Source organism: Onychomys torridus, unplaced genomic scaffold (assembly GCF_903995425.1).
Source record: "Onychomys torridus unplaced genomic scaffold, mOncTor1.1, whole genome shotgun sequence".
Lineage (NCBI taxonomy): Eukaryota > Metazoa > Chordata > Mammalia > Rodentia > Cricetidae > Onychomys > Onychomys torridus.
The window spans coordinates 1,192,198-1,263,422 of record NW_023412870.1 but is presented as its reverse complement, the minus strand read 5'-3'; the positions used below and the strand labels follow the sequence as shown (position 1 = coordinate 1,263,422).

Sequence of the window (71,225 nt, the reverse complement as noted above, 5' to 3'; positions counted from 1 at the left end):
ACTCAGGGTCTCCAGAACCTGTTTTCCCTGACAACAGACTCTGTGCTCACACCCCTCCTTACCCCATCTCAGGGTGAGGGGCTCAGGCAGCCCCTCATGGTGCACATGACATGTGTATCTCTGCTCCTCCCCAGAAGGTACTACCACAGCTGCCCACTTCTGGAAGGTTCCATCTCCTGCAGGCCTGGTGTCCACCAGCTCCATGTCCTGGGTCTGGTCTTCCCCATCCTTCTCCCAAGTCAGGGTTATCTCAGCTGGGTAGAATCTGAGAGCCCAGCACCTCAAGATGACATCACCTTCAGGTCTAGGGTGATGGGTTATATGTGCCTCTGGAGGGTCTGAGGAGAGGATTTGGAAAAATTCTTTTTCTGGGGACTTAAGCTGTATTCATGTGCGAGTCCTGGCAATGCACAGGAGAATCAAGATGTGGGTGGGGACTGGGTGTGTGTGTGGGGGGGGTGTTAAAATACCACATACGTTTTCTACACTCAGGCACTAGTATAATCTATTTCTTAGAAAAGAAAGATTCCCAAGTTACCCACCAAGAATACAGGATTTCTGGTCCTGACTTGGGTGGAGGGATGTGAGACTCACTTGAGTTAGATCTCCAAAGACATTGGATGTCAGCCTCTGAGAGGCCATGGTTCACAGGGAACTGCAGACTGAACGGGGTTGCTGTTGGTTATTTTCGGGGATCTTCTTTCCTGTCATCCTGAGAAACCCTAGACTGTCCTGAGAGAAGGGCAAGTACTGGGAGAGTCACTCTCTGATGTTGGGTCAGGAGCACTCCTCTCCCTCCCTATATAAGAGAGAGCTACAGTATTTCAACTGGTCCCATTTTCCTCCCTCCTTGGAGACATGCACGCTATTCCGAGTGCAGAAGGAGGAATTACTTCTCAGCCCCGCTTACCTGAGCGCTGCAGAGTCTCCTTCCCTATCTCCAGGTGCTGGAGTAGCCAAACAACACACCCACGCTCCAAGAACATCCTCATGCGCTCTGCTATATTTTTTTCCTCCCACTGTCGCTGGGTGATCTGAGCCGTCTTGTCTGCCGCAGTCCAAGTTCTCAGGTCCTCGTTCAGGCTGATGTAATCAAGGCCATCAAAAGCATGTCTATAGTGCCCACGAAGGAAGCGTCTGTCTGGACCCATGTCGCAACCAATGAAACACTGGAAGGTATGAGAGCCTGCCGCCACCCCCAAAGTCAGCCAGATCTCAGGGCCAGCCCACCCACAGAATTTCCACCAAAACTGAACCAGAAACCCAGTCTTAGTCTGATGCTTTCTCGGGCCCAGGGTCTCTACGGGCCCAGGGTCTCTGCGGGCCCAACAGCTTCGGACCGAACCTAGGACCTGGGACCCAGGGCGACTCAGGCCAGTACACAGGTTACATAGGGGTCACTCACCGTCATCACTCTGGTTATAGATCCGGATTGCAAATCGCAGGTTTTCTCTGGCCCGGTGTGAGTAACTCTCCAGACCCTTTCTCACCCACTCCCAATAATCGAGTCCTATCTGCTTCGCCCATGGCACGCGTGGCTCCATCTTAGTAGACTCGCCACTTTCGAAGCGCAAGATTTGCGTGTCGTCTACATAGCCAACGATGAAGACTTGGAGATCTTGGAGAGTTGTTAGAGATGCGGTCGTCGTCACGGAATAGCTCAGAGAGTGTGACCCTGGGGGCGGCAAGAGATGAGAGCCAGGTCCTCTTCCCGGAACCCTGGCAGTTACGCTAGGCAGGAGGAGATCAGGGCGCAGGGCTTGGAATGCGGGTGGAGGAGGAAGTAGGAGATTCTGGGTGGGTGATGAGAAAGGGCTTTGGGATGCTGCCCAGGCCTGGCGCCCCAGCTCCACCCGGCAGAGGCCATTCCTTCCTGATCCACACTCACCAGCGCCACTATGGGTCTTGGTCTGGGTCAGAACCAAGAGTACTGAGAGCAGCAGGAGGGTGGGGCATGGCGCTGCAGAACCCATCACTGGTGTCCAGGAAAACTGAAGGGACTGAGGCCTTGTTCCTCTTTGTGGAGTTTACAGCGTCGTGGTTTGTGGGGAGAGACCACAGTGACTGTGAGTGGCTTTCTCCAAAATTCCTACGTGCAGTGGGAGTGAGAACATGTGTCCAGATGGTCAGAAGGGACAGCTGACTTGGGCTGAAGGCTGCAGAAAGAAGGAATTCCAGGGCGATGAGGGAATTCCCAACCTTTGGCTTCCCTACCTCAAACACCTTGAAGGCAAAACCTCAGACCAGGCACTCACGGAAACTGCTTCCTCCTGTAATTGGAGCTCTCTGAGTCCTGTCAGAGCTGTGTTGAGATTCTGAATTTTGTGGTTTCAGGATCTCGTATTTGTGCTTATACATTATACATTATTAAGTACTTCAAAGTTACCCTGTTAAAGGTTGCTCATAGTGGCAGACATCTGTAATCCCAGCAGTTAGGCAGCTTCGCTGAGGCAAGAGGTTTGACATGAGTTTAAGGCCAGCTTTCCCTACATGACACTGACAGAAAAAAAAGTGTGTGTGTGTGTGTGTGTGTGTGTGTGTGTGTGTGTGAATTTGTGCAAATGCCACGTGTGTGAGGACATTATAGAGGTCAGAAGAGGAAGTCAAATTCTCTAAAACTGGAATTGCAGGTGTTTGTGAGCGGGATGCTATAAACTGAACTGGAGTCAGCTACAAGATCAGTAAACACTCTTAAGCACGGAAAACATCTCTTCAGTTCATTCATTCTTTGACTATAAATAAGACTTTTAAGAAGTGAGACTGCCCTTACATTCTGCAAGTAAGTGGTAGTGGTGAAGAATGTAATAACTCCTAATTAGTTTTTCACAGCCTTGTTTAGACTAAGGTGTCAACAGATTAACTCAGTGTCGAGCACACTACAGTAAATACAGCAAGTATATTTGAGAGGCATAAAAGTATTTTTGATGTTATACATCTCAAGAAAGTATGTAAGTAATTTCATGGGTTCCATTCACCTTCAAAAGCTATTGGTTTTTGTTGGTCTTGGAGGCACATGACTTATTTCCACCATTCAAGAGGCTAAGTCATGGGGGTGGGGAGAAGCCTTCCAGGATTTGAGGAGTGGCCTGAACTCTATACTTTGTGTGTGTGAGAGAGGGAAAGAATGCAGAGTGTCAGGGAATAGTAAATTATATTTAGAGGAAGTCAGTGCACTTGGAGAACATGTAATTGTCTGTTGGGACCAGAGAACAGATGAGTTTAAAAATTATTTTGTTTTGGAGCATTGGATGGGACTAAAGTAGATGATGATGGTTGAAAGGGTATGGGCAGCACTGGTGTCTGGCCCTGGATACTGTAGCAGCTGAAGAGTCACCAGCCATGGTACCTTTTAGAGATTTATTAGGAAAAGGAGAGAGGAGAGAGAGAGAGAGAGAGAGAGAGAGAGAGCAGAGAGCGAGCGAGCTTGGGAGTGCATGTCCAGTTTCTTGGCTGGGATTTAGTCGCCTGCCGATGACATAATAAGGTACCAGATGAGACCCCTTACATTGGTATGTGGCAAAAGTCTGCCCAGGATTCTGACAGTCTTCTTGCCATAAGAGACTCCTGATAGAACAGAGGGAGAGGACCAGAGGTAGTTATTTTCTCCTTTGGTGATTTTGGAACTTAGGCAGGTTAGGAGAGAGAAGAGTAAATGTAAAATAACCAGCATGAGGCTGCAGAGCTGCACAGCCTTGGGTACAGTCATCATTGGCATCTGGTTACCAGCTCTCTGTCACCCTCTGAATGGCAGGCTGGCATTAGGCCTGGGTGAGTCAAGCATGTCTGCTGGCACTTTGTGTTGCAGAGAGAACTGGGAAGGGGAAGACATGGCAAGGGATAGGCCCAGGAAAAGGAAGAAATGGAGCAGCCACTGTAAAATGGACAGAAGATTGACCACCCTTTTGGAATAAGTGATGGCTACCAACCTACAGGAAATAAGAGAAGAGGATAGACTCATAGAATTGCTCTTAACTTCCTATAGGCTGAACCCAACAGGCAGATTAATGATGAGATTGGTAGAGATGGAGAGGCTATGGATGATAAGATGGAAAAGATAAGAAGAATCAAGAGAAAACTTAGGGAGCTATAGTCAAGAAACGGTATGTCCTTAGGGAGGAGCTCTCTAATCAACATGCTCATCATGATGAATTTTGGCTTATGCCTTGGCTTCTACAATTGTCCATGAGACTCATACAGTGATTCAGACTGTCTTCTTCTTCCTTGCATTTTCCTGACATGCCTTTACTGATCTGTTTGTGGTGAGCCTTGTGTTATTTCCATGGGTCTTGTGTTGCCATCTTCTAATTGGCGATTGCCATCTCACTCTGTAAGTTTCTGTGAACAGTACACTTTTGCCCATTTGCATAGAAAAAAAAAAGTAAATAAAGCAATTGGAAAGCAAAACAACCAAACAACAACAACAAAAACAGTATAAGCTAAGCATGGTGGTACATGCCTTTAATCCCAGTACTCTGAAGACTGGGGCAGGCAGATCACCATGAGTTTAAGTACATAGTGAGCTCCAAAACAACCAGAACTACAGAGAGAGAGACACACACATTCTCAAAAGCAAGACAAACAAACAAATCGGCATGTCAGAGTTCCATATGTTGAGTGATAGTCCCTGGACTCTTGTTACTTCCCCATCTAAAATTTCCCTGCAAGTTTCACACAGAAGTTGGTAGCTGAGAAAAGAAAAATCAGACCAACAACCAAATGGCAATAAATCTTCAAACAGAGAAAAGGATAAATTAGAATAAAACTAAGTAATTAGAAAAGAATAAATCTAAGCACATTCCCCCAAAACCCATTAAAGCAACTATTCCTAAAATAATTTAGTCACAAATGGTTCAGCCTCATTTTTCTGATGAATATATATCTTGTGTTTTAAGAACTGCAGACCAAAGCTCAGTATGGTGACAGAGACCTGAAATCCCAGCATTTGAAAAGTGAGGCCAGCCTGGCTGGGGTGTGTGTGTGTGTGTTGGAGATTGCAAGGAGGGGAACCAATGAATGACCCAAAAAGGGAAAAGGACAAGAAAAGTGTTTTAAAGTTTTTCTTTTGGGCTGTAGTGGCAGCACATGCCATTAATCCCATCACTCAAGAGGCTGAGGCAGGTGGATCTTGAGTTTGAGGCCAGCCTGGTCTAGTATGATCTAGGCTGCCAAGCTGCCTACTGTAGTCAGAGCATTCAGCAGGACTAATCACTGAGAGAGGAAAGGAAAGAGTTAACTCCCAAACTGCCTGCAGCCATGGACATCAGTTTGCAAGGGCTAAGGCTGTTTGATTACCAACAAAGCAAGCTTCCTTGACAGGCTGACAGCTTCTGCTGAGCTAGCCAAGCCACTTAGGCTAATTGGAAATTGAAAGATGATCCCCCACTCTTACTTTATCCCAGCAGTAGGGATGTGTTTCTTCAGCTGTCTTCTCCTATTCCTACTCTAAATATCCTGGAGCTCCAGGTCTGAGAGAAACCTGCACTTTTACAATTGTTAACCACAAAATGATACTATAAAATGTTTATTACACTTGGAGATATAAAATATAATGCACAATTCCTTTATTTTCTGGACTCCCCGATAGTTTAACTTGATAACCCCTTTATAGCCCTTCATAGACTATCTCCTTAGTAGATAACAGAGCAGCTGGATATTCTTTTACATCTGTAGCTGAACACTAATTAGGAAGCTGATAGATTTGTTACACATGTGTTATCAGAACATTCTGCTTTTTATCATTTACTTTAGAAATGAAATGTAAATTTCAAATAAAACCCCCCCCCCCCACCCACGAGCTGAGGACAGAACCCAGGGCCTTGCGCTTACTAGGCAAGCGCTCTACCACTGAGCTAAATCCCCAACCCCAAATAAAACTTTTAATGCCTGAAGAATTTCTGTTGAATATATATTAGCTGTGTATAACAAAGAGAGGGACACATATGGAGAAAGAGATAAAGAGAGTGACCATCAGTACACGTGTGGGTCTCATTCCCTTTCTAAGACACTCACATAGAAAAAAATTATTCCGAAATTCCACTACTCTGCAGCTTTCTTTTCACACCCATGGAGCAGCTTTGAAAACTGGTCTTTCAGGCTGCATTGGCATAGGCTGACTTCCTAGTGGGCTTAGTGTGTCTGAGGGAAACTTTGGCAGCACCAATTACAATCTGTCTTGTAAAACTGCTTTCTAAGAGGTATCACCACAGAGAAATCAATCGGGGTTATTTGAAGAGGCATCCCAGAGCTCTTGTTGCTTCACACTATTTTTATACCTGTGAGTTGTCATGCTGAGGGAGGGAGGATCTCAGTCTAAAAGATGTACACAGACAGATGTAAAGTGTTAAGTGAAGCAAGATGATGTACCAATGTTGGTAATGGGACTTGTTCCCAGGTGGTCTGCTGGCCCATAGATATTTTTGTCTTAAGGAGTTTTAAGGTTAGTAGACACAGCATTAAGAGCATGGGGGTGAATGAGGATCCTTGAATAAGAGGCTAGTTTTCTCAATTAGGATGTCTGTTGCTGTCACTGCACACAGACACTGGGGTACATGTGTTTGTATTGGGGTCTAATCATTGTGAAAAGTGGGGCACTAGATGGACCCAATAAAGAAAGGGCTGTCTAGGGATGCTTTCAACAATCCTATTATTTTCATGGAAGTATGGCTGAAAGGCTTATCAAAATTATGTAAACTGCAGTTCAGAGATATGGAGTGTGCTAGACGTAGCTTTTCAAAGAAAGTGAAGTTTCTGAGGGGAAGAGAAAAGACCCTAAAAAGGGGGGTGAAGGAGAGAACAAGAGAAGGGAGCCTTAGGAATCCATTAGTGGCAGCCAGTGTTTCCTAGAAATGAACGCAACTGCTTGTTCTTTGGGAGAAGAGAATGGACAAAAATAATGAATGCTAGGCATTTTGAGGTGAGCTTTGGAGTTCGCCAAGGTATCTTGTGCCCTAAGCTAGATCAAATTTTTACAGCCAATGACTTTAAGATCTAGAGGCTTCAGGTCCTCATTCAGCAGGAGCTTTCTGAACAATGAGAGCCTATAAAGACACTCTGTCTGTCTTCTTATAAAATAAGAAAATATCATGTTATACAAAACTGGAGCCTTGGGTAAATACTATGGAATCTGAACTATATTTAAGTATTGGTGAAAATACTGAGGAGAATCATAATATACCTGGGGTATCAATTTCAGGCTAATTTTCTCCCTCTAAATACAAATCTAAGAGAAATGACAAGTCAAGACATAAGGGAATCTAAAGGATGAGTAGAGGATGATCACTGTGAACCAAGATACAGCAACATGAGGGGATAAAAAGAATTTATGACACTTAAGTATCTTTTCTAATTAATGGGCTGGTGTCTGAGTCTATTTGTTCGTCTTCCTCTGTTGACAATGTTGAGGTTACAGGTGAGGAAGTGAAACTAGGCATCCTGTTGAGAAGGGAAATTTTCTTCTCTTGTGAGAGGTGACATTGAACTTCTAGAGAGAAAGCTTTGTTCCTGTCCTAGGCAGCACCCATGGGTCTGTGGTCAGGACAGTCCCACCTCATATGTGTGAATCTCACACTGGATGATGCTTCCTGAAAGATGTCATTCTCTTCAGAGGGTTTCTATTCCATTCAGGTCTCTATAAAGAAAAGAATGTAGGAAGCTTGAGGTTGGTCTGGGGTATAGAAACAAAATATTTTCTTTGAAACATCTGGGAAGTGGACTCAAGATGGACACTGAGATGGACTGACTGTTGGGTGTAAAGAATTTATTTAAAGAGTTGTTAATGCCATGGATAGACAGACAACAGTATGGTTGGACTCTGAGGTGAGTTCAGGCCCCAGCACCAGGGACAGACAGCATGGCTGGGGCCTCTGAAGAGAGGAATAAGGGCCCATGGGGCAGAAGAAAGGGTACCATTTTATAGCTCTCTGAGGACTGAGATGTTGCACAGCAAAGGCCTGCAGCCAGGCTCTGAATCCCAGGAGCAGGCAGAGAAGGAAGTGGGGAACAGAATGTGTGGCCATCAATATCCACTTAGATATAAACTCACATCTTCAGGTGGGAAATCCTGATACCTGAAAGTCTACTATACAGGGATTCATAGACGATGTCTAAGTGGTATCTGGGGGTGAGGATGGGGGTGTGATGCTGCAGGAATTGTGGCCTGAGAAGTAGCTGGAATCTAATGAGTCTCACTGTGTAACCCTGGCTGACCTGGAAATTTCTATGCAGACCAGACTGACTGGTCTTGAATACACAGACCTCTGCCTGCTATGTTCTGGGATTGAAGGTGTGTGCCACCATGCCTGGCCCCAATATTACATTCCTACATTCTTATGATATTACAATGGTGCCATTAAATTTCCATAACAAAGATGTTAAATGTTTATATTTGTCTAAAAGATGGGCTGGTGGAAATCCAGAAACTTAAAAGGCATGGAGAGGGCCTGATGATACAGAGGTGAGTTTACCATAGATATCTTGCTCTTAACTTTCTTAACCCTAGTCCATGTACTTCCCAGCAGAGGAATTCAGATGAGGGGCCAATGAGATGGTTCAGCAGGTGAAGGCTCTGCCAAGCCTGACAATCTGAGTTTGATCCCAGGGATCCACATGGTGGAAAGAGAGAATCAACTCCCAAAAGTTATCTTCTCACACCTGCACACTGGGTATATACACACAGACATACATACAAAATAAATTACAATGTAAGGGTCAGGAATGGTGGCAGGAGCAGATTGATCTCTGAGTTCAAGGCTAGACTGGTCTACAAAGCAAATTCTGGGCCAGGTAGACCATACAGGGTCCCCATAAAGGGACCATTGTGCCACTTTATATTGTGGAGAGACTTTATTTCTATAGTGTCCAGAGAAACCAGCTTTTCTGAGAGGCCTTTTTCTTGTCAAAGGGGTTGACAGGTTTGAAGTTCTACCCTTACAGAAGCAGGCATTTGCATGTCTTTGTTCTGTACCAGAAAATCTCCTTCAATACATATTCATACAAGGTTGATATGACTAGGTGTAAGAGTAGAAAAAGCTCCTGGCAAAGAACAGAATCTCTGGGCTGGATGGAGACCTAGGATTACAGTTGGGCAGGTTCATTCCTTGGCCTATGGACACACCTAAGAAGGCATGCTCACCTTAATCCATGCTAAAGAGAGAGGCAGAATAATTAGTCCTCTAATGAGATACTGTACTCTTCCTCCCCAGATTCTCAAATTCTAGTACAGTAACTCATGGGCCACAAATACATAGTTCTATAAGTCTGCCCATTTCTGGATAAGCCCTTTTCCCTTTTTTCTGTCTCTTCTCTAAGCATGCTCTCCTTAACACCTTGGGTCTTCCCTTCAATATTTTCAGCTTCCTTACTCTTTCTTTAAAGCCTCCTTCCTTGCCATGTGGCTCTTTGCCTGCCCTGTGTCTGACCTCCATGACAGTTTAAAATGGCCTATCCCTTCTTTCCTCCATCCTCCTCCTCCAGGAAGCTGCTGAGACTTTGCAGCTTGCTGATCCTGAGGTTTTCCTTTTTAATTTGATATGGTCTTGAGATTCTTTTTGAGACTTTCTAAATTATTTTATTATTGAGACCAAAAACTCCAAAAGGGGACCCCAATTTCTCCTGTATCAATGGCATACACCTATAATCCTAGCGCATGAGAGGTCGGGGCAGAAGAATAAAGAATTCAACATTTATCCTCAGTTACACAGTAAGAGTTTGAAGCCAGCCTGGGCTACAAGAAAGCCTGACGCAACAAAAGAAAAGAAAACAAGGTGGTGGTGGCGCACGCCTTTAGTCCCAGCACTCGGGAGGCAGAGGCAGGCGGATCTCTATGAGTTCGAGGCCAGCCTGGGCTACAGGGCTAGTTCCAGGACAGAAGGTCTCTACAGAGAAACTGTCTTAAAAAAGCAAAACACAACAACAACAAAAACAAAAAAGAAAATAAGGAAGGAAGGAAGACAAGAAAGAGGGAAAAGAAAAAGACCTGTCTCGATAAACCAAAACCAAAAAAAAAAAAAAGAAAGAAAAAGAAAGAAAGAAAAAGAAAGGAAAGAAAACAGAACACAGGAGGGGCACCCATGAGGGTCTAGCAACAGGACAGCCAGCGAGACAGTGGGGCAATGAAGTGAGTAGAGTGACATTAAGGAGCTCCAGGGTGACTGCCCGCCCTGCACCAGGTAGGATGGGGGATGGGGGACATTTGTCCCAAAGAGTGTTGGTAGCGTTCCAGATGTGTTTGAACACAACATGTCTCTACACATGTATACACGTGTGTGGTTGCATGCAGGTACATATGTTTATTTGCTTGTTTGCTTGCTTGCTTTTAGACCAGTTCTCCTTTAGCCTAGACTGGCCTGGAATTTTCAATCTTCCTGCCTCAGCCTCCTGGGTGCCCGTATTATAGGCAATTATCACCAACCGAGGATTAAAGGAGATCTGGACCCTGGTGAATAAATGTTTGAGAATGAATTTGTAATAGGTATTGTGTATATTTTTTTTGAACTGCTACAACATAAGACTAGAGCCTGGGTAGCTCACACAGAACTAAAGTTTATTCCTCATAGTTCTGGAGGCTGGTAAACCCAAGGTCAAAGTGATGGCTAATTCTGTATCTGGTGAGTGCTCACTTCCTGGTACAATGGCACTGTCTTTTTGCTGAGTTCTCAGCATGGCAGACATGGTGAAGGAGCTCTCTGGGTTCTCCGTTGTGAGAGGACTAATCCCATTCATAAAGGTTCCCATTCTGATCCCATTATTTCCCAAATCCCTAACCTCAAATACCATCTCATCCAGCATTAGGTTTAAATAGGAACTTTTGCATTTAACTTGTCTGAGGATAGTCTAATGACACTTGTTTGTTCTTCCTTTTGAATATGTTATTGTGAATTAAGGTACCTCAGGGAGTTGGAATTGTCCCAGGAATCTCATGCTGAGAGACATTCACTAAAACTTGGTGCTAGCCAGAAGATGATCTTGTCCCAAAAAGACATTTTCCACATACTTCTAATAACTTATCGGACCACCTTGTGGGATGCAACTACAGACCAGACAATGATGGGGGGTTAATGATGAGCCAGACCACACCCTGGACTTGGACAGCCTAATTATGCACATCTGTTATCTTCTGTTAAACATTGTCCTCATGTGAGGTTACTAAAGATAGACTTGGGAGCTGCTCTAGTCCTTATCAATGTGGCCATATTAAATAAATCTAATTTCCTCCCCTTGATTTATACAATTTGGCACTTTTAATTACCTGAACAGACACCTGACCATGGGTCTCTCTTTCTCTTTCTCTTTCTCTTCTCTTCTTCTTCTTGTTCTTCTTCATGTTCTTCTTGTTCTTCTCGTCTCTCTCTCTCTCTCTCTCTCTCTCTCTCTCCTCTCTCTCTGATTTTTGAACAGGAACTCAGGATGTAGCCTTAGCTGGCCTGGTAAACTCTAACCTTAACCCTTGCTTTGTATACCAGGTTGGCCAGGCTAACTCTAACCCTAACCTTAACCCTTGCTTTGTAGTCCAGGCTGGCCTGACTAAACCTTACCCTAACCCTTGCATTGTAGGTGGCTGGCTCAGATCTACAGAGACCTCCTTCCAAGTACTGGGATTAAAAGCATGTTCCACTATGTCTGATTAGCTGTAATCTCTTTTTTGTTTTGTTTGTTTGGTTTTTCGAGACAGGGATTCTCTTTGCGCCTTTCCTGGAACTCACTCTGTAGTCCAGGCTGGCCTTCGAACTCACAGAGAACCGCATGCCTCTGTCTCCCAAGTGTTGGTATTAAAGCCCCCCCCCCCTTAATCCTTAACAACCCTCCTGTTCCATTGCTCTCAAGAGCTGGGATTAGAGGTATAAGGCACCATAGATGGCCCACAAATAAATTATTATGAGTTTAAGATTTTTGAGATGTATATGTACTTTATGTGTATGGGTGTTTTGTCTGAATGTATGTCTGTGCACCATATGCTCACAATGCCAGAAGAGGGTGTCAGATCACCTGGTCCCAGATCCAGGGACCCACAACCTCTTAAAGAGCAGCCTCTGCCTTTAATTGTTGAACCATCTCTCTATTCCCTATTATTATGAACTTATAAAGACTATTATAGTGCTGGAGAGATTTCTGAGAGGTTAAGAGCACTGGTTGCTCTTCCAGAGGTCCTGAGTTCAATTCCCAGCAACCATATAGTAGTGCACAATCATTTATACTGAGATCTAGCAACTACATGGTGGCCCATTACAATCTATACTGAGATCAAGTGCCCTTTTCTGGCATGCAGGCATATCAAGGTACACATAATAAACAAACAAATAAATAAATAATAAATAAATAAATAAATAAATCTTTTTTTTTTTTTTTTTTTTTTTGGTTTTTCAAGACTGGGTTTCTCTGTGTAGCTTTGCACAAATCTTTTAAAAAACAGATTATTATAGTTGGAAATTTTTTAAACTATGATTATTGCTCCTTTATTGCATTGATTCCACATACACCCCAATGTAGTAAACATTTCCCTTCTATTTGCTTAATGCTATAGACAGATTTTCCCCATGTTACCAGAGTTAAGGGGATGACCAATAACTTTTTATTAGATTTGAGACCTGGTCTGCAGGTGGGATTTATGCTGGGTGCTGTAAACTTGGAGAAAAGCCCATAGCAAAGGGCTTCATAAGCCCTAGGGAGTAGTTAGGGCTCCACCTACTACTGTTGTGCTACTAAATGGTGATCCTGTCAAATGGCCTTCTAAAAATTTATGTGCATACCCACAGATTTTCAATACTCTTACCCTTGCTTCAGAGGAGCTTCTTTTTACAGTTAATGTAGAGCCTAACTGATCAAAATGCTGCATCTAAGTGTCTGATGAATGTTCACTGTAGTGGGTAGCCATCCCAGCCTTGGCCTGTGTTAGGGACCAAGATTTCAGGAACCAAACATGAACCATGGAAAGTACTAGCTAAGCCAGAGAACAAGTCATAAACCCACCGCCCTTCCCCAGAGCAGTAACACCTGTTTACTAACCGGAGGCTCCCAAAGATAAGAACATTCCACAGTCAGGTGCCATGGCAACCGAATGTAAAGAGCATTCCATGTTCATGTAGCCTAGCAACAGAACAAATGGCCCCTGAGCAGTGACCTTAGCCGACTTCTTGCAGTTGCACGACCTGCACACCTCCCACGTCTTGCACGCCTTTCACGTCTCTTCCCCCTCCCTCCTTCCTGCCCCATCCCGTCCTATACTATATAAGCCTTGCAGAGAGAAATAAATATTGCAGCTTGATCAGAATCTTGTCTTGCTGTCAGTCTCTCGTGTCCCCTGTCTCTCATTCGCTCCCACAGGTGGGTCACCCCCATTGAAACCCTGCTGGCTGGGGCAGGCCTGGAAGTTCCAACCCCCATTGAGGCTTCGATAATGGTCACACCTACAAGGTGGGGCTGAGGGAGGACACTGAAGACCCAGGATGAAGAGGAGAGGCCTCTCTTGGTTCCGGACCCAGGACGCTGGAGGTAGACCGAGAACACCATTGGACTGCGCCATAACTTTCCCAGACCCTGTAACCTACCCCTTCATTTGTAAGTTACCCCACAAAATAAACCTCCCTTTTAACTATGTGGAGTGGCCTTAATAATTTCACCAATAGTTCACTCCTAACAGGACATCTCCATTACTCCCTCTGAGGCTTAGTTAACAACATGCCAAAGATTGTTGGGGCTGGAGGGTGGAGAGTCCTGTGAAATGTCATCTTGTGGACATGGCCTGGCCATTGCACTCCAGAACTCATAGCTCATGACAGTAGGTGGGGTACTCCCTGGGAAGGAGGGGTACAGTGGGCATTGGAAGGGGATGAGAGAGGGTAACTGTATACATGAAAATGACCAAAATGCATTAAAATATGTTTGTTATTGTCAAAGAATAAGTAAATGAGTAAGGTGTCCTGGAAAAGAAATACATGTTTGTGGAAAAATTGCCTAGAAGTCTGCAAAATAAATAATGTTATTTAAAACAGCAACGTCAAACTGGGCAGTGGTGGCACATGCCTTTAATCCCAGCACTCTGGAGGTAGATGTAGGCAGATTTCTGTGAGTTCAAGGCCAGCCTGTTCTACAGAGCAAGTTCCAGAACAGGCTCCAAAGCTATACTGAGAAACTCTGTGTCAAAAAACTAAAACAACAAGAAGAAAAAACAAAAACAAGAACAAAATCAAAACAAAAACCCAGGAACATCAACATCTCAAGGCCAAGCCCCAGCAAATTCTCTCCCCTCTCTCTCTCCCTCCTTCCTCTCTCTGGTCTCATCATGTAGCCCTGGCTGTCCTGGAACTCAGTGACCTCAATTCATAGAGATCTGCCAACCTCTGCCTTCACAGTTCTGGGATTGAAGATTTGTGCCATTATGCACCACAACCATTTTCTAGAACCACACTCTACCTCCTACATGTTCCAAACATTACTAAACAGCACCACAGCTGGCACAAAAGTGTTCAAGCACCCAAGCCTTTGGCGATATTTTATAGTTAGATCACAATCCTGAAGCAATACCCAGTTCTAGGGATGAGCTTAGAAAATATTTAGAAATTTCTCACCCACGGTGATCCATGCAACCCCATAGAGCCCTCCTTGTTACTTAACCTCTCTGGAACTGTGGGATGTAATGTGATTATCTATTACTTAACAACTTATATCAACTTATAAGTAAGCTTATGTGTATGGCCAACCAATGACTGATCTAACTTGAGGCCCAAGCCATGAGAGGGAGCTCATGCCCCACAGTGCCTGGATGGCCAGGAACTGGAAGCTGGATAGCTCAGAGACCTAGGGTCAAAAGAAATATGAATGACAAAAAAAAATTAAATTAAATGATTCCCAATAATATTCTACTATACTAACAGATTCATGCCTAGCCTAATTTTCATCAGAGAGGCTTCCAACAGCTGCTGGTGGGAGCAGATGCAGAGACCCACAGCCAGACATTAGGGAACCCAGCAGAAGAGGGGGCAGGACTACAGGAGCCAGAGGGGTCAAGGATACCAGGAGAACAGGCCCACAGAATCAACTAAGCAAGGCTCATAGGGGCTCACAGATAGTGAAGTGGCAGTCATGGAGCCTACATGGATCTGTGCTAGGTCCTCCGCATACATGCTGTGGTTGTTCAGCCTGGGTTCTGTGGGACTCCGTGACCCTATTCCTCCCAGTGGGTTGCCTTGTCCAGCCTTGATAAGAGAGTTTATGCCTAGCCTTACCGCACCTTGTTATGCTGTGTTTGGGTGGTATTACTGGGAGGCCAGTTTTGTATTAAGGGAACCGGAGAAGCAGTGGATCTGGGGAAGTGGGAGGTTGGCAAGTGAAGGGAGAAGACTGGTATGAAGAGAGGGAGGGGAGGCTGAAATTGGGATGTGTCATATGAGGAACGAATAAAGAAAAAGAAACGGCACAGAGAGCCTCAACTGTCCTGTGTATGGGAGTTCCCTGGACATCTCAAGGTTCAGAGTGTCTGTGTAAAGAGTCTGTATAATCAGCTTGGACTGAGCCTGCTGATGTTGAGACCACAAGCTTCAAGGATGTAGACCAGGATCCCCTAGTCAATGAGCAGTCTCACTCATAACTGATAACATCAGTCATTATTGAAGAAGACTGTATTCCCCTACACTTGCAATACCAGGACTCAGACTGAGGCAGGAAGATTTATAGGAGTAGAAGGTCAACACAAACTATTGTATAACTCACTTTTCTCGTTAATGTAAAACAAACAAACAAAAAAACAGACAATTTCAAGTAGAAAGAAGTAACTTAAGGCAAGAAGGATTTCTTTTGGTTTTTGATTTAAGAAGGTACAACCCATCCTGGCAGCAAAGGCATGGTGGAGTTCATGGAAGCTGGAGCACATGGCTATGATGAATCACATCTCCATACATCAGGAAACAGAGTGTGAGCATGCTGACTCTTATATCCCTTTTCTTCAGTCTGGGCCCCCAAATCATGGGCTAGCGTCTCACACGTTCAGTGTAGTCCCCTCCCCTCAGTTAATCTTCTCTGGAAACACCTTCACAGACAGTTCCAGAATTGCAAGTCCTGGGAGATTCTGGATCTAGTCAAGCTGACAATGAAGATTTGTCATCACAGCTACATAGTGAGTTCCAGGCCAGCCTGAGGTACAGTGTGAGACCCTGCAAGAGAGAGAGAAAGAAAAAGTAATATCTGGTCTCGCTGCTTTACAGTCTACGACAGTGGATCTGGAAAGAGGCCTGAGAATTCTAGAACAAGATTTGAGGTCACTGATGTCCATCATCAGAGCAGCACCCACAACAAAGAACAGTCCCAAAGGTCATCACCCCTGAGTTGTCATGCTGACAGGTGCATATTGTTTTCTCTTCTATGGGGTTTAGCCTCAGGTATGAGAAATAGTAAGCAATTAACATGATGAAAGTCTCTGACTGATTTCCAACTTGCAGACACAAATAGTGGAATTCAAACTCTTATCATTTAAACATGAAGGAATTTTATATGTGAAATTATAGGCTTACAAATTTTTTATCTTAGAAAAATCAAAAAAATAAAACTCAAACTTGAGTCTTCACATCTAGGGACAGAACACAAAAGCCCATCAACACCAGGTTCTATACAGGTACAGGTAGGCCACTGGTGGAGCCAAGGACTCAAGCCGTGCTCAGCTGCAGGGATGTTTAGCAGAGTGATGGGGGACTAGATCTCTGCTTCCTTTCTAGACTTTCAGGGAGGAGGGAGTTCTAATGCTGGTTCACGGGGGCCAAGGGGTGGAAATAAAATGACAAACGTTATCTAATACATCCTTTTCCATCTCTGGGAAGATAAAGACAGAGAAGGATGCAGAATGAGTCAGTTCCAGAGGAAACTCCTAGTCCTAAACCTCAGATAATATTCCAGGGATGGTCACAAGCAGACCTACAACAGGGTCAGGAAACATGAGAAAAGGATCAAGTATCCTCCCACAGGCCTGTTTCCTCCTCCTGGAGACTCCACCTCAGATCCGTGTCCACATCACCAGAATCCTCAATGTGAAACCTTTGTTCTCTGTTTTCAGGTCTTCCTCACAGAGTTATTTAAAAATGGTCCTGAAGTGGCTAAGCACACATGAATGGATACACTTTATAGTAACAAAACAGGAGATAGACACATTTACATCCAGGGCTTGAAGTTTCTCAGTAAAGCCCAAATCTCAAACACTGTCTTTAGCCTACCTCTGTTCTTCCTTATCACAATGGCAGCCACAGCTCCAGTGACCAAAACTCCAAGGAGAACCAGGCCAGCAATTATCCCCATGGTGGGGATGGTGGGAGAGGGAGGAGGCTCTGGGAGAGAGAGTAGGAGAGGATAGAAGTGAGGGACACTGACCCTGCTCAAGGTCTGCAGACGGTCTCCTGCTTTCCCTAAGGACAGACTCTGTGCCCCCCCACACTCCTTTACCCCATTTCAGGATGAGGGGCTAGGGCAGGCACCACCACAGCTGCCCATTTCTGGAAGGTTCCATCCCCTGCAGGTCTGGTCTCAATAAGATCCATGTCCTGGGTCAGGTCCTCCTCATCCCTCTGCCAGGTCAGAGTGATGTCTTCAGGTTATAAACCCAGGGTCCAGCACCTCAGGGTAACATCTGTTGGTTAAGCAGTGGCACTTGTGGCTGGCTGTGGTCATGCCGACGGAGGAGAGTGCTGGAGGAGAGTCACGGAAGAATCATGAGCCATGGTTTACCTTTCTAGAGCTTTATTGAGAGAGTGAAGGAGAGGGAGAGAGAGAGAGAGAGAGAGAGAGAGAGAGAGAGAGAGAGAGAGAGAGAGAGAGAGAGACCGTGCGTGCAGGGGGGAGAGAGTGCAGAAAGATAGCACAGAGAGAGCATGTTAGGCTGGGATGCCATCGCAGGCTGGTGACATAATTGAGGACATAATCCTTAAAACATCTCCTTCAGGTCTGGAGTGATGAGTCACATTTGTTTTGGGGGGATCTGAAGAGAAGAGTCAGAGAAGAACAACCTTCTGTTCCTTCCTGTAGAGCTCTTGAGCACTGATCATGTGACCATCACCAGTGTTGGTTTGGAGATTTAGAGAGCAGCACTTAAACTGCATGGACTCAGGATGCAGAACTATCTGTTCCTTGGGAAGGTCTAGAATAAAGGCATGAACCTCTATACCTGTGAGTCGGTTAAAACCCAGTGACTCTGACTAGCTGTAGCTGATCTGTGAACATTGGCAGAAACTGGGGCTGAGATCAAAAGGGAACTGCCACTCACTCTTTTCAGAGTTGGTACCTCTCCATTCCTGAACAGATGGAATCTCTATCATGGTTTGAATATAAAGTGTTCCCCCATGGCTCAGGTGTATAAAGCCTTGGTTTGTTCTGGTGAGGCTGATGATTCTAGTGGAATATTCAGGGTGGAGGGTCTAGCTGGAGGGAGTTGGTCACTGGAGGTGGGCCTTCAGGGTTATAGTCTGTTTCTAGCTACTCTCTGCTTCCTGATCTTCCCAGATGTGAACAAGGTTTTTAGGCTGTGGCCCTGAACTATTCCCACCACCATGTGCCCCTTATGAATTGTTAACCAATGGTTAGAGACCCAGAATACTTCAGTTTTCCCCCATATTGCTTCTTCTCAGGTGTTTTGTCATGAAAATGAGAGGAGCCAGTCATAAGATCCTTGAAAGAAGGGTGGATCCTGTGGGATCTGGAAATCAGGGAGGCTTCCTCAGCTACAGACCAATGATGAAAGGGTGGTCAGTTACTTTCTCAAGAGGCATCAGCAAGTGTCTAGATAGGACACCAATGACAAATGTCTTAGTACCGTTCTATTGTTGTGACAAGACGCTGTCACTAAGGAAGGGAGCAGGCTAACTGGATATCATGGACTCTTGAAATCTCAAAGCTCAGCCCCAGTGACATACCTCCTCCTACAAAGCCACACCTCCTAAACCTTCCTATACAGTCTACACTAAAAACCAAACATTCTAATTAACTTGTACATATGCAGCACATATATGAATGTCAGAAGAAAACTTGTGGGAGTCCCTTCTCTCCTACCATGTTTGCTCAGGGTTTCAAACTCAGTTGGCGAGGCTTTATGGAAAGCACCAAGCATTGAGACATCTTGCTGGCCTAATGATTCTTTCATACTGCCTCAGATTGTGCAGCCTTTGTTTTTATAGAGGGATGAGTAGTTACAGTAGTCAATTCTTCTTCTTCCACAGCACTCATATCTTATCTACATCTATGTCCCACAGTCTTGGGAACCTTGTGTAGGGGCTCTTTAATTTTTAAAAGTATTTTGTTTATTTGCTTCAAGAAGTTCAGAGGGAGAACATTCCTGATTATCAAGGTTTCCCATACTGAATCACTACTAAGGCCCTATATGCATGCTGAATCACAGGCTTTTCTCTGAATTTAAAGGTTGACCTGAGGGGCATTCTTTTACTTGTACTTCACTTTCTCTCTTTACTGCCTTATTCTTACCACCCTCTCCAAGTTTTTGGGTTGCAGAAGCAAGGCTCTAATCCCTGCTCTTTCCTTTATGCCTCCCTCATCCCCAGCCATAAGAAGTGGTCAGCCAGCACCTGCATCCTGACTTTCCCCTTTCAGTTTACCACTCCAATCTGAGGTTAGCACAAAAGGCAGCATTTGCATGTCCTTTCTCATTGTAATTCCTCCCTTAGGTGGGCAAGTTCTTTCTGGGAAGGTGACTCAGTCTCAGTTGCAAGTCTCATTGCCCACAGCAAAGGCCACACAGCTGCTGCCACTGTCTGCTGAGGATCTGGTGTCCCACAGGTGTTACTCCAGGAATCGATATTGTTGGTGCTCATGTGATAGATCTCATGCCAGGTAGAGGAAGACAATTACCCTGGGATTCCCAGCACAGATATACATCCACCTTCAGATGGAATGGTCTCAGATGCCAGTCTTATCACCCATTCCAAGAGCAATGCAACTCTCAGTGGCCATTCCACCCCACATGGGGAAAGCAGGTCACATCAGGACTTTCCCCCATGGATGGTTTTGCTTCATTTGCTGGATGTCTTATATCCCATAGGAGGACCATGAAACTGATCCTCCCAAACCCATCTTTGCTTCTGCTGTGTTCCCACACAGGTTTCAAGTGTTTTGTTACTTTTTCTGGAGAGATATGAACACACATCTATTCACCCTAGATAAGACTCCAACAACAGACCAAAGGGAGGATTTATCCAAGTCCATCTTTATCTCCCAACACTAGTTTGGCAATCCCATAAATTTATTGGCAGTCACTTACAGGCACGTGAGTGAGGAGTTACTTAATACTCAAAAACACCTGCCTCATAAAAGAATCCACTCCAGCAAGAATGACAGCTCACAAAACCCACTTCTCTGGAGTCTGCCTCCAGTGTATTCCATCAATTCACTGTTCTGGTGGGAGCTCCACCTCAGTCCCTGCACCCTGCATCCATATACCTAAAGAGTCTGGAATGTTCTGATAAAAGCCCAATCTCTGCCCAGATGCTGCCCCTTTGAAAGTCCTGCCAAATATGGCTCCTCTCCAAGAAATGCTCATGAACACACCCACAGAGTATTTAAACTGCACCCAGAAAACAGACACATATTTTGATCTCTCTTCCCTGTCTTCTCTCTGGGGAACCAGAGAATCACTCGGGAATGCTTTACCCATTAAACCAAGGCTTTTAATAATCCGGTCTGATTTGGTCTGAATTGGATTGCTGCTTTGGCGGGAAGGCTTATCAGTGTGCAAACCTTTCATTAAGCACCACTACTCATGGTTTTTCGATGCAGTCCCCACCTGTTGCCTTAGCTCCTCCTTGCAGAGACGGTTTCTCTCTCCTCCTAGCACTCACCCAGGCCTGCCTGAGTAGAGGGCAGGGCAGCTGCCAGTAACAGAGAAGAACACCAGGCACCTTGGACCCCATCTTTGGTGTTTGGAGAACTTGAAGAGACTAAGTCTTTGTTCCTCTGTACGGAGTTTTATAGCATTGGGAGCATGTGGGGACAGATCACTAACACTCTGAGTGGTTCTCTAAAATTCCCACATACATCAGAAATGAGCATGTGGGTGTCCAAACATTACCGGGGAATAAGGGGTTCCCATTTGTGAATTCTTCTTGATTTAAAAAGAAAAAAATAAGGCTAACAACAAAAACAATAACAAAAACAGACTCAGAAGGACGCTCCAGGACCACTTCATTAGTTTTGGCGAGGGTGGTGGTGGGATATGAAGACAACAGCACTTAGAAGTCATAATCTTAGCAGCTGCTGTCTGCAGTAATATAGAGAGGAGAGTAATGCCTTCGAGTTAGGGTCAGAACTATAAGCAGCTGTAGAAGTGTGGAGGAAAAAAGCATGCAGACAAAACACCAATGCACATAAGATAAAAATAATAACAAATTTTTAAAAAAAGAACATCAGTATTGAGGATGGATTAGATTGTCACTGGTCCAGAGAGCCAAATTATCTTGGGCTATCCTAGCCTCTTAAAAGTCATTCTTGAGCCTCTCTGTGTGTGACCTGACATCCTTGTGACGATTAGGTAAATCCTTTTGGAATGTACAAACAGACCCCTAGCTTCGACCAACCCAAGTCATCAGACAGCATCTGAGGTCTGTAACAGGCATTTCCCTGCCTTGATATCACCTACCTGCCTGATGTTTCCACTAATGTAATTTTAAGATGTGTTGTTTATGCCCTTTTTTGGTCTGCTACTATGAAAACTTCATAAAACTATTACCATTTTAGGACATGGAATTTGGAGTAACTGAAATCTGTGTCCCAGGCTATTAACACTACTTGCATTTGGTTCCAGAATAAACTCTCTTATTCCCTTTGACTTGGGATCTGTGTTTTTATTTTTCACATTCACAGTGTATCATGAATAGTCTATGTGCAACATAAGTATAGATGACCATGCTTGTATCTTTCCACTAGTGGGAATCTAGTAGAGTCATTGTATCTAGGGTGAACTGTGGTAGTATTGTGTTCCCCGAAATATTGTGCATGCTAATAAACTTATCTGGGATCAGAAAACGGAACAGCCACAATATTAAACATAGAGGATAAGCAGTGGTAGTACACACCTTTAATCTTAGCATTACAGAGGCAGAGATCTGCCTGGATCTCTGTGTGTTCAAGGATACAGCCAAGCATGGTGACTCACGCCTTTAATCCCAGGGAGTGATGACAGAAAGCAGAAAGGTATATAAGGCACGAAGACCAGAAACTAGAAGCTTTTAGGCTTTGAGCAGCACTGAGATTCATTTGGATGAGGATTCAGAAGTTTCCAGTCTAAGGACACAGGATCAGCTGAAGAATTGGCTGTGGCTTATTCTGCTTCTCTGATCTCCCAGCATTCACCCCCATACATGGCCCTGGATTTGTTTTTATTAATAAGAACTTTTAAGATTCCTGCTACATTAGAATGCAGTAATTTTTTCTCACTGTATCAGTAGAATGTATTAGTGTTTGTTGAATGTGTCTAGACTTTTAAGAAATCATAGTAGAGAACAGTGATGGTTTCCAATGAGCTATAGAATTTTTTTAAGAAAGTTTTCCATCCCTTGTATTACTTTGATCACAAGACTATCTGGGCACACTTGGAGGTCTTGAATTATTGGGTACTGCAATATAGATTTAATATAGTTTAAAGTTTCAGGGGTGAGATGATTTCCTTCAGAAAACATGGATCAAAGGGGCTTTGATATGAGAAACTTGTTGTACCACAAACACAGCCTTTGTGTATAATCAATAAATATGCTCCTGAACAGAAGTTTGAGGTTCAGTTCATAGAAACTGTTTCTCCCTATTGCCAGAGAGCACAAAATTACACTCTGGGGTGACTCTCCTTCTTTGAACAGCCCACACAATACAGAATGCTCGACATTCTACAATGTCCTAATTGAGTGACAATAAATTCAGTAAGTGTGATGGTTTCCATTTCAGGAATTTGGCAGATAATCCTGCTTTCTTTGGTAACCGAATTGAAGCAAACGCATGTTCTTTTATTCCAACCTTAATTACTAATATTAACTGAAATGTGACACATCACACAGGAAATATATGTATGTATGATGGTTACAGAATAGGTATAGAGGTTAAGGAGGCTGCAATAGCATTTCGCGATGCTTCACAGGTGGGCTTATGGAAATGTAAATAGAGGGCTGGAGAGATGGCTCAGGTTAAGAGCATTTACTGTTCTTGTAGAGGACCTGGGTTCGATTCTCAGCATTCACATGGTGCCTCACAAGCATCTGTAACTCCAGTTCCAGGGTATCTGATGCCCTCTTCTGGCCTCTGCAGGCACCAGGGATATACCTGGTACTCAGATATACATGCAAGCAAAATATTCATACACAGAAAATATAAATAAACCAAAGAAGTGTAAATAGAGTCTTTTAAATATGGTGGGGAACCCAAACAGTGCATGGAAGAGGCTGCTGCCATAGAGTCAGACACTGAGCAGAAGACTGAGAAATGAGTCCAGCTGCAGAGGCAAAAAGGTGGGATCAGATCTAGGGAAAGGAATTGACAGATGGATGGACAGAGATCTAGATGGATGGAAGGAGGATGAGCAAATTATAGTGAAATAGTCCACATCAGCATAACTGAGCTGAAGCCCCAGGGACAGTGTAGAGTTCTCCATTAGTCACTGATGCACACACTGAGTGTCAAATGACAGATTGGTGCTGGGTCAATGACATTACAGTGCTGATGTCCATGTCTTTCTGGGATTCTGATGAAGATGTACTCATTCACTGGCTGGGTGTGTTGCATAAATTCTTAGGCATGATTTCCCTACACTTGCAATACCAGCACTCAGGCTGAGACAGGAAGATTTGTAGGAGTAGAAGATAAACCCAAACTGTTTTATCATTCACTTTTCTCATTAATGTAAAATAAACAAACAAACAAACAAACAAACAGAAACCTGAAAGAAGAAAGAAGCAACTTAAGGCAAGAAGGATTTATTTTGCTTTTTTTTCCTCTAAGGTACAACCCTTCCTGGCAGGAAAAGCCTGGTGGAGTTCATGGAAGCTGGACCATGTGGCTGGGATGACTTCCATCTCCATGCATCAGGCAGCAGAGTGTGGGGATGCTGGCTCTTCTCTCCCTTTTCTCAGTCTGGGTCTCCCAAATCACGGGCTGGTGTCACCCACATCCAGTGCAGCCCTCTCTCCTCAGTTAATCTTCTCTGGAAACATCTTCACAGACATTTCCAGAATGCAAGTCCTCGGAGATTCTAAGTCCAGTCAAGTTCACAATGAAGATTAGCTTTCAGAGCTACATAGTGAGTTCTAGACCATCCTGGGGTACAGTGTGAGACCCTGCCAAAATAAAGGTGTGGGGGAGGACTAGAGGATGGCTGGGTGTTAAGAACATTGGTTGAACTTCCAGAGGACCAAGGTTCAGTTCCCACCATTTACATGGTGGCTCACATCTCCCTGTAACTCCAGTTCCAGAGAATCTAATGTCCTTTTCTGGCCTCCTCAGGATGGTGCACACACAGTGCACATAAATTCAAGCAGGTAAACAAACATATTTACACAAAATAAAATAAATAAAAAATTTTATTTAAAATAATTGACTGGAGAGATGGCTTAGTGGTTGAGAGCTGCTATTGCAGAGACCTGGGTTTAGTTTCTAACACATACACTATGGCTCACAATCATCCAGTTCTAGGGGATCCAACAAGTTTTCTGACTTCCGAAGGTTTCTTCATGCAGGTGGTATGCATACTTTCACTCACACATACACATAATGATAAAAATATTTTTAAAACCTTTCTCAAGGCATGGAGGAATCTACACTCAACTCTCTAAGATAGGTTTGGGAAGAAGCCTGAGTATTTTAGAACAAGATTTGCGGTCACTGATGCCCATCATCAGAGCATCACCCACAATGAAGAACAACCTCAAATGGGAATATATTATTTTCTTTGTGAAAGTAAGAAAGGATCATGTCATCAGCCCTGAGTTGCCATGTTAGCAGATACATACTATTTTCTCTCCCATGGGGTTTAACTTCAGGTGGAAGACATTTACATAATGGGAGCCTCTGACTATTTGCTATCTGAAAATTCCCCAGATTGATTTCTTATTTCCATGTAAAGATACTAGAATTCAAATTCTTGTCCTTAGTAAACATAAAGGAATTCTGCATGTGATATTGCAGGGTTAAAGATTACTTTATTATTTTATTATGGATCCAAGTTTGAGTATTCATGGCTAGGCAGAGAACACACAAGCCCATCAATGCCAGGTGCCACACAGGACACACCGTCCCTGTCACTGGACACTGGTTCTGGTCACTGTGGCTGGGACAGTTTCCCTGCAGCTCCTGGAAACAATGTGGCAATATTACACTTGCCAAAAGCATTCTGTGCAGTTCCAGCTTTGCCTTATCACCATGTGCTGAGCCAAAGTCCAGCATGTGGTCATTTGACTGGTGGAACCAAGGGCTCATAATGTGCTCAGCTGCAGGAATGCTTTTGGGAAACTCCCCCCTCTTCTCAGCATCCTCTTTGCCCTAAAAATTCTGCCTAGCTATTGACCATTCAGATATTTATTAAACCAACCTGAGTGAACAAATCTTCACAGTGTGCAAAAAGATTATTTCACAAAAGGTGTGAACTTCGGATTCTCCTGCTTCTATTTTTTAAAATATATCTTAAAGATATTTATTTTTTATTGTGTGTGTGTGTGTGTGTGTGTGTGTGTGTGTGTGTGTGTGAGAGAGAGAGAGAGAGAGAGAGAGAGAGAGAGAGAGAGAGAGAGAGAGAGAGAGAGAGACTGTATGGGTCGGTTCACACCTCAGCAAGTGCCCTTGATGGACAGATTCTTGGGTACTTAGATCCCCTAGGATGGTTATGAGCCACCCAACATGAGTATGGGAACTAAACTCAGGCCCCCTGCAAGTGCTCTTAACTACTGATTCATTTCTATAGCCCTGCATCCACTTCTTGATGGCTGAGTGTGCACCACCAAATGGAATTTATGGGATGATGATCAAACCTATGTCCTCTGTGTCAGGCAAGCACTCTGCAGAGTTACAACTCCTGTTCCAGTTTCTTACTGTGAATCACTGCTGGCCTGAAACTTCCCACATTCTTCCTGCCTCATGCTCCTGAATACTGAGATTAGAGGTGTGAGACACTATACCTGGTACAAAACAAAACTCTAACAAAGAGTCTAATTCTCGTGTGAACCACAGAGTTTGCTTTCTAACCTTTACAGGTGTCATTAAGTAGGTCAGTGGAAGGGTGACTGACTTGCCATCAAATGAGAGGACATATCCCCTAAAGATCAGTAAATCCATGTGGTTGGAATACACCATGTGGGAAAACAATCTCAATTACACCCCAAGAGTACTCACAGCTAAAGCAGATTAGGAACTGGGAGTTTTAAAGACAGTGGTGTGACTTTTTCCACTCTCTGTTTGGAGAAATTATGACTATCTGTCTCTACTGACCTTATTTCTCTTCTTATGTGCCATAGTGACATGTAGCTAGTTAGATGTTAGGAGGACCCCTTCCCTCATAATCAGTAGCTTAGCAAACAGAGGGCAGATGAAGAAGGAGGATAGGAAGAAGGAGGAGGAGAAAGAGGAGGATGGGAAGATATTAAAGAAGGTGATGAGGATGAAGAAGATGAAGGTGATGATGAAGACAGGAGAGGAGAATGAAGGAGGTGGAAAACATAAAAAACACCAATTGATTCCAATTTTTAAAATTTTTTAGTTTTAATTTTTTTATTTTCTCCAATTCCTGGGAGTGAGTTGTAGTGATTTCTCCCCTGTCCCTCTTGAGTTCACTTGCATATTTTTGAATTTCCTTTCATCAAGACCATGGTTTTCAACTTAATGTTTTTTTTTTAAAAGATACCTTGAGCAAAATTAACGGGATAATTTTTCCACCTTTCTGTTCTATGTTCATTTTCCCCTACTTGTCCCATTGTAGAATCAATACCTCCACTGTGCTCTGTAGGGGAAAGAAAACCCTTCAATTCCTTTAAATATGCTGGTTGCTGGAGGGTTGCTTTGCCCCTGTAAAGTAGTACATAGAACTCTAGCTTTTTTCCTACTTTCTGCATAGTAGGCTCAGAGATTACATTGTCTCTATGTGAATATGAACAGTCAGCATTTACCAGAATAAATCTGTGTACTTTCTCTGTTTAATTTAAAAAAAAAAATAAAGGCAGGCATAGAAGGTCAGCAAAGGGTGAAATTCAGATGTCTGGATGGGTTAAGTGGACATTTTGTAACAAGGTGGCTTCTCCTTCAGCATGTTTAATTGTGATGTTTAATAGCTATCCTTTCAGTTTAAGAAGACACTTCTCAAATAAAATTCTCTCATAATGATGACTTGAGCCGTGTTCCTCAATGGGAGATTCAGCAGAACTCACAGGGTTTTATTTTGGAATTGCCATTCTCCATTGTAATTTTTTCTTTTCACTGGGAAGGAAAGAAAAGATGCTCAGCTTTAAACATTAAAAGTGCACAAGTGGGCATGAGAGATAGCTCAGAGGTTATGTAATTCTACGTCATGCCAGGTGTGGTGGCCTCTGCCTTTAGTCCCAGGACTCAGGAGTCAGAGGCAGGTCTGCCTGGTCTACATAGTGAGTTCCAGGATAAGCCCACTTAATATCCATGATGTCTTTTTAGTTTCTTAATCACAAGTGAATCTGTTTAATGTCATTGTATATTGTAATAAGGAAGTGCTTTTATTCAATAACCTCAGATCAAACCTCAAACTTCCTTTCTTCTTTAAAAAAATAAAAGATTTATATTTATTTTTATTTTTATTCATGTGTTATCTTCGTGGGGATATATGAACATGAGTGCAGGTGCCCATGGAGTCCAAGGAGTTAGATCCCTAGAAATAGAATTTCATGTGGGAGCTGAGAACAGAACTCTGGGCTTCTGTAAAAGCAGCATGCACTCTTAACTGTGGAGCTATCTCTTCAATCCCATATTTCCTACTTTCTTTCCTTCATGGAAATCTGTATAGATTCAAAACTCTCTAAAGAGAATGATATCTCATAGAAGTTTCACAAAGCTCTAGACTTCAGAAGTCAAACAGCCCTTTGCCTCTCAGATCCATTCAGTGCATGTTTCATGCTGATTGGATCCTCTTATGGCAGGCATGCCCCAATGCTCCAGTGCAGTGGTATCAGCTGCCACCTGCCTTAGTTAGGGTTTCTATTGCTGTGAGGAAATGCCATGACCACGGCAACTGTTATACAGGAAAATATTTAACTGGGGCTGGCTCACAGTTCCAGAGGTCTAGTCCATTATTTTCACGACAAGAAACATGGTGGGATGTAGGCAGATGTGAGCTGAAAGTTCTATATTTTGATCTACAGGCAGCAGGAAAAGACTGAGCCACTAGGCCTTTCTTGAGAGTCTGAGAGCTCAAAGGCTGTCCCCACAGTGACACACTTCCTCCAGCCAGGCCACATCTACTCCAACAAGTCCACATCTCCTAATAAGCCACACACTCCATATTGGTCTATGGGGGCCATTTTTATTCAAACCACCACACTACTCTAATTGACAAAGCCTCTTACTCACACTTGAATCTACATTCAATCTGATGTTCTTCATGATTGTCGGATTCCTTGTAACTCCATAAGACACACCATCTGTATGTCAGTAGGCCACTGTCAACAAGGCCTATGACAAATTCTCCCATCATCTTGTATCACTTTATATCCAATTATACATTTACTCCTCCTTGGTAAACTGAGATTCCTCTTCCCCATCACATTATTTGCATCAAGAAGAAATCAGTCTAGGGAATTTTCAGATATCAACCATTGAAGGAATATCCTTGTGTAAATTGCTTGTGGTATCTTTCATCTGAAGCTAAATCCAATGGAAAAGAAAACTATATGTATCCCTCAACATCACAACTCAGGGCTAATGATATTGACCCTCTCTTTCTTTCTCAGACAAAAACAAACAAATAATTTTTTAAAAACCGTATATACCCATATAGGATGTTTCCCCATTATATTTGCTGTACTTACTACTAACATCAGTGGCCACAAATCTTGTTCAAAAATATTCAGGCGTCTTTCTAGAGCCATCATTTAGATTACTAATCATGGAGCCCAAGACTTACTCCCTGCCCTTTCATTTTTTGTTGTGTTTCATTTTCTAAGATAGAGTTTTACTATGGAGCTCTGACTGTCCTGGGACTCACTATGTAGATCAGACTGGCCTCTAACTCACAGAGATTCACCTGCCTCTGACTCCTGAATAAAGGCATGCACCACTATGCCCAGCTTCTCCCCTGCCCCATACTGACTTTGGACACACTATGTAGTTGTGATTGTTACTCTTGTTAGCTTGACTGGATTTAGAATTCTTTAGGAGATGCAATTCTGGGTGACTGTGAGGATCTTTCTTGTGAGGAATAACTGAGGTGGGAAGACCCACCCTGAGTGTAGATGGCGACATTCTTTGAGCTGGGGGAAAGGAGAAAGCCAGATGAGAAGTAGCATCCCCACTCTCTGCTTCATTACCCTGTGAGATTCGATGCATCCCAGCCACATGCTCCAGCTGTCATGAACTCAACCATACTTTCTCCGTCATGATGGATGGTACCTTCCCAAAAGCAAAGAGGATACTCAGAAGAAGGGGGAGACTCAGGGAGTCTCTAGCTAGGTGGAGGGGAGGCAGCATGGGCAGTATAGAGTAAAGGTAATAAAGCCACAAGACAAAATATAGATTGCTAAAAATGGGTCAATTTAAGCTGTAAGAGCTAGTTAGCAACAAGCCTAAGTCGGCTTTTATAGTTAATAATAAGTCTCTGTGTGGTTATTTGGGAGCTGGCTAATGGGGCAGAAAAATCCGACTACACAATGTCATCTTTGAATATACAATGAGTTAAAGTAAGCCTGGCTACACCAGACCCTGTTATAAACAACAAGGACAAAAACACAACTCAAGAAATACAAGAGCTATGCTTCGTGTCTGCAAAGATTCCATCTGTGAGAGGAGATTCAGGGGTTTTGTCTTTATACTTGTTTCCTGGAGTAATTTTCAAAGACTTGAGTAGCTACTTATAACTCTTCGACATGGAGCATCTCAGCCAACTACACTGTTCTGGGCTTATATGTTTATAACAAGAAGCAGTTCCTGATCTGAGCAGAAATGAGGTTCCTATATTCTGTGCTTCAGGATCTAACATATTAGATCTCTGAAAAAAACTTGTATACATCTTTCAACAAGAGACTTGGGTGTTCTTCTTTCTTTTTGGTGCATAATTTTACCTTTTGCCTGTTACTGTTTTATGAGAGAGAGAGCTTCAGATTTTTGTCCCCCACAGGTTTCAAAATCAGAGGTTGTTGATACTAGGGGCAGGAAGATAGTCCAGCTAGCTCCTTCCTCTAAAGAGAGAATCCTCCCTAGAGATCTAACAACCTCTCGCCTTCCACATTCTTGAGACAGTCTCTCCTTTGTTGTTTGGACTATTCTGTGTGCTCCAGGATAGCTGGTTTATGTGCTACTAGGAGAATCTTCTGTGTTTCCCTCATCTCACCATGGGAATGTTGGGACTACTTGTGTAAGATAACACATCTTGGTTTGTTACAGGGAGGTCATCAGGCTTTCATTCAGAACAAACACCCTACCTGCTAAGAAATCTTGCTGGACATTTTTCCTTTTTGTTTTCTTCATACTGAGGATTAAATATATGGCCTGGTCCATGACAGGAAGTGCTCTGTCACTGAGCCATATCTGTAACACTCTTTACTTTTTTAGATAGTCTTACTAACTTGCCTAGTTGGCCTCAAATTTATAATCTACCTCCTTCAGCCTCCCTTATAGGTGGGATTACCAGTGTGAACCAGTATAGCTGGCTTCCTAATGTTTTCTCCTTTAAGCTATGAAAATATCATCTTCACTTATAAGTAAATATAATTAGTATTAGTATGATGGTACATACCTGTAAACCCAGTCCCCAAGAGGCTGAAGCAAATGAGCCAAACCCAGTCCTCAGCTGAGGCTGAGGATTGCAAGTTTAAGGCTAATCTTTGCTACATAGTCTGCTCTAGCTTGGCCTGGGCTATATGATGAGAACTTGTCTGAAACATAAATAAAACAAAAAGGAGGGGGGAAAAACAAGTTAGTGATATCGTTCAGTGGTAAAGTGCATGCCAAGCATGTATAAAGTCCTAGCCTCAATTCCCAGTCCTCAAATAAAAATACTCAAAAAGAAAGGAAAAAACGAAGGAATTAAGGGAAGAAGGAATGGAAGAAAGAAGGAAGGGAGAGATGGAGGCACAGAACATAATAAGAATTCAAGAAGCAGAGGACTTAGAAATTCAGTTCAGTAAAGATAATGAAAAAGCTTCCAGACTGGATGAATCCTAAAAGTCACCTAATACATGTCTGCTAATAGTTGTTTACTATAAACTAGATGTGATGGCATACACCTTTAATTACAGCACTCAGGAGGCAGAGGCAGAGGATCTCTGAGTTCAAGGGCAGCCTGGTCTACATACTGAGACTCTGTTTTTTACTATGGGGCTGGGATTTTGGTAATGTGCCCCAAGAGCCCATGTAAAAATGCTGCCTATGGTGGCATGTCTTGTAATCCCAGCCCTATGGAAGTAGAAACAAGTGGATTCCTCAGACTCACTGCCAGCCAACCTAGTTCAGTTGGGGGAACTTCTGACTATTTAGAAACTCAGTTTCAAAAAGGTGGATTTTTTTAAATGAAGAATTAGTGTTTTCATTTCCCACCATTCTCCAAATCTAGTATAAATTTAACTGATGGCTCTGGGGCAGTTTCACACCTGATAATGCTAAAAATAAGAACCATGTTAAAATACAAAAACTCACTGTTGAACTCTACATCTAAAGATGAACTAACATCAATGTATCTCAAATCAGCTCATAAAATAGAAGGCGAAACAATACTACCAAAAGCATTTTATAAGATGACCATTATCCTGATATCAAAACTGGGTAAAAACACAAAACAGAGAATTATAAGTCAATTTCTGCGATGAGCATGGATATTAACATTTTCCATACAATACTTGGAAGCAAAAGTCAACAGCACATTAAAATGTCATATACCATAACCAAATTGACATCATTCCAGGGATGATACAAGGATGGCTCAACATATTCGGTCAATAAATGTGATGTGGCACATAGATGCAAGGACAGAAATCACAGGCTTACATCAATGTATGCAGAAAAGGACTTTGACAAAGTTCAACATCTTTTATGATAAATTTGAACCCTAAAGAAACTAAGGATAAAAGGACTGTATTTTGATATAATAAATCCTCCATATAAGAAAATTCTATCCAGCATTATACTAAATGAGAGAAATAGCATTTCCTCTAAAATTAAGATGAGACGAAGGTATTAATATTCGGATCCCACCCCCTTGGGCCTGCCCTGTGTCCTGACATAGAAGCCTTTTCTTAAGAAAAAACTCCACCCCTTTCTCTCTCTCTCCACTCCCATGAGATGTGTTCTCCTTGACTCCCTGTCTCTCTCTTTCTCTCTTCTTTCCTTTTTTCTTTTCATCTCTCTATTACAATGAACCATTTCTGCAGGTATGCAGCGTCTGGGTTGTGAATATCTACCTGCAGCTCTGCCGCTGTGCCTACATGGCCTGCATCTGCCCAGCATATTTCCCTGCATGTGCAGGATACCCTTAGGTGTCCACCCCCCACCCCCATGCTATAACAAAAGGGTATCTATTTTCTCCACTCCTCTTTAATGTAGTTCTTGATGTTTAAGAGCAATAAAGCAAGAGAAAGAAAGAAAAGGGAAACCAGACATAAAGCAAGAAGTTAAATGAACTTTATTTGTAAATGATATGATCCTATGTTTGAAATCCAAAATAGTTTAAGCAAAATAGCAGGACATAAAGCGCCATACAAAAGCCAGCAGCTTTTCAATATACCAACAGCAAACATGGTGAGAATTATCAGGAAAACAATCCCATATTTAACTGCTTCAAAAACAAAATAAAACAGTTAAACACCTAGGAATATAATAAGGACGTTAAGGACATCTACCATGTTGGCTTACATCTATAACCCAATACTCAGCAGCCAGAAGAACTTTGGGGCCAGCCTGGTTTACATAGTGAGACCTTATCTCAAAGCCCAAAACTAACCCAACAACAACAACAAGAACAAAATAAAGAGAGAGAGGGAGAAGACAATAGAAGATATAGAAAGGCCTCCTATGCTCATGAATAGGCAAAATTAACACTGCAAATATGGCTGTAGTCCTGAAACAAATCTAGAAATTCAGTGTAATTCCCAATGACATTCATTAAAGACCTAGAAAAAAAATCTTAATTTATATGGATGCAGAAAAAACTCCTAATAGCCAAAGAAGTTCTTAGGAGAAAAAGCAATACTAGAAATCCTGATCTCAAATTCTATTACAGAGACATGGTTTAAGAAAAGAAGAAATAGGGCTGGAGAAATGGCTAGGAGGTTAAGAGCACTGGCTGCACTACCAAAGGTCCTGAGTTCAATTCCCAGCAACCACATGGTGCCTCACAACCATCTGTAATGAGATCTGGTGCCCTCTTCTGGCCTGTAGGCATACATGCAGGCAGAACACTGTACAAATAATAAATTAATTAATCTTAAAAAAACTAATTAAAAAAATAAAAAAGAATAAAAAAGCATGGTATTGGCACAGAAGTAGACACAGAACAATGGAATAGAACAAAGGACTCAGATGTAATCTATAGATACAGTGTTAGAACCATCCACATTCCAGAACCAAGTGTCCCCTAATCCCCCACCCAGCCTTCAAAGACTCAGCACCAACATTCCTGTCATCACAATACAACAGTTTCCACTGTGCCATGGTCTCATTTGCTCATGCTGTATGCTCCACATCACCTATAAAGTTTGAGTCATCAATCCCACCCCTCCTCTCCCTTTCCCTAACTTCTTCCCTCCCTGCCTCCGTCTTCTACCCTGGCTCAGAGGCAGCCTTTTCTGCCCCCTCCCAATACAACACATGTATGAGGTCTGTTGCACAGTGTGATTATTATGGCATTCCTTGACCCTCCAACCACCAAAAAACAAAAACAAAAACAAACAAACAAACAAACAAACAAAAACCCTTACATACAATTATTTTATTTTCAATCACAATGCCTAAGACATACATTGGGGGTAAAAGACAAACCCATTTAACAAATGGTGTTGGGAAACTTGATATCCTTGTGTAGAAGAACAAAAACTACATCCCCATCTTTCATCTTGTAGAAAAATAATCTCAAAGACCTTAAATGTAATAAGAAAATCTAAATTCTGCTAGAGAAAAACCCTTTTGATATATGCATAGACCAGGTCTTTTGAGAAAGGATTAAAGGCTCAAGAAATAATAGCAGACTTGACAAATGCTATTGTATGACACTGAAAAGCTTCTACCCAGCAAAGACACAATTAGAGAGTGAAAGACAGTCTGAGGAAAGGGAAAAAATATTTACCAGCTATAATCTGAAAGAGGACTAATGTCTACAATATATAAATAATTCAAAGACAACAAAACCAGAGCCAGGTGTTGTGGTGCACACCTGGAAGCCCAGGAACTGGGAAGAAGACACAGGAGACTACAAGTTCATCTCCATAGACCATGTTTCACAAACGATCATCCTGGTTGAGAACTGGATGAATTTGTGGGAAGTAAGCAAGACAATGGAGGAAGCAATTGGAAGTTCATTTAGTAGTTTAGGGAAGGGACAGAGGCTGCTTTTCCTTAAGGTGTGAGCAGAAAAAACAGTGCAAAGAAATTGAATTTTAAATTCATTTAAAACATGGAAATTACAATATTTCCTACTGGATTAAATCTGGACTACAAAATGAAGTAAAGATGATACCAAAAATTTAGAACTGTACAAGTAGATGATTAGATTTGCTGTTTGCAGACAGGGAAATGCACATAAAGCAACCAGATGACAGGGGACAGATAAGCCTGGAGGTGAGACTTGTCTGGGCTGGAGAAATTTATATGGGAGGTGGTCTTAAATGGCATTTAAAACCTTGGAAGTGAATAAAATCATCAAAGGAATGATTAATTGTAGACGAGAAAGAGAACAGGACTGATCCTGGCCTCCAGTGCTCAGTGATCTCATTAGAGAACACACCTAGAACAGACTGTGTGGCTCTGGGCATATGTCTAGAAGGCTGGTAGACCAGGGAGTCCCAGACTTTCCTGTGCACAGGAATCCTCTGGACATCTCAACAAAATTCAGAAAATATCAAGCTTGATGACACGCTTTTAATCCCAGCACTCTGAGCAGAGACAGATGCCTCCTCTTGTAGGACCTCTCTGAGTTCCAGGCCAGCCTGGTCTACATGTATAGCTTGTTCCAAGCCAGTCAAAGTTACATAGTGAGACTGTTTAAACAAACAAACAAACAAACAAACAAACAAACAAACCAAAACAAAACCCACAAACAAAAGCAAAAAAAAAAGACTTGGGAAATCTGTGAAGACACAAGAATCTCTGTATTTATAACAAAGTGGTGCAGAGGCAGCTGTTATTCAGATCATGGAGCTGCAAAGAATGTAGACAAGGAACTCCTGGGCCTCCTAGCTCCTTGAGCCTCACTTATGGCACGTTACATAAATAACCCCTGCTGCCAGGAATGATGGCTCATATATGTAATTCTAACACTCCAGGATGGGGAAAGAGGATTGCAGGTATTTCAGAGCCCATACAGATATTTATTAATTACTCTTTTTCATTGTGTGACAAAATACCAATCAGAAGCAACTTAAAAGAAGAAATATTTATTCTGATTTATGAGGCTTCAGTCAATCTCAGCATAAGGCATAATGGAGTAAATGGCAGCAGAGGCATGTGGCTGGGATTCCTCAAACTTCAGTAGATCAGGAAGTAGACTGTAGAAATCTTCCCATCTGGCTTTCTCCTGTTCTCCATTTTATCCTTGGACACCAGGGTGGGTCTTATATCCTTAATTAATCTCTGGAAACAGTTTTACAGATGTGACCAGAATTGAATCTCCTAGGAGATTCTAAATCCACTCAAGTTGACAATGAAGATTAACCATCACAGTTACATAGTGATTCCCAAGCCAGCTTGGGATACAGTATGAGATGCTGTTAACAGAGAAACAGAAAAAGAACGTGTGAGTCCTGTGCTACATTCTGAGAAATCTAAATGAGGATCTGTAAAGAGTTCTGAGTATTTTGGAATAAGATTTATGGCCACTGATGTTAGTGGTAAAAACAGCATCCTTGATGGAAAAGGGTTTTATGGGCATTCCATTTTGGGGAGAGGTTGAGAAAGAAAAAGGAGAATATACATTATCAATTCTGAGTTGTCATGTTGACAGATCCATATTGTTTTCTCTCCCATGAGGTGTAGCCTCAGATAGAAAATAGAGTAAACAAGTAGATAGAAACTTAGTAATTACATAGAATCTAGGACTGGCTGCTCTCTGAAAATTCCCTAGGCTGATTTTTTTGATTTTAGATGTAAATAATAGAATCTAAAATCTTATTTAAATACAAAGGAATTTAATAAAGATATTGGAGGGTTGGTGGTCAATTTGTTTTGAAAAAAGCCATGGCCCAAATCTGAGGCTTCATACTGGGAAGAGAACTGACAAGCCCCTCAACGTCACCTCCCACACGGATCCACTGAGCACAGGAATCACTGACACCTTGGAGCTGGTCTCTGTGGGACAGCTTTCCTGCCACTCATGGGAACTGGATGTGCCAATGTCACCCCAGCCAATTTCATTTATGCAGGTTCAGCTTTTCCTTCTCTCCATGTGCTGAGTCAAGGTGCAGCATGTGGTCATTCAGCTGGCGCAGCTGAGGACTACCATGTGGTGCCCAACTGCAGTAATGTTAGGGAAGTGACAGAGGGACTTGCTCTCTGTCTCCTTTCTGTACACTTACTAGGTGTTCCCTTATATGTAAGGAGAGTTCAAGAGCTGGGACAGGATGGTAAAAGGCAGAAATACAATGATGAAACTGGAAAAGTTACCTGAGTAACTACAACGGAGAACATAAAAAAGACTGACAGAGATCCAGGATAATGATGTTCTAGAGTACCCACAGAGCCCAGACTTTAAAAAGTGATAGCACAGCTGGGCATGGTGGCACACAACTTTAATCCTAGCACTTGGGAGGCAGAGACAGGTGGATATCTGAGTTTGATTCTAAACTGGCCTACATAGTAGCTTCCAGGACAGCCAGGGCTATGCAGTGCCTTGTGTTAAAAACAAAAACAAAAACAAAAACAAAACAAAACAAAACAAAACAAAACAAACAACTGCTAGTACACTGAGTCCCAGGTTAGGTAAGCACTCACACATAGGTGTGTCTCATAGGAACAAAACAGGACATGAGTACATCTAGGGCTAGTACATTCCATCTAGGGCTTCAACTCTATGGGAAACCCTCAGACACCAATCCTTTCCCTACCTGAACTTTTCTTCCTCATCATCACCATGGCAGCCACAGCTCCAGTGACCACAACTCCAAGGAGAACCACACCAACAGTCATTCCAATCTTGGGCCAAGGAGGTGATGGCTCTGGGAAGAGAGAGTAGAGGAGTTGAGGGACCCTCACCCCCAGCTCAGCATTGATCCTACTCAGGGTCTCCAGAAGGTCACCTGTTTTCCTTGACAACAGACTCTGTGCTCACACCCCTCCTTACCCCATCTCAGGGTGAGGGGCTCAGGCAGCCCTTCATGGTGCACATGGCATGTGTATCTCTGCTCCTCCCCAGAAGGCACCACCACAGCTGCCCACTTCTGGAAGGTTCCATCTCCTGCAGGCCTGGTGTCCACCAGCTCCATGTCCTGGGTCTGGTCTTCCCCATCCTTCTCCCAAGTCAGGGTTATCTCAGCAGGGTAGAATCTGAGAGCCCAGCACCTCAAGATGACATCACCTTCAGGTCTAGGGTGATGTGTTATATGTGCCTCTGGAGGGTCTGAGGAGAAGATTTGGAAAATTCAAGCATTTTATAGTTTTTATGGGGACTTAAACTGTATTCATGTGCCTATCCTGGCAATGCACAGGAGAATAAAGGTGTGTGTGAGTGTGTGTGTGTGTGTGTGTGTGTGTGTGTGTGTGTGTGTGTAGAGGGGGGCTGTGCAAACCACATAAGTGAGTGTCTGCACTCACGCACTGTTATAATCTATTCCTTGGAAAAGGAAGACTACCAAGTTTCCCACCATGAAAAGGGAATATCTGTTCCTGATTTGGTCAGACCTCCAAAGACATTAGGTGTGGGTAGAGAACTAAGCCTCTGGGAAGCCAATGTTCACAATGGACTGCAGAATGAACGGGGCTGCTGTTGGTTATTTCAAGAGACCCTAAACTGCCTTGAGAGAAAGGTGAGTCACTCTCTGATGCTGGGTCAGGAAAATCAGGAGCACTCCATCCCTTAAGGGTACAAGAGAGAGCTGCAGTATTTCTGCTGGTCCCATTTTCCTCCCTCCGTGGAGGCATGCGCCCTACTCTGAGTGCAAATGGAGGAATTGCTTCTCAAATCCCTCTTACCTGAGCGCTGCAGAGTCTCCTTCCCTAACTCCAAGTGCCACAGTAGCAGAGCAATGCACCGACCCTCCAAGAAGATCTTCCAGTTCTCTGCTAAGCGTTTTGCCTCCCATTGTCGCTGGGTGATCTGAGCTGTCTTGTCTGCCACAGTCCAAGAACTCAGATCTTCGTTCAGGCTGATGTAATCACGACCATCATAGGCATGTCTATAGTGTCCACGGAGCAAGAATTGGTCTGGACCCATGTCGCAACCAAGGAAACACTGGAAGGTATGAGAGCCTGCCACCGCCCTCAAAGTCAGCCCAGTCCACAGGACCCAGCCCACCCACAGAATTTCCAACTAAACTGAACCAGAAGTCGGGTCTCAGCCCCAAGCTCTCCTGGGTCCAGGGTCTCTGCGGGGCCCCGCAGCCTTGGAAGGAACCTAGGACCTGACACCCGGGGCGACTTGGGCCAGTTGGTGGGGACGACGTGTAGGGGTCACTCACCGTCATCGCTCTGGTTATAGATCTTGATTGCAAATTTCAGGTTTTCTCGGGCCGTTTTTGTATAATCCTCCATAGCGTCTTTTGCCCACTTCCAATAAGCAGGTCCCATCTGCTTCGCCCATGGCGCGCGCGCTTCCAATTTAATAGTCTTGCCACTTTCGAAGTTCAGGATTTGCGTGTCATCCAAATAGGCAACGGCGAAGACTTGGCGATCTCGGAGATCCGTTGGAGATCCGGTCGTGGTTATTAAATACCGCATCGAGTGTGACCCTGGGGAGGTACGCAGTGAGACCCTGACCCTCCTCCCTGGACCCCGGGGAGGTGGGCTGGCCCCGAGGGTCTAGGGCACAGGGATCTGGATCGGAACAGAGGAAGTGGGTGGAGAAGGGAGCCTGAGAGTCTGGGTGGATGATGAGGAAGGGCTTTGGGGATGCTGCCTAGCCAAGTTCCCCAGCTCCTCCCAGCAGAGGCCATTCCTTCCTAACCCACACTCACTCACCAGCGCCACTATGGGTCTTGGTCTGCGTCAGAGCCAGCAATACTGAGAGCAGCAGGAGGGTGGGACTCTGCGCAGTAGCCCCCATCCTTGGTGTCTGGAAAACTGGAGGGATTGAGACTTTGTTCCTCTCTGTGGAGTTTTATAGCGTCATGGTTTGTGGGGAGATACCACAGTGACTGTGAGTGGCTTTCTCCAGAATTCGGACCCGCCATGGGAGTGAGAACACGTGTCCAGATGGTCAGAAGGGACAGCTGACTTGGGTTGAAGGCTACAGAAAGAAGGAATTCCTGGAGATAAGGGAATTCCCAACCTTTGGCTTCACCACCTCAAACACCTTGAAGGCAAAACCTCAGACCAGGCACTCATGGAGACCCTTCCTCCTGTAATTGGAGCTCTCTGAGTCCTGTCAGAGCTGTGTTGAGATTCTGAATTTTGTGGTTTCAGGATCTTGTATTTGTGCTTATACATTATTAAGTATCTCAAAGTTTTATGTAGGTTGAATCCAACGACATTTACTATGTTAAAAGCTGCTCATTCATGGTGGCCGACATTTGTAATCCCAGCACTTAGGAGACTGTTGAGGCAGGAGGTTTGACATGTGTTTAAGGACAGCTTAAGCTACATGATACTGACATTTTTTTAAAAAAAGATTTACTTATGGGTGTGTGCGTGTGAATTTGTGCGAATGCATGCCACATGTGTGAGGATGTCATGGAAGTCAGAAGAGGAAGTCAGATTCTCTAGAACTGGAATTGCAGGTGTTTGTGAGCTGGGTGGGTACTATAAACTGAACTGGGGTCATCTAAAAGATCAGTAAGCACTCTTAACCACAGAACCATCTCTTCAGTTCATTCATATTTTGACTTTGAAAAATACTTTTAAAAAGTGAGACGGCCTTTACATTCTACAAGTAAGTAGTAGTGGTGAAGAATGTAATAACTCCTCATTAGTTTTTCACAGCCTTGATTCAAATTAAGGTGTCAAAATATTAACTCACTGTCAAGCACACTACAGTAAATATGGCAAGTAAATTTGAGAAGCATAAAAGTATTTTTGATATCATACACCTCATGAAAATAGCTAAGTAACTTCACCAGTTCCATCCAGCTTCAAACGCTATTGGTTTTTGTTGGTCTTGGAGGCACATGACTTATTTCCACCATTCAAGAGGCTGAGGCAGGAGGGCTTCCAGGATTTGGGGAATGGCCTGAACTCTATAATTTTTGTGTGTGAGAGGGAAAGAATGCAGAATGTTGGGAAATAGCACATGATTTTTAGTGGAAATCAATGTGTTTGGAGAATATGTAATTGCCTGCTGTGCCTAGAGAACAGATGAGTTTGTAAATGGTTTGAAAATTATTTTGTTTTGGAGCATTGGATGGGACTAAAGTAGATGATGATGGTATGTGGCAAAAGTCTGTCCAGGATGCTGACAGGTGGGTCTTGTGTTGCCAGCTTCTAATTGGCGATTGCCTTCCCACTCCTTAAAAGTTTCTGTGAACAGTCCACTTTTGCCCATTTGCATAGAAAAAACAATATAAGTAAATAAAGCAATTGGGAAGCAAAACAACCAAACAACAACAACAAAAACAGTATAAGCTAAGCATGGTGGTACATGCCTTTGATCCCAGTACTCTTAAGACAGGGGCAGGCAGATCACCATGAATTTGAATACATAGTGAACTCCAAAACAACCAGAACTACAGAGAGAGAGACACACACATTCTCAAAAGCAAGACAAACAAACAAATCGGCATGTCAGAGTTCCATATGTTGAGTGATAGTCCCTGGACTCTGTTACTTCCCCATCTAAAATTTCCCTGCAAGTTTCACACAGAAGTTGGTAGCTGAGAAAAGAAAAATCAGACCAACAACCAAATGGCAATAAATCTTCAAACAGAGAAAAGGATAAATTAGAATAAAACTAAGTAATCAGGAAAGAATAAATCTAAGCACATTTCCCCAAAACCGATTAAAGCAATTATTCCTAAAATAATTTAGTCACAGATGGTTTAGCCTGATTTGTTGGTGAATATATATCTTGTGTATTAAGAAATTCAGTCCAAACCTCAGTGTGGTGACAGAAACCTGAAATCCCAGCATGTAAAAAGTGAGGCCAGCCTGACTGGTGTGTGTGTGTGTGTGTGTGTGTGTGTGTGTGTGTGTGTGTGTGTGTGTTGGAGACTGCAAGGAGGGGAATCATTAAATGACCCAAAGAGAAAAGCACAAGAAAAGCGTTCTAAAGTTTTATCTTTCTGGGCAGTGGTGGTGGTACATGCCATTAATCCCAGCACTCAGGAGGCAGAGGCTGGTGGATCTCTGAGTTTGAGGCTAGCCTGGTTTACAGATCAATTTCAGAACAGTCATGGCTACACAGAGAAATCCTGTCTCAAAAAACCAAATAGTAGTAGTAGTAGTAGTAGTAGTAGTAGTAGTAGTAGTAGCAGTAAAACAATAGCCTTATCTTTAGAAGGATTTTTACATTGCGTTCTTTGTAAAAATGAGGTTTCTCTGTGTATTCCTTCCTGTTCTCGAATTCACTTTGTAGACCAAGCTAACTCAGAGATCCACCTGCTTCTACCACCCTAGGATTAAAGGCATGTGCCATGACCAACCAGCAGTTTTAGCTTCTTTACTGTAGCAATCTTCATGGGAAAGTGAACAATCTGTAATAGAGCAGTCATGGTAACAGCTGCTGGTACATGGAGTACCAGCTGAAGTTAAGAATGTATAGTTACCAGACAGTGCCAAATTCTTGGCAATCTCCATACTCATTATTTGGAGTAATTTTAATAGTGTCCATGTTTCCTATTGCCAAGACAGAAGTTCTAGAAAGAGCAATATTCTCAATTGCATAAAGAGAAAGAAATAAAGAGAGTGACCATCAGTACACATGTGTGTCTCATTCCGTTTCTAAGACCCTCAGATAGAAAAATTATTCCTAAATCCTGCTACTCTATGGCATTCTTTTTCCAATTTTGCAAATTCTATAGCAGCCTTGAGAGCTGGTCTTTTGTGCTTCATTTCCTGGCACTGAAACCAGGGACCAGTATAAAGATAATCAGAAGACTATCCATGGGAGAAGAGGTAGTCCTCATAGAGGTTATCCCCACGTTGGCACCTTCTGGGAGTGTTCAAGAGAGACAATTCCCTAATCAGCAGCCACAGATAGCCCTCAGTCAGGATTATGCAGATCCCCTGGATATGGAGAGCCAGAAGAGGCAGGTGAGTAGTCTAATTCTACAACCTTTCTTTATGTCTTTTCCTTTGTCTCTGTCTTTCCCTCAAATTGGGTCAAACAGAATCTAGACAATAGCAATTGTTCATTGAGATTACTAAACACACACTTAAGAAGAGAGGAATTAAATTTAGTACTGATTAAAGTTAGTGTAGCTGAATGACTTTCTTAAGTTCATACAAAAAATCAGCCCCCTGGTTACCAAACTGGGGGACCCTAGATGTAGACATCTGGGATGTAATAGGAATGTATATTAAGAATTGATATACGAAAAATGAAGGCATGGACATGCCTCTTACAGCATTTGTCATTTGGAAAGTACTGGCAAATGGTTAAGAGCTTATGCTGTTGTACCTGTTTCGCAAAATCCCCAGAGACCACCAAGGAGCTGGTTTCTGATGCAAACACATAAGGGTCCTTTTATTCAGGTTCATCAACCTGGGCCACCGCATGGTAGATGGAAGGAAATGTGGCAGTGGCCACGAGCCCCAGGTGTAGAGAGTTTTTTGTTTTTGTTTTTTGTGGAGCTGAGGATCGAACCCAGGGCCTTGTGCTTGCTATTAGCAAGCCCTCTACCACTGAGCTAAATTCCCAAAAACCACAACTGGGAATTGGCAACTTGGAATTGGGCAGAAAGGATATGGGGCAAGGTGATTTTTTGGAACCATTAGGTTAGACTTTTGGTGGGGAACCACAACCCGCTGAACAGGATTATCTGGACTGCTCAGCAGGATTATCTAGATATCGTCAAGGGCCATAAACTGCAGACAGGATGTCTGCAGGAGGATACCGCTCTGTATCTCTTCGAGTTGTCATGGAACATTTCTGAGGTCCTTCCTGGAACTGAGTAGAGGAGGTGGTCTGAGATGGAGCCTAAGATGGAGCCTGTAAAGTCAAGTCTAGACCTTCACAATGCACAAACCAGATCCGGAACCAACTGCTCTCCATGAGGGAACACCTCCACTGTCACCTCAGTCAGAATCTAGAAAGAATGCTTATCCTTTAATAACAGATCCCAGAGAACACAGCTCTGAAGAGGATACTGAATTATTAACCTCTGAGGAGGAAACTGACTTGGATGAAGAGGCAACAGAGCATCTTAATCCTAACCGTCTCCCCCTGCAATGTTTAACCGTACATTCCAAAGGGTACCTGATAAACATTAAAAGAAAATAAAAAGATCTCTGAGTGTCCTGGACTTTGTAGGTCAGGCTCAGCTACAGGGGATGACAGGGAACAGAGAGCCTATGTTTACTCTGAAACTCTCTATCCCTCCCCCACTTCATGGAAAACCTTGATTGCAATTTCATTCGAGATGTAAGAAAGAGAGCAAAAAACTATAATCTTATTTGGCTTTCCCTGCTGTGCCTACTTGTAAATCACTCCACGCTATCTCCTGAGAAAGTAAAAAAGGGTCGATAAAATTCGCTATGCTCTCCCTGGCTTTCCAGTGCAGCTGCTACAACTGCAGTTGCCTGCTTTAGTCAGAGCATTCATCAGGACAAATCACTGGGAGAGGAAAGGAAAGAGTTAACTCTCAAACTGCCTGCAGCCATGAACTTCAGTTTGCAGCAGCTGTGGCTGTTTGATTAGCTAGAAAGCAAGCTTCCCTGACAGGCTGACAGCTTCTGCTGAGCTAGCCAAGCCACTTAGGCTAACTGGAAATTGAAAGATGATCCTCCACTCTTACTTTATCCCAGCATTAGGGATGTTTCTTCAGCTGTCTTCTCCTATTCCTACTCTAAATATCCTGGAGCTCCAGGTCTGAGAGAAACCTGCACTTTTACAATTGTTAACCACAAAATGTTAGTTTAAAATGTTTATTACACTTGGAGATATAAAATATAATGCACAATTCCTTTATTTTCTGGACTCCCCAATACTTTAGCCCTTTATAGGCTATCTCCTTAGTGATAACAGAGCAGCTGGATCTTCTTTTACAGCTGCAACTGAACACTAATTAGGAAGCTGATAGATTTGTTACACATGTGTTATCAGAACATTCTGCTTCTTATCATTTACTTTAGAAATGAAATGTAAACTTCAAATAAAACTTTTAATGCCTCAAGAATTTCTGTTGAATATATATTAGCTGTGTATAACAAAGAGAGGGACACATATGGAGAAAGAAATAAAGAGAGTGACTGTCAGTATGCTTGTTTGTCTCATTCTGTTTCTAAGACCCTTATATAGAAAAAAAAAATTATTCCTAAATTCTGCTACTCTGCAGCTTTCCTTTTACAACCCTGCAGTAGTCTTGAAAGCTGGTCTTTTGGGCTGTGTTAGCATAGGCTGACTTCCTAGTGGGCTTAGTGTGTCTGAGGGAAACTGTGGCAGTGCCAGTTACAATCTGTCTTCTAAAACTGCTTTCTAAGAGGCATCACCTCAGAGAAATAAACCTGGGTTATTTGAAGAGGCATCCAAGAGCCTCTTGTTTCTTCAAACCATTTTTATACCTGTGAGGTGTCATGCTGAAGGAAAGAGGATCTCAGTCTAAAAGATGTACACAGACAGATGTAAAGTGTTAAGTGATACAAGATCATGAGGAATGTTGGTCACAGGACTTGTTCCCAGGTGGTCTGCTGGCCCATAGATATTTTGTCTTAACTACTTTTAAAGGAGTAGACACAGCATTAAGAGCATGGGGGTGAATGAGGATCCTTGAATAAGAGGCTAGTTTTCTCAATTAGGATGACTGTTGCTGCCAATGCACACAGACACTGGGACACATATCAAAATTTTCCCAGGGGCCTGCCCTGAGAAGATGTCTCTCAGAGTCTTGGGGAAGACACTACAGATGGTGGGGTGGGGGCAGGGCAGGGGTGGATAATCTGAGGGGAAAGAATCTAAGTACATTGGGTTCTTTTGTCCATTTATTTTATTCCTCTGGGATTAAATTCTATCTACACAGCTTTATTTCTACTCTTAATTTAGCTCCTCTCAATCCCTTCTCTTCCTAAGTTCCCTCTCTACAAGGCTTCAGTTCTGTTCTCACACTCAGCTCCTCTCTGTCCCTTCTCTTGCTATCCTCTCATAGCCCTAACTAAGCTCTTCTGCTATGGATCTCATCTTCATGCTCAGTTTCTCCATCCATGCTCATTTCTTCCTTTCATGCTCTCCTCATCTGACCCAATCTCTACCATTTACAAAAATTCTGCCTTATTCCTTTATCTCTGGCCATGCCACTCTGCCCCAGCTAAGAATTCTGCCTTAGTGCTCCTTCAACTGGTATGAAAAAAAAAAAAAAAAGAAAAAGAAAAAAAAAGAAAAAGAAAAAGAAACCCTTTTGTTCTGAGTCAATTGTTCTGGAATGCCATTTGGCCTGTGAAGGGACAAAGGGTCTCAGTTTAATTTGCATAAGAAACAAAGCTATGCTTCCTGAACGAGGAGAGCCTGTAAAGACACTGTTTGTCTTCTTATAAAATAAGAAAATATCATGTTATACAAAACTGGAGCCTTGGGTAAATACTATGCAATCTGAACCATATTTAAGTATTGGTGAAAATACTGAGGTATAATAGTACACCTGGAGTATTCAACTTCAGGTTAATTTTCTCCCTCTAAATACAAATCTAAGAGAAATGACAAGTCAGGACATAGGGAATCTAAAGGATGAGTAGAGGATGATCACTGTGAACCAGGACACAGCAACATGAAGGGATAAAAAGAATTTATGGCACTTAAGTATCTTTTCTAATTAATGGGCTGATGTCTGAGTCTATTTGTTCATCTTCCTCTGTTGACAATGTTGGGGTTACAGGTGAGGAAGTGAAACTAGACATCCTGTTGAGAAGGGAAATTTTCTTCTCTTGTGAGAGGTGACATTGAACTTCTAGAGGGAAAGCTTTGTTCCTGTCCTAGGCAGCACCCATGGGTCTGTGGTCAGGACAGTCCCACCTCATGTGTGTGAATCCCACACTGGATGATGCTTCCTGAAAGATGTCATTCTCTTGAGAGGGTTTCTAATCCATTCAGGTCTCTACAAAGAAAAGAATGGAGAAAGCTTGAGGTTGGTCTGGGGTATAGAAACAGAATATTTCCTTTGAAACATATGGGATGTGGACTCAAGATGGACACTGAGATGGACTGCTGTGGATAAGTTAATTTATTAAAAGAGTTGTTAATGTCACAGACAGACAGACAACAGCATGGTGGGGCTCTGAGAAGAGTTCAGGTCCCAGCACCACACAAGTGTGTGTGTCCATGTGGATCCACGGAATGAAGATTCAGAGGCATCTTAAGAATGAATCTAGCCTTCCATGGCTGCAGGGGGTCCAGCCTGAAAGGACTGAAGCCCTTTCCCCTTGCCAAGGGCATTTTTATTTCTCTCTAATTACAGTTTAGCCAGTTAGTTTCCACACCTTCAAAGCAACCTAGAAGGTGCTCCCAGAGACCAAATGCCAAATGCAAATTACTTGATTTCTCAGGTTTCCTGAACCAAGTTTACAAAGGCCTTCGTGATAGAAAATTACAACCGCCTAATTATTTCTGGTTCAAAATAGCTATTTCTGGGTCAGACATCTCGCGGGGCTGGGACTCTGTGGCTTTACGTGGTTGCGTAAAGTGCACGCACAGCCATGTAATCTACGTGCATGCGTGGAGTAGCCACACTAGTTCTTGTACGCATGCGCAGCCCAACCTTTATAAAGCCAGTGCCATCTTGCATGAGCACCCCTTGTCTCCTCACCCATGTGTGCTTCACACAGGCCTGTCACATTTCTGTCCTTTTTAATAAAAACTCTTTTGTGGTCTTGTCGTGTTCGGGACGTGTTCCTCGCGGGTAAGAGCGCCGCTAAATAACTAACACTTCAATCCTTGGGAGACACTCTGATCCTTGACTCTCAAACAGGATTCACATAGGGTGATAAGAGAAACAAAAGTTGTGGTTAAACAAAGGAACTAGGTGTTACTCTCTGGAAAGCACCACACTGCACCAGAGACAGACAGCATGGCTGGGGCCTCTGAAGAGAGGAATAAGGGCCCATGGGGCAGAGGCAAGGGTACCATTTTATAACTCTCTGAGAACTGAGATGTTGCACAGCAAAGGCCTGCAGCAGGCAGAGAAGGAAATGGGGAACAGAATGTGTGTCCACCAATGCCCACTTTGATATAAACTCACATCTTCAGGTGGGAAATCCTGATACCTGAAAGTCTGCTATCCAGAGATTCATAGATGATGTCAAAGTGGTATCTGGGGGTGAGGATGGGGGTGTGATGCTGCAGGAATTGTGGCCTGAGAAGTAGCTGGAATCTAACAAGTCATGCTATATAGCCCTGGCTGACCTGGAAATTTCTATGCAGACCAGACTGGTCTTGAATGCACAGTCCTCTGCCTGCTATGTTCTGGGATTAAAGGTGTGTGCCACCATGCCTGGCCCTAATATTACATTCCTACATCCTTATGATATTACAATAGTGGCATTAAAACTTACATTACAAAAATGTCAAATGTTTATATTTGTCTAAAAGATGGGCTGGTGGAAATTCAGAAACTTAAAAGGCATGGAGAGGGCCTGATGATACAGAGGTGAGTTTACCATAGATATCTTGCTCTTAACTTTCTTAACCCTAGTCCATGTACTTCCCAGCAGAGGAGTTCAGATGAGGAGCCAATGAGATGGTTCAGCAGGTGAAGGCTCTGCCAAGCCTGACAATCTGAATTTGATCCCAGGGATCCATCCACATGGTAGGAGGAAAGAATCAGCTCCCAATGTTTTCTTCTCACATCTGCACAAAGATATACACAGAAAATAAATTAAAATGTAAGTGTCAGGTATGGAGGCAGAGGAGAGGCAGACTGATCTTGGTGTTCAAGGCCAGCCTGGTCTACAAAGCAGGTTCTAGGCCAGGTAGGCTATACAGGGTCCCTATAAAGGAACCATTGTGCTACTTTATGTAGTATGATGATGATTACCATGGCATCATTCTGGATTGGGTAGAGTTGTTGTTGGGGCCCCATCTTACTTCTGGAGACTTCAGAGATTGCTATTGGAAAAACTTATTTTTTTTATCAGAATGGAAGGTTTGGATTTAAAGATGTCATGACATGTAAGAAAGGATTCCAAGAAATCAAGAGTAAGCATGGTGAGAATTAGAATCTTGAAGACAATGGTCCCTTATTATTGGTTTCCTTCTGTCTCATATCAGAGGGCTCTTCTGATATGGGACTGAAGAATCTCTCAACCTTTTCTTTTATCAATATGCTTGGGTTTAGAGAAGGAGTGAGCCAATTCCATCTCCAAAGCCAACTTGGTTTATAGTTGAATTGGAACCACAACTATTCTAGATTGATAGAGATATAGATGTTAGACAGTGATATTTTACCCTGTGTAGATTGATACCAATAGATTCTTTCTTTCTGCTGTAAACACCCGGATCCAAGGCCTTATGATTTCTGGAAGATGGGTATTTCCATTATCCTGGAAAGACAAAAACAGAACCCTACCCCAACCTTTGATTGTTTAATTTTTCTTACAACTTGAAGAGATGTCACATTGGTGGATGATCTTTTACTTCTCCTCATCAAGGGGTTTCTCCTGTTCAAATCGAATTTTTATTAATTTTTTTGGTATCCATAACTTTTCTTCTCCTGTGGAAACAAAAGCAAAACCCCTTCCCCAACGTAGGACATATCCAGGTTTCCATTCTGAGGTCAACACATCTTTGAAATAAACTGGTTGGTTTAGCTGAGGAGTTTTGTCTGTCGTCCAATGTCTCTCCGCAGCTGTTGTTCCTTTCTCATCAGCATTGAGAAAATTCAAGGTTAATAAAGCACTATGCAATCTATTTCTAGGAGTCATTGTTACCTGTTGCTGTTTATTTAGCATATCCTTTAAAGTTCAATTGGATCTTTCTATGACTGCTTTGCCTATGGGATTATGTGGTATACCTGTAACATGCTTTATATTGTAATAAACAAAGAACGGTCTCATTTTATTGGAGACATATGCTGGGGCATTATCTGTCTTTATTTGTACAGGTATTCCCATGATGGCTATAATTTCTAATGTGTGTGTAATCACAGAATCAGCCTTTTCAGAACTCATAGGAGTTGCCCACTGAAATCCTGAATAGGTGTCAATGGTATGGTGTACATACTTTAATCTTTCAAATTCTGCAAAATGAAACACATCCATCTGCCAAATTTCATTTCTTTGTATACCTTTTGGATTGCTCCCTGCAGGTAATGGAGTTTGGTTATAGAAGGAACAAGTAGGACATTTTTTCACAATATCCTTAGCTTGTTGCCAAGTAATGGAGAAATCCTTCTTCAAACCTTTGCTATTTACATGGTGTTTCTTATAAAATTCTGAGGCTTCTAGCACATTACCTATTAGTAACTGATCAATCTCATCATTACCTTGTGCTAGAGGTCCTTGCAGACCTGTATGGGATCTGATATGTGTTATAGATATAGGATGTTCCCTTTTTCTGATGATTTCCTGCAATTGTGTGAATAATGAAGTTAATTCTGTATTATCAGGAATACATTCAGCAGTTTCAATATGTAAAACAACTCTCTCTGCATATTGAGAGTCAGTGACTATATTAAGGGGTTCTATGAAGTCCATCAGTGTTGCGACTGCCTCGACCAGCAAGGAAGATGCAACACTGAGCTCTTCTTTCTGCAGTTTATTCAGGAACCTTGAACAATCTTCTGAACCCAGGGGGAGCCCCCCCTCAGCCCTAATAGCCTCTGGGTAGCCAACCCTAAACCTCCACGTGGGCATCGCAGACAGGTCCTAAAGCCAAGCCTAATATGGAATTGTTTACTACCGAGAGCGCTCACCATCAGGAAGGTGGAAGACGGAAGCCAGCGCCATCTCTAGGGTGTGGCACGTAGCTCTCTACAGCTCCCCCTTTCTTATTATAAACAGGCAGGCAAGAGTAGAGGTCCAATCTCTGCAGGGGAAAAAAATTTAGGACAATGTACTGGTGTTTGTCCAGGTGTCATCCACCCAGAGAACACTTGACCTGTCTGATACCCTTTTTTGCAGAGGTGGGAACTGGGGTATCAACCCACGTGCAATCAGACATGCTCTTCTCGGGACTTGATCATGGCATGTGCCCCGAGTGCAGTGCACCAGCCTCGCATCCTGCACATCAATAATCTTTAAGGGTGGCCAGCCAGGCCTGAGGGGACTGTCCTGCCTCTATGGCAGTAAAGGCTTGTATGATCATGGCTGTGTTACACTGTTGAGAGGCCCTGACTCTGCAGATGCACCACAGGCAAGCCAGGGAGACCAGCACCAAAAGGCCTGCTAAGGCTCCCAAGCCCGCCCACTCCTTGAGATGATTCATGGCATTAGAGATCCATGTAGATAATCCTTCTGCCAGTGCAGCATCCACCCAGGTTGAATTCACTGTAACGATAGCCACTCTTAGCTGGTCCATCAGGTTGTCGAATTCTCCCATCCAATTGCCTAAAAGATAACTGGACAACTGTTTAGACAGGTTTGCAGCACAGGTAAAGTTTTCATACTGGATACTAGTCACACACAACCCAGCATATTTCCATTGACAGCCGAGCTGGGCAATCTGCCAAAGGGTGTCAATTTGCTCTTGCACCAAATCAATCCTTTGATTGACTACCATGAGTCCTCCTCTTAATTGTGCATTAACGCCCTTTTGCACATCCAGGGCTTGGGCCACATTAGCGGAAAGGCTATTAAGGGTTTGGGCTGTCTGCACAGTATGACTCATGGCAATAGCCGCAGTGGTAGCCCCGACTGCTGCCAATGAGATAGCTGTAACGATGGCAGCTGTGATTCCAAAATCTCTCTTTTGCCTAAACAAGGTCATAGCATGAGGCGCATCAACAGGTAAGGGTATCCAGCGGGGCATCTGAGTAATAATAGCAGAGTTAAATTGTGTAACATTCCAGCACTGAATATAAAAGCATGTATCATTCCTGCAATGGCTGGGGTCCTCTTGGCTTATGACAAACAAAAGAGGGGGATATATACAAACAGGGGGAGGTTTATAGGTTACATTAAAAAGGGACTTGTGTCCTTCCCCGCTACAGCCTGCATTGGTCCGGATACTCCTCCAGTACTAGTAGAGGGGGAAGGCTTGGGAGAAACATAGTCTACAAATCCCCAGCGGCGGGACTGACTCCAGGTAAACTCATTGACGCCATGTGTGCCACCAGCAATCATAACCATGGGCTCTAAATTCATGCAGCTGCCATTAATGCCGCATAATAGCCAATTATCAAAAAGATTTGATACATATTCTTGAAATGGATTCTGATCACTAAAACTGTGGCCTGCAAATGATGTATTAAATTCTGTACTAATGCCAGGGGAGAAGGTAAAATGTTGATTCTTGTAGGCCCAAATTATTGTATGAGACTGGCAACCAGTCCAGGGCCAAATTTCTCCCCAAGTCATGCCCCAACAAAAGGGGTCCCATTTTGGCTGACGGGGAGGTTCCCCTAAATGCCTTTTGGCAGGCCACCAACCCAAAATCCAGGTGGCATTAGCAGAATAACATGGCCCAGCAGAGTCTTCAGGCAGATCGAACCCTCATGCAGTCTGATTATACAATAAAATGCATGGGGAGGTATTGGAGCGATTACAAACTACTTGGAAGCATAAGCTTCCGGGTAAGCTAAATGATCTATTCTCTCCTAAAGGAGCCCCTTCCAAATCTAGGGGAAGATAGGGAACATCAAGGCTTCTATCACTGCCGAACAGCCGGGGAAATAATTTGGCATCATGGCGAACTGGCATCGGCCTGGGGAACACGGAAAGTATTCCCCATCTTTTCTCCAATATTGCTGGCTGCATCATCATGAAGAGGAGCAGAAGAGTTGTCCTCAGCATCTTCAGGCTGTTGCTGTACCCTCCGCACTAGTCGCTCTGGCACCCAAACTGGATCTTGCTGGTTCTGCGGGAAAACACAAACAGAACCTCGTGCCCATGTCAGCACAGGGTCAGGTCCATGCCAGATGCCTGTTAATGAATCCCTCCATTTTACCAGTCCTTTCCTGGGACTATGCGGATCATGATGTCTGTCTGCTGCAGACTGATTATGAGCATCCAAATTAAAAAAATTTATAGTAAATAAGGCAAGGGAGATTCTTTCCTCTGGGGTACGGCCACAACCTATTCCCCTTTTTTGTTTTTCCAAACATTCTTTGAGGGTGCAATGAGTGCGTTCAACAATACTTTGTCCTTGAGGATTGTATGGCAACCCATGGACCAGTTGTATTTCCATGTGTTGGCAAAAGGAGTTGAACTTTTGTCCAGTGTAGGCAGGTCCATTATCAGTTTTGTGTTGCTGAGGTTTGCCCCAGGCTGCCCATGCCTCCAGGCAGTGGGTAATAACATTACTTGCCTTCTCTCCTGAAAGGGGCATAGCATGAATGATCCCTGAACAAGTATCAACAGAAACATGGACATATTTAAGTCACCCAAATGCTGGAATATGTGTAACATCCATTTGCCAGACCTTAAGAGGGAGTAATCCTCGTGGGTTAACCCCCAGGCTAGGAGGGTGTTGATGAATAATACACTGAGGGCAGTCTAAGACCACCTGTTGAGCATCTGCCCAAGAGAGGGAAAAATCTCTGTTGCAAAGTTTTTGAATTAACATGAAAATTTTTATGGAATTCTCTAGCCTTTTGGATAGCTGAATTAAAAAGTACCCATTCCTGTCGAGTGCATTGATCTACAATATCGTTGCCTTTGCTTAACGCTCCTGGCAACCCAGTGTGTGCTCTAATATGGGATGGATAAAAGCTATGTTTTCTTTGCCAAATCAATTGTTGCAATTCAGCAATCAATGAGCAAACAGGGCTGGACAATTTTATTGGACCTGCAGTTTCTAATGCCTTTAGGGCATTCACCACATAAAAGGAATCTGATATCAAATTAAAAGAAAAAGTGCAGGCTTTAAAGACCTCAAACACAATATTCAATTCAACCATTTGTGTGGCTCCCAACTGAAACTGATGCACAACTGGCTGCTGAGAACTAGCCATATATGTATCACAGCCTGTTTTTGACCCATCTGTAAATATAACGGGAGCGCCCTGAAGGGGTTTAGATGAAGTAACTTTTGGAAATATCACCGGATGATCTTTATAAAATCCTAATAAGGGATGTTTAGGTAGATGATTATCTATTTTTCCGAAGAAACTGCATTTAAGAATAGTCCAATCATCTACAGTTGCACACAAAACTTGAACTTGATGACTCGAATATGGAATCACGAGAATAGTTGGAGAAACTCCAAAATGCTGTATGCACTGCTGAATGCCAGAAAGGGCCAGGGTGGCCACAGCAGTGGGATAATGCTCAATGGATATTACAGGTGAGATTTTTGGATAAATCCACAATAAGGGGCCATCTTGCCACAGCAACCCAGTGAGCTGCATATATGTAGAAAGAATACAGAGAACAATAACCTTTCCTTCCTGAATTCTCTGCAAGAAGGCATTTTGTAATCCCATTTCTACTTTCTCCAACGCCGACCTTGCTGCAGGGGTTAATTGTCTAGGGGAATCCAAAGCTGAATCTCCATTTAAAATATTATACAAAGGTTTTAACTCATAATTTGGTAATTTTAAATAACATCGAATCCAATTAATATCTCCTAAAAGCTTTTGAAAATCATTTAGAGTTTGCAAATGATCTTTCCTCAGTTCAACCTTTTGAGGGAGTACTCTCACTCTCTGAACCTTAGCTCCTAAATAATTAACCACTGAACTCCTTTGAACCTTTTTAGGTGCTATAACCAACCCCTTTTCTCTCAGCAACAGAGTTAACTCAACATAAGCTTGCTCCAGCATAATTTCTTGTTTCGCTGCTAATAAAATATCATCCATATAATGGAGACATCTCAGTGAGGGAAATCTTTCTCGAATAGGGGCAATGGCTTTATCCACATAAAGCTGGCACATAGTTGGGCTATTAGCCATGCCCTGTGGCAAGACCAACCATTCATATCTCTTATCAGGTTCTTGAGGGGAGGGTAAAAGCTAATCTGGCACTATCTTTGCTAAATAATGGTATGGAAAAAAAGCAATCTTTAATATCTACAACAATAATAGGCCAAGAGGCTGGCAATGAGGACAGAAGAGGCAAGCCCCTTTGAACTGAACCCATGATCTGCATTTGTTGATTTATGGCACGCAGATCATGCAATAATCTCCATTTTCCAGATTTCTTTTTTATGACAAAGATAGGGGTGTTCCAGGGCGACAGTGAAGGCTTTATATGTTTTTTTTTTTTTTTCCAATTGTTCTTTCACTAATTGCCTTGCTGCAGACAGCTTTTCAGAGGAGAGTGGCCACTGAGGAACCCATACTGGCTCCTCCGTCTTCCACGCTATGGGGATGCCCTCCTCAGTGGCCCCTAGGAAAAACCCAAACCCTGTTGGTGCTCTCGAGGATTCGGTTGAATGGGAGATTTCCTGTAAAAATTTCCCTAATCCATAATTTGGGTGATAACCCATATTGTTCATCATCTTAAGTGATGCTGGAGAGTAATCATTGCTTAATCTAAAACCCATGTCCTTCAAGAGGTCCCTGCCCCACAAGGAAATCGGGAGTTCCTGCACATAGGGCTGAAAGAGCTTCTGGAAGCGCCACTCCCATACGGCAGAGGGGCAGCTGGCACAGAACAGCATGTAGATGGGGAAATTCCCTTATCAGGTTTTTTTTTTTTTCTTTTTTTCCTTTTCTTTCTAATTGTTGCCTTATCTATCTGTTCAATGATGGATTCTAAATCCTCTGATTTGGAACCTTTTGAGTTCTCTAAATCTGACAAAGCAGGATACAGCCTTTTTATCTTTTCCTCTCCCCTTTTCTTAGACCCCTTTTCACTATTAGCCTTTTCAGATCTCTCCTCCTGAAGCATCTCCAAGGCTGCTTGACCATTCTCCACTGCTTCAGAACACCCCTGGTCCTCAAGGCAGCTTCTCACTAGCTTCCATACTGGTCTGACTCCACTTTTCAATGTCCCTTGCTCAGCGACAAAGTCTAAATCCCTGCCCAACTTCTCCCAAGAGGACACCGAGAGACTCCCAGAGACTGCGAACCAGGGTGCAATGGAATCGCATTCCTGCAAAAATCTCTCTAGGGTATTCCTTTTTATCTTTAATTTCTTTGAATACAGTAGCTCATTAAGAGCCAGGAAAGTTGGGTGCAAAGAAGAAGCGCCCATGTTTGATTTACGTCAGCTTCAAAGGAAAACTAATCTTACTTTCATTTTAGCCTGCCGGTCGACGTGCTCTTGCGCTCTCCCTTTATCTACAGAGAAGAGCAAAAACCTCCCCGCTTTTGTGGTGGGTTCCCAATTCACCTGGGAATTCCTTTAACCCCGATTTTGTTGCAGGTTCCCAATTTACCTGGGAATTCCTTTAACCCCACTTTTGTTGCCAGTCATCTGGAATGATTCTATGTGAGGATAAGCCATTGTATGAGAGCCATTTGGAGATGTTACAACCTGTATGGTCTTGCCCTTCTGCTTATTAGGTCCCTTGTCATGTTTATTGAGAGTTTCCTCCAGGGCTTGTAAACGAGCACCTAGGGTCTGTTCCAGGGAGTAAACCTCCCCTCTTGTAAGGGATTCCAGATTTTTCATGGAATCATGGAAGTTTTTAGGTTCTTCTGAAACACATGATTCCATGGACCTTATCTTATCAAGTAATGATAATTTTTCTTCCTTATATAGTGTCCGAGTAGCTACAACTTCACTCTGGAGAGTTAGTGTTCTATCCATTAAATACTCATATTTACTATCAACAAAAGCAATTTTTAGTACAAGCTTGTTTTGTAAATTCTGGTTAGCAGATTCCAGAGAAAGAATATTTTTATATAAGTCCTGGCCAGCAGATTCCAGAGAAAGAATCTTTTTCTGTAAGCCTTCATTGCTATCTTTTAAAACCTGTAATTCCTGGTTAGCAGATTCCAGAAAGAGAATCTTTTTATGTAAGTCCTGGTCAGCAGATTCCATAGACAGAATCTTTTTCTGTAAGCCTTCATTGCTAACTTTTAAAACCTGTAAATCCTGGTTAGCAGATTCCAGAAAGAGAATCTTTTTCTGTAAGCCTTCACTGTTATCTTTTAAAGCCTGTATCAGTCCCAATAATGACTCATCTTTGTTCTTATTATTAAACCAGTGTTTGAACACTGTGTGAATTATTACAATGAATGCCAAAATGGTACAGGCCAGATATGTCTTAGGGAGGTCATATATTTCCAGGAAAATGTCATTCATCATACAGGCAAAAAGGTTTTTAAGTTCTTGTGAGGTAATGTTGTCAGCCATATTACAAGAATTACTCAAAATTTGTTAGTCAGTTTTAAGGTGTAAAATTATCAAGTACTTTTACTTCAAATAAGTTTACCTTTCCGTGGTTTTGGGGGGGTGCAGTAGCACTTTTCAGCCAGCAGGAGGCATTGGTATAGCGCCAAAGCAGGGCCTGCTGACGACCTTGGCTGGAAGCAGCTGAAGGCAGGAGCCAAGATGGTGGGGGAACCAGCACTCAGGGAGGAGTGGGAACGCCTCACTCACAGTGGTTTCTGCTGGTCTAGGGGCTAAGCTAGGGAACTGAGACAGGACTAGCTGCTCCCTTTTTCGGGAATGGAACCGTGTAGGTGTTCCCTAGTTAAATGGAACTTTGCAGGTGGGTTTAGGTACCCACCAGCCAGGGAGGAGGTTGAGGGTGGGAACCAACTAGGCCTTTGGAATTTGCCCCACGTGAGCACCAGATATTGGTGAAATTAAGGCCACTCCATGTAGTTAAAAGGGAGGTTTATTTTGTGGGGTAACTTACAAATGAAGGGGTAGGTTACAGGGTCTGGCAAAGGTATGGCACAGTCCTGCGGTGTTCTCTGGAGAACTCTGCTCAGTCTACCTCCAGTGTCCAGGGTCCCAGAACCAAGGGAGACCTCTCCTCTCGATCCTGGGTCTTCAGCTTCCTACCTCAGCCCCACCTTGTGGGCGTGACCATTACCGAAGCCTCAATGGGGGTTGGAACTTCCAGGCCAAGGCTGGGATGGCTACCCACTACATCTTGTGTCAGTGTATATCCAATTATACATTTATTCCTCCTTGATAAACTCAGATTCCTCTTCCCCATTATATCATTTGCATCAAGAAATTAGTTTAAATTTTCAGATAACAGCCACTCAGGGAATTTCCTTGTGTAAATTGCTTGCAGTATCTTTCATCTGAAGCTTAGTCCAATGGAAGAGAAAACAGTATGTATTCCTCAACATCACAACTCAGGACTCATGATAGTTGCCCTACCTATCTTTCTCAGGCTAAAACAAAAAACAAAGAAACAAACAAAGAAACAAACAAACAATTTAAAAAAACCATATATACCCATATAGGATGTTTCCCCCTTATATTGGCTGTACTTACTACTAACACCAGTGGCCACAAATCTTCTTCATAAATACTCAGGCCTTCTTCTAGAGCCATCATTTAGATTACTAATTGTGGAGCCCAAGACTTGCTCCCTGCCCTTTCATTTTTTGGTTTGCTTTGTTTTCTAAGACAGGGTCTTACTATATATCTCTGACTGCCTGGGACTCACTGTGTAGATTTGGCTGGCCTCTAACTCACAGGGATCCACCTGCCCCTGCCTCCTGATTACAGGCATGTACAACTATGTCCAGATTCCCCCATTCCTTTCTGGATTTGAACATAATATGTAGCTGTGATGTTACTCTTGTCAGCTTGACTGGATTTAGAATCCCCTAGGAGATGCAATTCTGGGTGACTGTGAGGATCTTTCTTGTGAGGAGTAACTGAGGTGGGAAGACCCACCCTGAGTGTAGATGGTGACATCCTTTGAGCTGGGGGAAAGGAGAAAGCCAGATGAGAAGTAGCATCCCCACTCTCTGCTTCATTATGCTCTGAGATACAACATGTCACAGCCACATGCTCCAGCTGTCATGAACTCAACCATACTTTCTCCGTCATGATGGATGGTACCTTCCCCAAAGCAAAGAGGATGCTGAGAAGAAGGGGGAGGCATGTTTTAATGGTATAAGTTAGTTTAAATGGGATGGTCATGCTGGTTGATGAACTATCACTTCCTCTAATTAAGGGGTCTCTTTTGTTCAAATTGAACCTTTATCAATTTTGATGGTACCCACAGCTTATCTTCTCCTGTAAAAACAAAAGCAAAATCTTGTCCCCAACGTAACACATACCCTGGTTTCCATTCTGAGGTCAGCATATCCTTAAAGTATATAGGCTGATTTAATTCTGTAGTTTTTTTTCTATTATCCAATGTCTCTCTGCAGCTGTTGTTCCTTTCTCATTAGCATTGAGAAAATTCAAAGTTAATAGAGCATTATGCAGTCTATTTCTGGGGATTTTTGTTACCCCTTTCTGTTTATTTAACATATCCTTTAGAGTTTGATTTGATTTTTCTATGACTGCTTGGCCTGTAGGATTATGTGGTATACCTATAATATGCTTTATATTGTTATAAGCCAAAAAACCTGTTTCATTTTAACAGAGACATATGCTGGAGCATTGTCGGTTTTAATTTGTGCAGGTGTACCCATGATGGCCATAACTTCTAGCAAATGAATGATTACAGAATCAGCTTTGTCAGAACTCAAAGCAGTTGACAATTAAATCCCGAATAAGTATCAATGGTATGGTTTACATATTTCAGTTTTCCAAATTCTGCAAAGTGAAACACGTCCATCTGCCAGATTTCATTCCTCTGAGTACCCTTTGGGTTACATCCTGCTGGTAATGCCGTCTGATTGTAAAAGGAACAAGTAGGACATTTCCTTATAATTTCCTTGGCTTGTTGCCAGGTTATGGAAAAATCCTTTTTTAAACCTTTACTATTGACATGATGTTTTTTATGAAACTCTGAGGCCTCCAGCACATTTCCTATCAATAATTTATCAATCTCATCATTACCTTGTGACAGAGAGCCTGGCAGACCAGTATGGGATTGGATGTGAGTTATATATAAAGGATGACTCCTTTCCCTGATTGTATCTTGTAATTGAATAAATAGTGAAGTTAATTCTGAAGCATCAGGGATAAATTCTGCAGTCTCAATATGTAATACCACTCTTTCAGCATACTGAGGGTCAGTAACTATGTTGAGAGGTTCTGAAAAATCCATTAATACCAACAGAATAGCATACAATTCCGATTTTTGAACTGAAGTATAAGGACTTTGAATCACTTTACTTAAATTTTCTGATTTGTAACCTGCCTTTCCTTGTTTGTTTGCATCTGTATAAAATGTACAAACTCCAGATAAGGGTTTTTCCCATACAATTCAAGGCAAGATCCAATCAGCTCTCTTTATAAGATCAATTCTATTGCTTTTGGGATATTTGCTGTTAATTTCTCCCAAAAAAATTACTGCTAGCTCTTTGCCAAGGTTCACTTTCTGTCCATAATTTTTCAATATCCTTCTTAGTTAAAGGTACAACAATTTCGGCTGGGTCTATACCTGCTAATTGACAAAGTCTCAATTTTCCTTTCAAAATTAAGTCAGTTTTTTTCCACATAAGTTTTTAATTTTTTATTTGGTTTATTTGGTAAAAATATCCATTCCAATATAATATCTTCCCTCTGCATTAATATTCCTGTAGGAGAATGCCTAGAAGGTAAAATAACCAAAATGCAATCCAGCTTTGGATCAATACCATCCACATGTCCTTCATGTACTTTCTTTTCTACCAAGGCCAATTCTTTCTCAGCTTCAGGTGATAATTCTCTTGAACTGCTTAAGTCCTTGTCACCTTCTAAGGTTTTGAACAAATTATTCAATTCACCATTTTTTTATGCCAACAATAGTTCATAGATGAGAAATGTCTCCAAATAATCTCTGAAAGATAAGTAAAACAAAAATTGTCTGAAAGATAAGTAAAACAAAAAGGAGGGAAATAGAAAATAATAAGTTAGTGATATAGTTCATGTTAAAGTACATGCCTAGCATGTGCAAAGTCCTAGTTTCAATCCCCAGAGTGCTGTGGGATGCCCTATGTGGTGTAAATATGTGTTGCTATGATTGATTGATAAATAAAATGCTGATTGGCCAGTAGCCAGGTAGTAAGTATAGGATAATAGGCAAGACAAAGAGAGAGGAGAATGCTGGGTGGAAGAAGGCTGAGGCAGAGAGACGCTGCCAGGCGCCACGAGGAAAAGCATGATGTAAGATACCAGTAAGCCATAAGCCATGTGGCAAGGTATAGATTAGAAATGGGCTGAGCTTAAGTGTAAGAGCTAGACAGTTGTAGGCCTGAACTAATGGCTGAGCAGTTTAATTAATATGAGCTTCTGAGTGATTATTTGAGTCTGAGTGGCTGCCGGCCCAGGTGGGACTGGAGATAACTCCAGCTACATCATAGCTCAAAACAATACACAAAAAGAAAGGTGGAAAGAAAGAAATTGAAGGAAGAAGAGGGAAAGGAGGAGAGAAGGAAAGGGAGAAAGGAAGGGAAGAAGGGAGAGATGGAGGCACAGAGCATAACGGATATTCAAGAAGCAGAGGACTTAGAAATTCAGTTCAGTAAAGATAATAATGACAAAACTTCCATATTGAATGAATCCTGAAAGCAACCTATACATGTCCGTTAATAGCTGTTTACTATAAGATGGTTGTGATGGCGCACACCTTTCATCCCAGTACTCAGGAGGCAGAGGCAGAGGATCTCTGTGAGTTCACTGGAGCCTGGTCTATACAGTGAGTTATAGGACAGCTAGAGCTACATACTGAGACTCTGTTGTTTACTAAGGGGCTGGAAATTGGTAATATGTTTATCTTGCAAACATGAGATCCTGAGTGCAATCCCCAGAACTCATGTACAAATGCTGGCTAAGGTGGTATAGCTTTGGAATTGGAGAACTGTGGAGATAGACACAGGTGGATCCTTCAGATTCACTGTCAGCCAACTTAGTCCAATTGGTGAACGTCTGACTATTTAGAGACTATGTCTCAAAAAAGAGTTAGAGGTTTTTTTTGTTTTGTTTTGTTTTTTTGTTTTTGTTTTTGTTTTTTTGTCTGAAAATTGGTGTGTTCATTTCCCATCATTCTTCAAATCAAGTATAAATGTAAATGATGGATATGGGGCAATTTCACACCTGATAATGCTAAAAATAAGAACCATGTGAAAATACAAGAACATATGGTCTCACTGTTGAACTCTACATCTAAAGATGAATTAACATCAACATATCTCAAATAACCTCATAAAATAGAAAGGGAAACAATACTACCAAAAGCATTTTATAAGACCAATCATAATCCTGATATCAAAACTGGGTAAAGACACAAAACAGAAAACTATAAGCAAATTTTCATGATGAACATAGATGTGAACATTTTCAATACAATACTTGTAAGCAAAATACAACAACACATTAAAATGTCATATACCATAACCAAATCGACATCATTCTAGGGATACAGGATGGCTCAACATATTTGGTCAATAAATGTGATATGGCACATAGATGCAAGAACAGAAATCACAGGGTCATCTCAATGTATGCAGAAAAGGTCTTTGACAAAGTTCAACATCTTTTATGATAAACTTAAACCCCAAAGAAACTAGAGATAAAAGGCATGTATTTCAACATAATAAATGCTCTATATAAGAAAATTCTATCCAGCATTATACTAAATGGGTAAAATAGCATTTCATCTAAAATTGATGAGACAAAGGATGTCTATTTTCTTCACTCTTATTTAATGTAGTTCTTGATGTCTTAAGAGCAAAAAAGCAAGAGAAAGAAAGAAAAGGGAAACAAGATGTAAAGCAAGAAGTCAAATAATCTTTATTTGTAAGTGGGGTGATCCTATGTTTGAAATCTAAATTAATTAATTTCAGCAAAGTAACAGTATATAAAGCCCCCTTCAAAAGCCAACAGCTTTTCAATACACCAACAATAAACATGGTGAGAAATATCAGGAAAATAATCCCATGCATAATTGCTTCAAAAACAAAATTAAACAACTAAATACCTAGGAATATATGTAAGGAGATTAAAGACATCTACAATAAAGCTTTAACACACTGAATAAGGCTGGAAAAGATGGTTTACATCTGTAATCCAAAGCTCAGTAGGCAGAAAGAGTATTGTTACAACTTTGGGGCGGCCTGGTTTATATAGTGAGACCTTGTCTGAAAAACCCAAACTAACCAAACAAACAAAAAAGAAATAGAAGACACTAGAAGATATAAAAAGGCCCCCTATCCTCATCAATAGGCAACATTAATATTGCACATATGGCTGTAGTCCTGAAACAATCCAGAAATTCAATGCAATTCCCAATGACATTCTTTAAAGAACTAGAAAAAAAATCTTAATTTATATGGATGCAGGAAATACTCCTAAAAGCCAAAGTAGTTCTTAGCTGGAAGAACAATACTAGAAGTGTTAAAAATCCTGATCTTAAGTTCTATTACAGAGACATGGTTGTGGTGGTATTGTGTTCCCCGAAATATTGTTCCCCTAATACATTTATCTGTGGTCAGAGAACAGGACAGCCACAATATTAAACATAGAGGATAGGCAGTGGTAGCACACGCCTTTAATCCTAGCATTCCAGAGGCAGAGATTTACCTGGATCTCTGTGCGTTCAAGGATACAGCCAAGCATGGTGACACACGCCTTTAATCCCAGGGAGTGATGGTAGAAAGCAGAAAGGTATACATAAGGCATGTAGACCAGAAACTAGCAGCATTTGGCTGGCTAAGCATTTGGCTGGTTAAGCTTTCAGGCTTTCGAGCAAAGGTTCAGCTGAGACCCATTTGGATGAGGGCTCAGAAGCTTGCAGTCTGAGAAAACAAGACCAGTTGAGGAACTGGCGAGGTGAGGAAGATGTGGCTTGTTCTGTGTCTCTCTGATCTTCCAGCATTCACCCCAACACCTGGCTCAGGTTTGATTTTATTAATAAGAACTTTTTAAGATTCATGCTACACATGGTTTAAAAAAAAAAGAAATAAGAAGGCTTGGTACTGGCAAAGAAAAGGACACAGACCAATGGAATAGAATAGAGGACTCAGATGTAATCTATAGCTACAGTGTTGGAACCATTGACATTCCAGAACTGGGTGCTCCTTATTCCCATCCAGACATCAAAGACTCACTGCCGGCATTCTTCTCTTCCTTCTCTGCCTCTCTCTCACACACATTCCCACTCATAGGCAGACATTTTTGCCCCTTCTCAATAAATCCCTTGTGTGAGGTCTCTTGCATGGTGTGATTTTTGTGGCATTCCTTGGCCCTTCAATACTGCAAAAACCCTTACATACAGTTATTTTATTTTCAATCACAATGCCTAAGACATACATTGGGGGTAAAAGACAAACCTATTCAACCAATGTTATTGGGAAAACTTGATAGCCCCATGTAGAAGAAGAAAACTACATCCCCATCTCTCACCCTGTAGAAAAATAATCTCAAAGACCTTAAATGTAATAAGAAAATCTAAATTCTGCTAGAGGAAAACCCTTTTGACATATGCATAGAGCAAGACTTTTGAAAAAGGACTTATGTCTTAAGAAACAATAGCAAGATTCGACAAATGGGACTGAGTGAATTAAAAAGCTTCTGCCCAGCAAAGAAACAATTAGAGAGTGAAAGACAGCCGACAGCCTAAGGAAAGGGAGAAAATCTTTACCAGCTATAATCTGAAAGAGGATTAATGTCTACAATATATAAATAATTCAAAGACAACAAAACCAGAGCCAGGTGTTGTGGTGCACACCTGGAAGCCCAGGAACTGGGAAGCAGACATGGGAGACTACAAGTTCAGCTCCACAGACTGTGTTTCACAAACAAAGGGTCATCCTGGTTGAGAATGGGAGGAATTTGTGGGAATCAAGCAAGACAATGCAGGAAGCATTGGGAATTCATTTAGTAGTTTAGGGAAGGGACAGAGGCTGCTCTTCCTTAAGATGTGAGCAGAGAAAACAGTGCAAAGAAATTGAATTCTTTTTTTTTTTTTTTTTTTTTTTAAGACAGGGTTTCTCTGTGTAGCTTTGTGCCTTTCCTGGATCTCGCTTGGTAGACCAGGCTGGCCTCGAACTCACAGAGATCTGCCTGGCTCTGCCTCCCGAGTGCTGGGATTAAAGGCGTGCACCACCACTGCCTGGGGAAATTGAATTTTAAATTCATTTAAAACATGGACATTATAGTATTTCCTACTGGATTAAACCTGGACTACAAAATGAAGTAAAGATGATACTAAAAATTTAGGACTGTACAAGTAGCAGACTAGGGAAAGTTTGCAGACAGGGAAATGCACATAAAGCAACCAGTTGACAGGGGACAAATAAGCCTGGAGGTGAGACGTGTATGGGCTGGAGAAATTCATTTGGGAGGTGGGGTTAAATGGAATTTAAAATCTTGGATGTGAATAAAATCACCAAAGAATGATTATTGTAGGTGAGAAAGAGAACAGGACTGATCCTGGCCCCTCCAGTGCTCAGTGATCTAATTACAGCATACACCTAGAACGGTCTGTGCAGTTCTGGGCATGTGTCTAGAAGGCCCATAGACCAGGAAGTCCCAGACTTTCCTGTGCACAGGAATCCTCTAGACATCTCAGCAAGATTCAGAAATAAGGCTGGGCATGATGACACAGGCTTTATATAAGGCATTCTGGGCAGAGATAGATGCTTCCTCTCTTAGGACCTCTCTGAGAGCAAGGCCAACCTGGTCTACATGTACAGCAAGTTCAAGACCAGTCAAGGCTACATGGCAAGACTGTTTTAACAAACAAACAAACAAACAAAACAAAACAAGACTTAGGAAATCTGTGAAGACACAAGAATCTCTGTATTTGTAACAAAGTGGTGCAGAGGCAGCTGTTATTCAGATCATGGAGCTGCAAAGAATGTAGACAAGGAACTCCTGGGCCTCCTAGCTCCTTGAGCCTCACTTATGGCACGTTACATAAATAACTCCTGCTGCCAGGTATGGTGGCTCATATATGTAATTCTAACACTCCAGGATGGGGAAAGAGGATTGCAGGTATTTCAAAGCCCATACGGATTTTTATTAATTACTTTTTAAATTGTGTGACAAAATACTCAGCAGAAGCAACTTAAAGGAAAAAAAGATTTATTCTAATTCATGATTTAATAAGGTGTGATGGAGTAAATGGCAGCAGGAGCTTGTGGCTGGGATTCCTCAAACTTCAGAAGATCAGGAAGCAGAGTGGAAGATCCTCCCATCTGGCTTTCTCTTGTTCTTCATTTTATCCTTGGGCCCCAGGATTGGTCTTCCATTCTTAATTAAACTCTGAAAACACTCTTACAGTTGTGACCAGAATTGAATCTCCTAAGAGTTTCTAAATCCAGTCAAGTTGACAATGAAGATTAACTATCAAATCTACTTAGTGATTCCCAAGCCAGCCTGGGACACAGTGTGAGATGCTGTTAACAGAGAAACAGAAAAAGGAAGTGTGAGTAATGGGCTACATACTGAATAATCTAAATAAGGGATCTGGAAAGAGTCCTGAGTATTTTGGAACAAGATTGATGGCCACTGATGCTAGTGGTGAGAACAGCATCCATGATGGAAAAGAGTTTTATATGGGCATTCCATTTTAGGAGAGGTTGAGAAAGAGAGGGGAAAATATACATTATCAGCCTTGAGTTGTCATGTTGACAGATACATATTGTTTTTCTCTCCCATAAGGTGTATACTCTGATAAAAAATACATGAAGCAATTACATAGAGTTTCTGACTGGCTACCATCTGAAAATTCCCTAGGCTGATTTCTTAATTTTAGTTATAAATAATGGAATCCAAATTCTTATCATTTAAAAACAAAGGAATTTAATATGTGATATAGGAGGGTTGGTGATTATTTTGTTTTGGAAAAAGCCATGAACCAAATCTGAAGCTTCATACTGGGAAGAGAACTGACAAGCCCCTCAACGTCACCTCCCACACGGATCCACTGAGCTCGGGAGTCACTGACACCCTGGAGCTGGTCTCTGTGGGACAGCTTTCCTGCCACTCATGGGAACTGGATGTGCCAGTGTCACCCCAGCCAAATTCATTTATGCAGTTACAGTTTTTCCTTATCTCCATGTGCTGAGTCAAGGTGCAGCATGTGGTCATTCAGCTGGTGCAGCTGAGGACTACCATGTGGAATGTTAGGGAAAGGGAAAATGACAACGGTACTTGCTTGTCAGAGGCCATTGTAATGAGCTATTGTGGGCCATGATGCAATTACAATTTATAGCAATTGATAATTAAGAAAGATATCAACCCACAGTGGAATGTTCTCTGATGGGCTAGCCTGTCAAGCAAGGCTTACAGGCAACTCCGTTGTGAGTTTTTTTTTTTTTTTTTACTCCTTTTGGGGGGGCCTGCCACCCAGCTCCCAAATAAATCACACACAAAGGCTTATTCTTACCTATGAATGCCTGGCCTTAGCTTGGCTTAGTTTTTAGCTACCTTTCCTTATCTTAAATTATGCCATCTACCTTTTGCCTCTGGGCTTTTCCCATTTTCTTACTTCTGTAAATCTTACTCTTACTCTATAGCTTGCTGATCGTGTAGCTGGTTGGCTGGCCCCTGTTTTCCCCTTCTCTGGCTCCTTCTCAATCCTCCTTTTCCAGATTTCTCCCTCTATATATTCTCTCTGCCTGCCAGCCCTGCTTATTCTTTCTCCTGCCTTGCTATTGGCCAGTGGGTGTTTTAGACAGGCACAGTAACACAGCTTCACAGAGTTAAACAAATGCAACAGAAACAAAAGTAACACACCTTAAACTAATATTCTGAATACTGTTGCTTTCATCTGTAATTTCTTGAACAATTACAGCTATGATATCTCGCCATTGCCATGCATTTTCATAAAATGTGTATATGTAATCTCATGATTACATCTCAATCTTATGGGCACATATATCTGTGAGTGGTCAGAAAGATGACTTTTCATTTAACTATATAATTTTGATATATAGAAAATATACTAGGAGATGCTTCATAGCCAGATCTATTGTCCTACAAGATTGTAGACACTTAAAGCCTGCCTTGTTCCTTTTATTCAGACTAACAAAATAACAATCTCGCCTCAGGCTAATACAAACTGCATGCATTTAGCACATTTTTACTTCGGAGCAAGTTCAAACTAGACTAAAAGTCTTTGTAAATAGATCATAAGTTTAAAACTTTACAGTTATGCACAAGGTCAGAGTCACAGGTACCTTACTAAGATTACCAACACAAAACACCCCAAGAAAAGCCTGCCAATTCTTTGCTTGCCAAGTCTGCTGTTAAAATCAATGTCTCAGAGTTTGTTGCACTGGGCACTGCGCCCTCTTCCTCTGGTCCTGAGACCTTGGAACCTTGCGTTATTATGGCAATGGCTCTGCTGCTTATCTCTATTCTAGGAATGTGCTATGGACTTGAGGGCTTTGAAACTTTTCTCAGGATTGCGAGGAGTCTCTTGTTAGAAATGTAAGGAGTCAGGCAAGAGAGGAGAGAGTTGGAAAGAAGCTGTAGATTTAGAGAAGAAGGAGAGAATAAAGAGACATTAATAGAAAGAGCATGTTGTGAGTAGATTTATCCCATAACCCTCAGATATAGTTTATCCCCCCTGGTTTTGAGCCTTTTTTGGATTCTGGAAGAAAGTCTTTAAGGCTAGCACTTAAAGGGTTTCATTGCTTGCTCTCTGTGTGCTTCCTGTACACTTACTAGGTGTTCCCTTATGTGTAAGGAGAGTTCAAGAGCTGGGACAGGATGGTAAAAGGCAGAAATACAATGATGAAACTGGATTCCTGGAAAAGTTACCTGAGTAACTACATTGGAGGACATAGAAAGACTGCCAGAGATCCAGGGTAATGATGCTCTAGAGCACCCACATAGCCCTGGACTTTAAAAAGTATTAGCACAGCTGTATATGGTGGCACACAACTTTAATCCTAGCACTTGGGAGGCAGAGACTGGTGGATCTCTGAATTTGAGGCTAGCCTGGCCTACATAGTAGCTTCCAGGACAGCCAGGGGTATGTAAAGATACCTTGTCTTAAACAAAAACAAAACAAACAACTGCTAGTACACTGAGTCCCAAGTTAGGTAAGCACTCACACATAGGTGTGTCTCATAGGAACAAAACAGGACATGAGCACATTTCCACCCAGGGCTTCAACTCTATGGAAAACCCTCAGACTCCAATCCCTTTCCCTACCTGAACTTTTCTTCCTCATCATCACCATGGCAACCACAGCTCCAGTGACCACTATTCCAAGGAGAACCACACCAACAGTCATTCTAATTGTAGACCAAGGAGGAGGCTCTGGGAAGAGAGTAGAGGAGTTGAGGGGCCCTCACCCCCAGCTCAGCATTGATCCTACTCAGGGTCTCCAGAAGGTCACCTGTTTTCCCTGACAACAGACTCTGTGCTCACACCCCTCCTTACCCCATCTCAGGGTGAGGGGCTCCTGCAGCCCTTCATGGTGCACATGGCATGTGTATCTCTGCTCCTCCCCAGGAGGTACTACCACAGCTGCCCACTTCTGGAAGGTCCCATCTCCTGCAGGCCTGGTGTTCACCAGCTCCATGTCCTGGGTCTGGTCTTCCCCATCCCTCTTCCAGGTCAGGGTGATGTCAGCTGGGTAGAATCTGAGAGCCCAGCACCTCAAGATGACATCACCTTCAGGTCTGGGGTGATGGGTTACATGTGCTTCTGGAGGGTCTGAGGAGAAGAGTTGGAAAATTCAAATATTTTATAATTTTTCTGGGGACTTGAGCTGTATTCATGTGCCTATCCTGGCAATGCACAGGAGAATCAAGGTGTGTGTGTGAGTGTGTGTGTGTGTGTGTGTGTGGTGTGTGTGTGTGTGTGTGGTGGGGGGTGGGGAGTGGCTGCTCAAACCACACAAGTCTGCACTCAGGCGCTAGCTAGTATAATCTATTCCTTGGAAAAGGAAGATTCCTAAGTTTCTCACCATGAAAAACAGATTTCTGGTCCCGACTTGGAGGGATGAGCGACTCACCATCACTTGAGTCAGACCTCCAAAGACACTGGGTGTGGGCAGAGAATTCAGCCTCTGGGAGGCCATGATTCACAATTGGCTGCAGACTGAATGGGGCTGCTGTTGGTTATCTACTTTCCTATCATCCTGAGAGCCCCTAAACTGTCCTGAGAGAAGGGTGAGTCCTGGGAGAGTCACTCTCTGATGTTGGGTCAGGAGCACTCCTCTCCCTCCCTATATAAGAGAGAGCTACAGTATTTCAACTGGTCCCATTTCCTCCCTCCTTGGAAGCCTGTGCCCTACTCTGAGTGCCTATAGAGGAATTGCTTCTCAATCCCTCTTACCTGAGCGCTGCAGAATCTCCTTCCCAAACTCCAGGTGCCTGAGTAGGGATGCAACGCACCGACCCTCCAAGAAGATCTTCCAGTTCTCTGTTAGGTGTTTTGTCTCCCACTGTCGCTGGGTGATCTGAGCTGTCTTGTCTGCCACAATCCAAGAACTCAGATCTTCGTTCAGGCTGATGTAATCACGGCCATCATAGGCATGTCTATAGTGCCCACGGAGGAAGAGTTTGTCTGGACTCACGTCGCAACCAATGAAACACTGGAAGGTATGAGAGCCTGCCGCCGCCCCCAAAGTCAGCCCCATCCACAGGACCCTGCCCACCCACAGAATTTCCACTTAAACTGAACCCGAAGCCGGGTCTCAGTCTGATGTTCTCCTGGGTCCAGGGTCTCTGCGGGCCCCGTAGCCTTGGACCGAATCTAGGGCCTGGGACCCGCGAGGACTCGGTGCAGTCCGTGGGGACATGCCACTTACTGTCATCGCTCTGGTTATAGATCCGGATTGCAAATCTCAGGTTTTCTCGGGCCGTGTGTGCATAATCCTCCAAACCTTTCCTCACCATCTCCCAATAAATATGCCCCATCTGCTTCGTCCATGGTGCGCGCGGCTCCATTTTAGTAGTCCCGTCATTTTGGAAGTGCAGGATTTGCATGTCGTCCACATAGCCTGCTACGCCCACAGCTGTGACACCTGTGTAGCTGTAGCAAGTATGCCGCTGCGCTGGGGCCCAGCAGCTGAAGGGTTGAGGTAGGAGCTTCTCGGAGCGTGGCCTCAGGCGGTTCCCCCACAATCAGCAATCGTCATGCAGCCTGAGGATCCCAGGAAGCCCTGGAGAACCAAATGGCCTTGACGACAGTCCTTGTTGGCACTAATCATGATCTTTCTCTGTATGTCTTATCTGTGTCTTCTCCAGTTAACAGCACAACCAGTACAGGTCAGCACCAACATGACTGACCCAGGTCACCTGTACCCGGAGCACCTCCATTTATCAGACCAGTGTATAAGGAACCTCAAAAGACTTCCTCAAATACATCTCTGGGGTCGTTCCTATTTAGAGTAGAGCAGCGCGAGCTCTTGTCAGAAACAGCCAGAGAGCCCAAAAATGAATGTAAAAAATAAAAATGTTACAAGGGAATAAACATAGCATGCCAGACCCTTCTAGAGAGAAAGAGTTAGAGAAAATTCCCCAGCACACACTTCC

General features: G+C 42.8%; 3 protein-coding genes and 1 pseudogene across 5 annotated transcripts in view; 1 reads left to right on the top strand and 3 right to left on the bottom strand.

The window, feature by feature from the left end:
- The window catches only part of LOC118575936 (HLA class I histocompatibility antigen, alpha chain F-like), a 3,821-nt gene extending 1,848 nt beyond the window's left edge, over nucleotides 1-1,973 (bottom strand). Inside the window, exons 1-3 of the mRNA XM_036176287.1 lie at nucleotides 1,406-1,973; nucleotides 911-1,186; nucleotides 63-338 (exon numbers count right to left, since the gene is read on the bottom strand). Of these exons, the coding sequence (XP_036032180.1) occupies nucleotides 63-338; nucleotides 911-1,186; nucleotides 1,406-1,973 (1,120 nt within the window). The remainder of the gene's footprint in view (nucleotides 1-62; nucleotides 339-910; nucleotides 1,187-1,405) is intronic.
- A 1,877-nt stretch (nucleotides 1,974-3,850) lies between these two features.
- Nucleotides 3,851-4,200, top strand: LOC118575935 (annotated as a pseudogene).
- Nucleotides 4,201-17,450: 13,250 nt separating this feature from the next.
- Nucleotides 17,451-39,714, bottom strand: LOC118576029 (HLA class I histocompatibility antigen, alpha chain F-like). 3 transcript variants are annotated; one of them, XM_036176434.1, is made up of 7 exons: nucleotides 39,496-39,714; nucleotides 38,997-39,266; nucleotides 38,512-38,787; nucleotides 37,664-37,939; nucleotides 37,428-37,538; nucleotides 30,917-31,055; nucleotides 23,955-24,208 (listed from the first exon to the last, which is right to left on the bottom strand). In XM_036176434.1, exons 1-6 carry the CDS (start codon nucleotides 39,578-39,580, stop codon nucleotides 30,967-30,969), a joined length of 1,107 nt encoding a protein of 368 aa, XP_036032327.1. In that variant the 5' UTR covers nucleotides 39,581-39,714; the 3' UTR covers nucleotides 23,955-24,208; nucleotides 30,917-30,966. The 3 variants fall into 3 exon arrangements, with proteins under 3 accessions (XP_036032325.1, XP_036032327.1, XP_036032326.1); XM_036176432.1 differs by lacking the exons at nucleotides 23,955-24,208; nucleotides 39,496-39,714 and adding an exon at nucleotides 17,451-17,660 and having other exon boundaries at nucleotides 38,997-39,289; XM_036176433.1 differs by lacking the exons at nucleotides 23,955-24,208; nucleotides 39,496-39,714 and adding an exon at nucleotides 29,226-29,435 and having other exon boundaries at nucleotides 38,997-39,289.
- A 26,080-nt stretch (nucleotides 39,715-65,794) lies between these two features.
- Nucleotides 65,795-70,353, bottom strand: LOC118576030 (class I histocompatibility antigen, B alpha chain-like). The gene is made up of 3 exons (XM_036176435.1): nucleotides 70,024-70,353; nucleotides 68,893-69,000; nucleotides 65,795-66,125 (listed from the first exon to the last, which is right to left on the bottom strand). The coding sequence occupies exons 1-3, from the start codon at nucleotides 70,325-70,327 to the stop codon at nucleotides 66,082-66,084; spliced, it is 456 nt and encodes a 151-aa protein (XP_036032328.1). The 5' UTR covers nucleotides 70,328-70,353; the 3' UTR covers nucleotides 65,795-66,081.
- Nucleotides 70,354-71,225: the final 872 nt, after the last annotated feature.

Excerpts from the sequence above, each read along its gene's own strand:
- LOC118576030 (XM_036176435.1), bottom strand. The coding sequence starts at position 70,327 with ATGGGGCTGACTTTGGGGGCGGCGGCAGGCTCTCATACCTTCCAGTGT. Across the intron at positions 69,001-70,023 it reads GGAGATTCTGCAGCGCTCAG|AGCCTCCTCCTTGGTCTACA; the intron begins GTAAGAGGGATT and ends CTCTCTTCCCAG. Across the intron at positions 66,126-68,892 it reads GATGAGGAAGAAAAGTTCAG|CATCTCACACTGTGTCCCAG; the intron begins GTAGGGAAAGGG and ends CTCTGTTAACAG.
- LOC118576029 (XM_036176434.1), bottom strand. The coding sequence starts at position 39,580 with ATGGGGGCTACTGCGCAGAGTCCCACCCTCCTGCTGCTCTCAGTATTG. Across the intron at positions 37,539-37,663 it reads GCCCCTCACCCTGAGATGGG|AGCCATCACCTCCTTGGCCC; the intron begins GTAAGGAGGGGT and ends CTCTCTTCCCAG. Across the intron at positions 31,056-37,427 it reads GATGAGGAAGAAAAGTTCAG|ACAAGTTCTCATCATATAGC; the intron begins GTAGGGAAAGGA and ends TTTATGTTTCAG.